Consider the following 72,089-nt stretch of genomic DNA (forward strand, 5'->3'; position numbering starts at 1 on the left):
AAAAATCCTTTTTAAAAGGCTTAGAGGAGGGGGATGTGGAGGGAATAAATGGTAAGGAGGCTTTATTTTCTAAAGCTCAAATTCCAGAAGAAGGACTGTCTACATAAGAACTGAAACTAATTTACCTGAATTCCTTTGTCACTCCCTGGCTCTGGACTATTAAATGATTCTTTTCACTAGCCAATAAAACCAAATCAAAAGCGTGTTTGGGGTAGAGGGTGGTGCCAGGCCGTCCCCCTCAAACGGAAAGCCAACTTGCTATGCTGTGTTTGTTTTGGTTTCTCCCAAGAGAATTTTCAGAGAGGAGCTGGGGTCTGGGCCACCCTGCTTGGGTTCTACTCCGATGGGGGAATAAGGGGGACTCGTTGGCTCTAGTCCGTGGACTGAACTGACTCTTCCGTATCACCCAGGAAGGAAAGAGAAAGTACCTGTGTCTCAGCCAGGTCGACAAACCGGTAGACTTTTTCTCTTTGTTTTCCTTTCAAAGGCTGTTTCAGGATCTCTGCCAATGCAAAGGGTTGAGGAAGTGTTTGTTACTCTTCAGAAAACATCTCAGGCTTTCTGCCTCCTAATAACCCTATCTTTTTTAAAACAACAGCAATGGTCCATCCTAGAAGATGTCCGAGAAGATGTTTGCAAGAGATTTGGGAATCCTTAAAAGCAACTAGCTATATAAAAATACAGAGATTTTAAAAAACACAACATTAGGACAGTCCCCTTCATTCCATTCCTCACATCCTGTTGGTTTGGATGACAAAGAAGATAGAGACCTGTATAAAAAGTGCTTAATAATGACTACTAATAAGCAAAAGTACCCAACACAGAGAAGGCCTTCAATAGCAAATATTTAATTTTAATAGAGGTAATAGCCTTTCCAACTCGTTCTTCCCATCTTTAAACTAGAAAAGCTTCTTTCCCTTCTTTTATTGTAGGAAATCAAGTAGAGGAGGAAATGAAGATAAGACTGCTCACTAATAATGTCCCTGGATTTTCCACATTCCAGCAAGGTTTGAGGCCATGTTTCCAACTCTCTTCCAGACAGTGACACGCATCCAATTGAAAAATGGATGAACTACAGCCTTTCGCTGCTCTCCCGTCCAAATTGGATTGGTTACCCAATTTGACCGAGTGCTTAGAAATGAGTCAATAAGGTAACTAATTAATAATTTGACAGGGGGGAAAAAAGTCAATTTCTCAGCTGCACACGGATGTAAGTCGGGGGTCGTCTTGAGCACCTCACTCCATAATTCCGGCAATATCCTGCTGCATTGAAAATCTGCAGGCTGAGTTCAAACGGGAATTCTGGGTTCAGTCCACTTTACATTAGGCCTTTGCTTCCCAGTGGAATAATACAATGGAGGGAAATGATGTGCAAGGAAAAAAAACCTGTGAGAAAGAGTTAATTTAATACCAGATACAGGAATAATATATTCTATAATATATTTATAAACTATATTGCATAGTGACAAATACACTTGTTACAAAAGGATGTAGCAAGTATTTACTATGTCTTAGGTACTGTGCTAAGGAAGGACCTTGAATACATTAGCTTAGTTAATCCTTAGGGTCCCACAATGAGGCAGGTACTATAATCCCCATTTTACAGGTAAGGAGACTGAGAGTCAGAGAGTTCAGCCGCTTACCAACCAGGATCATACAACAGTAGAGAAAATAGCAAGATTTTGAACCTAGACTTATGAATTCCAAACCCTGGTTTCCAATTTCTCTCCTCTACAAGCATGGGGAAAATTAACCAAGTGGCGTGTTGCCAATTTTCTTGCTGCCTACGGGAAAATCGAATGGTTTCCAAGACTGGCCCTAATTTGCTGTGCGGACATGGACAAGGCGTGTCCCTCTGGGCCTCAGTTTCCCCTGGACAAAATCAGGGATGTCCTCTAGCAGTGGCTCCATAAAATGAGTTTATCATTCAACACTCCTTGCTCGACCAAGAAACACGTTTTTAAGAAAACATCAGATGTTCTGTCTGTACCCAGAGATGGCAAAACCTGAAAACACACTAGGATTTTTTTTTATCTAGAATGGATCTTAAGAAAACATTTAGAGAAGCTTTATGATTTGGTTGTGAAGAACTAAAACAGCCTGGATTGGATTCAGGCTCTGCCACTCCCCAGGAAAGTGGGGCCTCACCTCTCTGAGCATCAATTTCCTCACGTGTAAAGCTGGAATAATAGTAATAATACATACCTCACTGGGTTGTTCTGAGGATTAGATAAGAAAGCACTTTATACAGTGAACAGCAGAGTGCCTGGAACATTGGGAATGCTCAATGAGTGGTGCCTAGAATAAGGATGATGATGGTGACATCAATGGTGATGATGATGGTGATTATGGTGAAGACGGTGATGAAGATGGTGATATTGGCGACAATGGTGCTGATGATAATGGTGATTGGGATGATGGTGGTGGTGATGGATTTAACAGCAAAGGGGATGACACTGACAGTCTTCATTTACTCAGTGTACAGCTAAGGAAATTGAGGCCCCAAAGTCATATACTAATAACCAGCCTAGCCAAAACTAGAAATCTATCTCCCAGGGCTGGCCCACTGCCTCTTCCATTGCCCCATGCTAAAAATAAGTGGAGTAGGGCTTGGCTGGAGGAAACTGGGAACTGCAGGTCGTGGCTGAGAATCAGCAGCTCTGGCCTTCTCTCCACCCCTGGCTCATTTTACAATGCCGGAGAAATCATTTTGTCCTCATCAGACCTCGTTCCCTGCTTTATATGGATGATGCCACCTCCTGATGCTTAACTGGGAGGTGAAGGAAGAAGGTGAGTTCCAGAAAGCTTCTTTGTAACCAGGAGCCCCCAGTGATTCTATTGCAGCTGCTCTCACATTGCATTTTGAGAAATTCTCCCTAGGGGAGTTGATTAACTTTCTGGTTTCAGCCCAAGAGACAAAATAACCTATTGAATTTGTCAATTTGTTTTCCAGATGGGCTAAGTGGTCCCTTAAGGGGTTTGTGACCAAGACTGTGAGAAACCAGAGTTGAAGGGAAAGAGGAGAATGAGAGAGGGAAAAAAAATGCATGTATTTCATGCCAGGGAGTAGCAGCAGAATTGATATTTTAGGCCAGCATACACCCCCAAAGAGCACTGAGTTTTCCTAATAACGAGAGAGGAGGGTTTTAGGATTCAAAGGAGCCCTCCTGTCAAGGGACAGACCCCCCCAGAGAGCCCAAAGCTAACACACAGGAAGAATAGGGAATGCTGTTTCTCTTATGGCATCCATGGCAGACATTGCTAACAGATAGTGGCATTCTCCACCCAGTCCAAAGCAGCCGCCCAAGGCTTGTCAATCACAGAGCTCTGGGCAGCCATGAGCAATCAATCAGAGTGGACACAGTGATGAAAACGATTTTCCACTTGGCATGTGGGAGCAAGACCAGTAAATGATTCATAGGGTCTTGTGCCTGCTGAAAAAGCCATTACGAGACTAGGTCAGGGGAGGGGTTACTCTGCAGAAACCAGGTGCAACAGCTGGATTTAGGCCTACCAGCCTAATCACATTCCAAACATTGCAGGTGATATTTCATTTATTCATTCATTCATTTATTCATCCATCTATCCATTCATTCATTCATCCATCCACTCATTTATTTATCCATGCATTCATTCACTCATTCATTCACTCACTTTCATTCATTTTCTCATTCATTCATTCCCTCACTCATTCACCTCTCAATCATTCGTCCACTCATTCTCTCTGTCATTTATTTTTTAATTCAACAATTATTTGCTTTTTGTGCATTTTATGTGCCAGGCATTGTCCTGGATGCTGGAGACAAAAATGAACAAAACAGATCCAGCCTTGTCCACACAGAGCTTATAGTCCCACAGAAAAAACTAAATTTAACAATTACACAATTATTTCTTGTCAGTTGTGATCATTGCCACAAGGAGAAATACTGGATGCTTTGAGATCGTAGATCAGGGACTCAGCCTAGTTTAGTAGGGAAAGATGGGATTAGGAATAAGGGAAAGTTTCCCAGAGGAAGGAACATTTGAGGTGAACACTTAAGGATGAGGAGTTAACTAGACAGAGAGAGGAAAAGTGTTTCCAGGTGGAAGGAACGGCTTCTGCAAAGGCCTGGAGATGGGTGAAGCAAAGCACACCGCTGAAAATGAAAGGAGATCAGAGGGACTGGAGCCCAGAGGATGCGGGAAAGAGCGATGCTGGCTGATGCTGCAGCGGCGGGCAGGGGGCAGTGCCCCTCCCAAACATGAGTCCCAGGGTGACCCTCAGCTGCTAGAGACCCTTCAGTGGCTGCCCCTGCCCTCACAATGAACTCCGAACCCCTCAGCCTGTTCCTGCCCTGCTCACCTCTCCGTCTTACCCCCCACCAGCCCTGCTCCCTCAACCCAGACTAAACACCCAGTTTCTAGAATGGGAAACACTAGAATGCCTGGCACTTAGGAGCAGAAACTCAGTGTGTTTTGTTTCCTGCTGCATCCCCGGTGCCCAGGGTCCTTGGCACAATGCCAGCTGCACAGATGAACTTGAGAAATATTGTAAATGTACAAATGGGTGATTCTTGACTTTTGGCTCAGTGCCCAGCACAATGCACTGAAGGTTTAGACGTTCGAAGACAGGACGGAGGAAAGGAAAGGGAGGGTGCAAAGGAGTAAAGAAGGAGAAGGAAGAAAAGAAGAAAGGAAGGGAGGGAGGGCAAATGGATGTGAGTATTGGGAAAAGGTCATGCCATACACCAAGCTTTCCAAAGCCCTAATTCTCATACAAAAAGACCGAGTCATTCTAAATCATTTCAAGAACAAATTATTAAAAAAAAAAAAATAGATTCAGACTCAGTAGCCTGGCAATGCAGGGCCCAGTATCGAGAGAAGGAGGTCTGACTCTAAGCAAGATGAGTGGCACCCTTTTGGATTCTTCAAGCCAAAAAGCATTTTTGCCGCCTCATAACTTCTGAAAGCTCCTGGCGAGGTTAACCAGCTCCAGGCTAATGCAAAGATCTACTGTAAAGATCTCATCAGTTCCATCTCATGAACCTACCACAGGCCAAGAGGTCTGTTGGGCCTCAGTTTCTCCATCTGTAAACTGAAGCAATTGGGTTAGATCATCTTTAATCTAGCCCTGGTACTGTGAGTCTCTCTTAGATTCTCTTGTTGGAACCCTTCCTATCCATCCATCTCAATCCCCAAAATATTAGTAATAATTATGATAATGATAGTAATTATTATTATACTAGCTACCACTCGTTGAAGAACTTTCTAGTTCAGCTTCACAACTGCCCTATAAGGTATATCTCTGATCTCCATTTTACACACCAGGAAACTGAAGTTCAGAGAGGTTATGTGCCTTGCCCCAAGTAACACAGCCAGGAAAGAGACAAGCTGGAATTTGATCTCAGACATCCCAAAGCCCACTCTCCCCTACCTTCAGTCATCCACAAATCCAGCAGGTCCTGGCAAGGCCAATGTTTACTGAACACAAACACTGATTTCCTAATCAGTGTGCCAGGCAGGGGAATGTTTGTGGTGGTAACATCATTATCATCTGCCCAGCCTCCCTTTTTCCTTTTTGTTCTGGTAAACGTGTCTCCCACACACACACAAAGTTATAGAGGATGCTCCTCCCCTATTCCATGTAGTTCTGAGGGAACCACCATCCCACAACCCTCTCAATGGCAGCAGTCACGTGTGACCTAGGTCACATGACCCAAGCCTGAGCTCTCATAGTATATGGTATGCCATCTCCCCCACTGTGATTGGTGATTGGGTCAAGCAGTGAACATGTGACCCAAGACAGCCAATCAGAGTCCTCCCCTGGCCTGTAGTTGGGAAAGAGGCTTTGTCTTTCTTGTAGGAGCTGCTAAATCGAGGTGATAGAGGCTTAGAGTCTCCTGTGACCTTGCCTCACCGCCACCCCACCCACGGTGCCCTGAAAGGGAAGCCCCTGCCACAGAGAGAAGAATGTGGCCAACAGAGAAGCCAAGATGAGAGATGGAGACAGGGAGCCCTGGCCCCATGGATGGGCGGCAGAAACCAGCTCCACGCTTTGTCCTGCCCAGTTAGTGAGCCAATAGGGTTTGAGCTGCGATTCTGTCGCTTGAAACCCACAGGGTCTTGTCTGAGAGAATATTTTGACCCTCATCACCTAGCTGTGGCCCTATCCCATCACACACGTGCACAAACACACTACGTCTACTACTCAGAATTTTGAAACAGATCTGGAAAAGGCCATTAGGAAGGAAAAGAGGTGAGGGAAAAGTATTTAGAGAAAAGAGATCCCAAATCGCCACTTCCTTCCTGTCCAGTCCCACCTCCGTTTCTGATCCTATCATGACTCGTTCCTTGATGTCTTCTGCGCTTGAGTTTCCCCAGAAAATCACGGCTACTCTTTACCAAACAACTACCACTTTTTCTACTTGAGCTCATTTAATCCTTATAATAACTCTGCAAAATAGAAAAGTTATATCCATTTGGCAGGGGAGAAACTGAGGCATAGCGCAAACTGCCACACAATGAACAAGTGGCAGAGCCTGGAGTTTTGAACCAAGGTCTGTGTGACTTTAAAGTCTCTCCTTTTTTTTTTTAACTGCACCAGACTGTCTCCCCCATCGATGACACATTAGTTTGGAGGCTAGCACTTTCGATGGAGTTTTCCCTTTTCTCTGTCTGTTCTGATGTGTCCAGGGGGTTGCCTGAGCCTAGAAGGTCTGGAATTAACCCCAGGCACACCCTGAGGCATGGCGATGTTTCCTTTCAGCAGAGCCAGGGCTTGTAGGTCGTTTGATCCTAGGAGGAGATACTCCCAGGGCTGTGGCTGCCGGGATCCGGCAGGCTGCCTTCACTGTCGGGAATCTGTGCGTGTGTGTGGAAGGTACTTAGGATGGCCCACTTGCTAACACAAAGTGAGGATATGAAAATGAAGGTGTTTGATGGACTTGGAATAAAGCAGAACAGAGGCCTTTGAAAGCAGAGAGGATGAGGAAAATGACAGATGATATTCTTGTCACTTACACTGCTTTGAAGTCCCAATCCAAAAGGACTTTTAACCCTATGCTCAGTGTTACTTTTCATCCCGGGGGAGAGAGAGAGGTTCTGATGACCATGGCATCCACGTTGGTTCCAGGTTGCTTGCTGAGCCAAGAAAAAGAGTAAAACAGAAATTAGGAGCCAATTGATCCTTCTATTTTTCTCATAGCAATCTGTACTTAGGCAATCTGTTCAACCAACATTTATTGAGCACCTACAATGTACCAGCCACTGTTCTAGGCACTGAGGGCACAGCTGTGAATAAGACAGCTTTCCTAAAATTATCTTTCTGAACCATAGATCTGATCATGTCATGCTCCCTGCCTAAAACCTTCAATGGCTCCCCATTGCCTGCAGGATCAAGTCCAAAGGCCTCAATATGGTGTACAAAGCATTTCATATTCCAGCCTCTTCAGTTTCATCTCTTTCACTTGCTGCCCATCCCCACTCCTTCCAATCGATGCTATGGCTGTACCAAAATTCCTTCAGTGCCCTCTAGCTCCCAGGCATTGAAGCCTGCTGCCCCTCTTCCTTGGAGCAGTCTTACAGCACCACCAGTGTCCTCTTGGCCATTCACTGGCTGCCTCAGTCTTCCTCATGCTTCAGCATAGATGTCACCTCTTCAGGAAGCTTCCTTGACCCTCCCTCCCCAACAGCGTTGAGCATCTGTAAATGATATTGTTGTTTTGTCAGTCTCTCATCTCTTTGCCTTTTCTCTGGCAGCACAAAATCCTTCCTCCTTTGGAGAACACATTTGATGGAGTTTTCCTGGGCCCCTGCCCCAGCCACAGGTGACTCAAGCCTGGACTGTCACTGAGGTGACTGTCACTGAGGCCCCACTAGTCTCTAAATGCCACAAGAGAAGGACAGGCCTGTTTGCTTCACTGTTCTGACCTCGGCACCTAACACAGGTGGGTAATCCACAGGTGGATTTTCAATACATACATTTAAATAGATGAATAAAGAGGGCTTAAAAATTGCTTTTGAATTTGATCAAGCTAAAAATAGCTGAAGTTTCTCCCACCAAAAATTCTGATTTTAGTTCACAAAGGACCAAATTTCAATTTAGAGTGACATGGGTTCAAATCCCAGCTCTGCCACCTAACAACTCAGTGGTCTTGGGCAAGTGGTTTACCTTCTCCGAGGTTCAGTTTTCTCATCTGTAAAATAGGATTAAAAATGAACCTGCATCATTGGGCTATGGTGAGGGAAAATGAGATGATGTATGTGAAATGCTAGGGCAGGGTCTGGTACGCAGTCAGAATCAGTAAATGTCAGCAGTCTCTAGGATTGTATTTAAACTAAAGACATAGCCTCCTGGATAGAAGACACTGCACGGTGTGGCAGGAAGTACACTGCACCGGAAGAGTGGAGACTTGGAGGGGACTCCTGGCTCTATCATTTACCAGCAGCTCTTGAGCAAGTCATCTCCCCAGCCTCATCTTCCTGGTGCATAAAGTGGAGATAACAACCTCTGCTGAGTCTGCCTCGTGGGGGTGTTATGAGGATCAAAATGGCGTCGTGCTCGGGGCCGGCCCGGTGGCGCAAGCGGTTGGGTGCGCGCGCTCCGCCGTGGCGGCCCGGGGTTCGCTGGTTCGGATCCCGGGCGTGCACCGACGCACTGCTTGGTAAGCCATGCTGTGGCGGCGTCCCATATAAAGTGGAGGAAGATGGGCACCGATGTTAGCCCAGGGCCGTCTTCCTCAGCGAAAAAAGAGGAGGATTGGCGGATGTTAGCTCAGGGCTGATCTCCTCACAAAAAAAAAAAAAAAAAAAAATGGCGTCGTGCTCATGATGGTGAGCGTTTGAAAAGCACAAAATACTGAATATGTGAAAATTTTGTTATTGTAATTACTGTTATTCTGACAGCAGCCCCAATTGAATTCTTGTATTTTGCTCTTCCCAGCTATGGACATGAGTCTGATTGGTTTCTGGACCATTCGTGTATGAGTCAGGACAGGTTTGCTGCTGTAACCAACAACCACTCTGTCTAAGTAACTTACAATGAAAGGGTGTCACTCACTCACATCATGGTGAATCTGGTGGCAGGTGGGGGGACTCTGCTCCCTATCATCGCTCGGAGACCCAGGCTTCTCCACTTTGGAAATGCCACCATCTCTACCTCTTGGCCTCCAAGGTCTCCATGAAAGGTGGAGAGAGAGACTAGAACAGGGGTCAGCGAACTACAGTCCATGAGCCAAATCCAGCCTGCCGCCTCTATTTGTAAATGAAGTTTTATTGGAAACAGCCATGCTCATTCATTTACGTATTGTCTATGGCTTCTTTTGCGTTACAATGGCAGAGTTGAGTAGTTGTGACAGAGATCCCTTGGTCCAGAGGCCAAAAGCATTTACAATGTCACAGAAAAAGCTTGCTGATCCTTGAACTAGAAGATCACACGGGGGTTTTATGGCCCAGTCAGGAAGGAAGCATGCATCACTTCTGTCCACATTCCCTTGGCTGGAACTCAATGATATGGCGCCAGTTGCAAAGAAGTCTGGGAAATGTAGTCTTCTTGTGTGTCAAGAGGAAAATGAAGCAAACTTTGTAGTCAGGTGATAATGTCTCTGCCACCATCCGTTCTTGTATTCAACAAATCTGTATTGAGCGCCTAGTAAGTACAAGGCATGTTTTGAGGCACTGGGGATAAAAAAGATGAATAGGGCAGGTATAAATTACAAGGAGCTCATTCTGACTGAGACAGGTATACAGGTACCTGGTATACCTGTACACAGCTGCAACAATAACAGTCAGAATCATCAAGTCCTCATCATGCAGCGGGCACTGCTAAGTTTAATGTACATTGGCTCGCTTAATTGGCACAACAATCCTAAGAGGTCAGATAGATGTATTATTCCCATTTTTCAAATGAGGAAACTGAGTCTCAGGGGTAAAATTATTTGCCCGAGGAGACTGTTGGTAATTGGTAAAATCGGGATGCAAACACAGGTCTTCTGACTCGAGAACTTGAACTCTTAAGCCTTTTGCTAAACAGCTGCTCTGGTTACAATTGTGAATGGTATTGCCAGAAAACGACGTGCACGGGATGCCGTGGGAAGGGCCCCTGTGTCAGTCAGAATCCCAGCAGGGAACAGGTGGCACCCTCAAAAGAACTTCCCTGAGGAGGGTTGAATGAAGGGACTGTTTGCAGAGGTGTGGGCAGGGTTGAGAGAACCAGCAAGGTTTGTTGGTGCGTCCATGGACTAGTTATAGGCCCAATAGGGCAAGGGTTGGGATGGTGTTACTAGAGCCTGGTAAATGCTGGATCCATAGAAGTGGGGCCACTTAGCAGGCAGCCATTGCAAGAGTCACGGTAAGGCAGAGAGTGAGAAGGGGGAATAAATGCCTTGGTTTCTCCTTTCACCCTCCCATCTCCTGGTCATGCCTCCCACTGACGAAACCCAACAGAAGGTGGGCACTTAAAGTGGGCAGAGAAGGACAGAGAATGGGCTGGGTGGGAGGAGAACAAATAAGGAATAATCAGCATAGACCCTAAACCTATGATGGGTCTTGAGATGGGTTTCAAAGAAGACCCAGAGAAATTATATGTGCCTTTAGATATTTATTTATGAGCATAAAAATCACAGTCCTGGACTAGTTAAAAGATCCTCCCCAATCTCACTAGCCTACAAGATATTTTCCTCTATAATGTGAGCGAGATAGCTGTTGAAGTGGAGGGCAGGGGCAGCTAACTGCTTGCCACGTCTTGCCTGTCTGCCATCTTTCATCCATTTCTTTTAGAGTAAGCTGGAAAGACAGGAGCAGGAAGGGTCCATCTCCCACATTAGGGCAGCGGTACTCATCCTGGGAAACTGGCAAGCATCCAACTTCTGCCTCAGATTGAGAGACTCTTAGAGTAGCCATTCTCCCTAAATTTTGGATTCAAGTCCTGCCAATCGCCTCCCACACTCACAGGGTCTGTTCGATTAGAAGGAGTTTCAGAATGTGGCTTTTTAGTCACACCTGCTTCCACATTCCTAGGGCCCCACTTCCTCTTCAGAAGAGTTGGTAACTGGGCATCTGATGACCTCAGAAGAGGATCCAGCCACGCTGGCCTCTGACCCTCTGTATTAGGAACTAAATAGTCAATGAAAGGATGTTTTCAACCTCAACTCAGCCAGCCAGGAATTTCCCATGATGCCTTAAGGAGCATCATTTTGCCACATCCTCTACCCTTCTCTGTATCCAGGCGTTGACCCAGACTGAAACTGCTACAATAAAAGACAGAGGGATGCCTGCTAATTATTTCCACTTTGTGGGCTTTGAAATGCTTATTTTTGCCATGCGCTTCTCATGGGATTTGATTTAGTGGACTGCTTTAATTACCTAGAAACTCTGAAACATCAGAGGTGGTTCCTTGGGTGAGTGTGGTTGTTGCTGAATGGGATGACTGAAAATAAGGCTATTTTTAGGAGAGGAAACTGGCTCATTTCCTCTCTGTAAAATCCAATTAGCTTCTTTCACCAATCAAAATGTAGCACTGAATGTACCAGAACGTCATCGCTTGGTCCCATCTGTGATCTGAAGTCCTGTTGGTAGACCAGTACTGCCTGGTGGGTAAGAACATGAACTCTAGAATCAGAAAGACCAGCTGTGTGACCTTGGAGAAGTTGCCTGAATTTTTAGAGTTCGTTTTCCAATTGGTAAAATGGGGACCCATAGTTGTTCTAGCTGGTGTCCTCCTGAAAGCATAGCCTAAGTCATGAACTTGTGTGCAGGTAATTTATTTGGAAAGTGATCCCAAGAAATAGGAGGGAGGAAATGAGGAAGAAAAAAAAGCCATTTTTATGAGTTTATTATAAAGGCGTCTGCCATAGGCAACAGAGTCTTGATTTTGCAGGGCCCTCTTGAGAAATGTACAGAATGCCTCCCAGAACTATCCCCCTGGGGAACAGGAGGCTGGAGTATTCACTCAATGGCTCCTGTTGTCCGTTGGTTAAGTCTCTGCACTTCTAGACAGTTTGGGTGTCATCTAGCAGGCTCTCAGGGCATCAGAGAAGGGCCTGGGACAAACGCAGAAATACAGGGAACAAGTCCTCCAGACTGTCAACGTAAGGTGTGTCCGAGCTCACAGGGAACTGTCCACTGCTGCCGAGGCTGAAATCAGAATTGACTGGAGGAGACGTGAAATGGTGCCCCAGCACCTGTGACATCTACCTAGAATTCTTCTAAAAAAATAAATGAGATGAGCATGGATCCTGGCAGATAATAAGGACTCAATAAATAATAGCCACAAGTGGGAGTGTGGAGTAACCTGGTAATTCCACAAGCACTACATAGTCAACTCAAAATAACAAATGAGTTTCCTCTCGTGTGCCAACTCTGATCAATTGGGAGTGGCTGCCTAGAGCCCTGTTGTGGCCAGGATTCTGAGACATCATCTGAGCTCAGTGGGAAGGAGTGCGGTGATGGATTATTGATGTCTGCCATGACAATGGGGTGGGGAGTAGTGGAACGTAGGCGGCTAATCTTGTATGGTCAATATTTTAAATACATGTTTCTTTCTTCAAATCTTCCATTTCACATCTGGAGATTAAGTGTCTTCATCTGTAAAATGAGGATAATACTATGCTTGACCTTCTTGCCTCACAAGAAGACTTTGAAATCATAAATTTGACAGTGCTTTGGAAAGACATAAGATATACGTAAATGTGAGAGCTCCCCAGCCAACTCCGTCCCCCCCGTGAAGTGAGGCACAGCCCTTGGGAGTAAGGTGGTTCTCTAAGAAGACAAACCTGGCTCCCTCTGCTACTTAAATGCACTGAATGACATTGATTGATGGCTTGGGGACCCTTACTTGACAATGATCCTTCTAGTCAATAAGTTGCTTTTTTTTGCCCGTTTTTTGATTTAAATTAAATTTTTGATTTTCATTTAAATCTTCTCATGGTAGAATAGTACGCTGAATTTCCTTGTGGACCCTCCACATACTCAGCCCATGTGGTTTGGATCCATCTTTCTCCAAGGATGAGACTTTACTGGGTCTAAGCCAGGAGTCAGCAAACTACAGCCCATGAGTCAGTTACCTGCTTTTGTAAATAAAGTTCATTCAAATACAGCCATGCCCACTCATTTGCCTATGGTCTATGACTTTTTTCATGCTATAACAGCAGGGTTGATAGTTGCAATAGAGATCATAGGGTTTACGGCCTAAAATACTCATAATCTGGCCCTTTTTAAGAAAAAGTTTGCCAATCACTAGTCTAAGCTGATGTCCCTACGCATCCCTTGGGTACTATGATTGGTTCATAGATAAAATTAACCCAAATCAGGCCAGTGAAGCTCAAATCTCTCTTTTCCTCTGGACATGAAGCTGAGAGGTCTGGAGCCCCTACAGCCATTTTGCAGCTATGAGGAAGGACTCATCTTTCTGACCTCAAAGGTCAGGTAGAGGAGCAAGACACACAGTTGAAAGCATAGAATAAGAGGAATATAAGGCTCCTAAGAGGGCATAGATGAATGGAACATTTAGAGGCTTCAGGGAGGGGTGTGACTGAAGCTGGTCCTACACCTACGTGGAATTTGGCCTGGAGGAGAAGAAGGGAGGGGTATTTCAGCTGGAGACAGCACAGCACAGAGGCATGAGTGGAGTGAGTAGAGAACATTAGCGGGGCCACAAGGAGAACTTTGCTGGGGAGGAAGCACTATCGCACACCCGTGGAATTTGAAGCCACCTTCAGCCACTGTGGAGACTTTTCTTTCATGTCTCAGGCTAAGAAGATATTCTCCAAAGCGTAAATGATAGAAATGGAGAAGATGCTTAGAGATAAAATAACAACAACAGTTTGTGACAGAGCAGCCAACACAGCCTGGTCGTCACGGGTTTTCTCGGAGGGAGAATCGCATCCCCTAGCTGGGGGAGTAAGAATTATCATGGTGCTGAACACTTACTTCATCTCAGTTAATTTCCTAACGGTCCTCAGAGGTGTTCCCTGTTCTTACACCCATTCTACAGAGGCAGCCACTGAGGCTTAGGCAAGCTCAATAACTCATCTGCTGCATGACAAGGAAGTGAATCAAGCTCGCTGCCACGATCCCTCAGCAAAGTCCCTGCCTGTCCCACGCTGGCACCCTTGTCACCGGTTAGGCGTTTCCTTGGCATGTGAAGGAAGTTGTGGAAATCCCCACTGCTCCATGGCTTCTCGTGTCTCTACTCCCTGCTGCCGTGCTTCTGTGGCTCATGTTATCATAAGGGGCCAGGTGATGACATTCTGTTTACCTGGCCACATCCTGGGCCTTATGTGGGGATTCCCGTGCTGGAGATGTTTCTCGGATAAGTCCCAGGTGGGAGAGGGGCCAGGGGCATTCCAGCATTCCCAGGGGCTGGCTCCAGTGCCCTTTATGGACCATCATCCCTAGAAAAAAATTCAGGTTCTTCACCATGGCCCACCATGGTCTTGCTCCTCTCTGGTCCCATCCCACCCCTGGCTGCCCCTTGCCCTTGGACTCTAGCCACATAGACCTTCCTTCCTTTTCTCTAACATGCCACGCTCCTGCCTACCCCAGGATCTTTGCACAAGCCACTCCCTCTGCCTTGAAAGTCCCCCCACCCCATGTAACTCCTGTGCATCTTCCAGACTCATCTAACTTCCCTTCCTCAGGGAAGCCTTTGCTGATCCTCCACCAGAGTAGACCAAGGGCCCCTTTTATACACGCTGACAGTTCCTGTGCTTGTCTTTTCTGGAACTTACCACAGTTGTATTTAAATAATTGCTTGAGTCCTGCTTGCTTTAACAATCTCCATGTGGCCAGGGCTGTATACTCCCATGTCCCTGGAGCCTCACAGTCAATACATAGTTCACTGAATGAAGAATTAAAGAGTCCATAACAGGACCCCCGGCAGGCTGCTGAAGGATTCTCTCTGGGTAGAGAAGGCAGTTTCTGGATTTACTTCATAAATGTTTACCAGACACTCACTATGATGCAGAAGTGAATGAAGGACGGGACCTGTCCTCTGAGGCCCGCAGTGAGGGAGAGAGATGCCCGAACCCCTCAATGATGGCAGTTCCTAATTCTTTGGTGGTGGCTGTGTGCCAAGCACTGCGCCCAGTGCTTTCCACGTGGCATCTCTACAAAACTCGTTCCATTTAGTAGATGAGGACAGTGAGGCTCAGAGGAGGCAGGTTAACTTGTCCAAGGTCACACAGCAAATAAGAGATAGGGGTAGCATTGGACCCCACATACACCTGACTCTGGGCCCAAGGTCCTAAGCACTACACTCTGCCCCCTCTATTTTCATACACAGCAGAATGCCTTAAGTGCTAGTGTTCAGAGGGGCGGGAGTATAGAGGAATAGTGAGTTAGTTCTATCTTGGAAATCAGAGAAGGCTTCACAGAGGAGGTGACATTTGAGCTGGACATTAAAGGTTGGGACAAATTTGGATACAAAGCAGCACATGCCATTCCAGGCAGGGTGCGTAGCCTGAGAGAAGGGGTGAAGCCTTTTACTGTCTCACTTCTTCGTTGGCTCACGTGGAGAATTAGTGTCAGGCTGGGGCTCGACACTCAAGAAGCTACACAAATGAAGAGGAAAGATTCCCCATCACTATTTTCGGCCGGAGCGGGTTGTCCAACTCTCACTCTGAGATCCGGGGTGGAGGAGGTGGGAAAGGTGTCAGGGCAGAGGGAAGGGAGAGGAGAGAAGAGACGCGGGAAGAAGGCATCAGTGTGGAAGCAGGCAGAGCCCAGGAGGGACCACGGACTGCACTCCCAGGCCCGCTGGGGAGCCCGGAGCAAGTCCTGCATTTCCCCATCTGCCTGGGACACCCCTCCTGCCAGCCCCACCCTCAACCTCTCCAGCTATCTTGTCATCCTCATATCTCATCTTAGAGATCACTCACCCCAGGAAGCCCCCTCCCCCCCATTAGGTTAGAGGCCCCTCCTCCCCACTCCCCTGGCCTCTGTGCATGGATCGCCCTGCACTGTAACTGCCTCTTGGGGTGCGTGTCTCCCCGCTAGGCCACCAGCTCCATGAGGCCAGAGGCCTTGATGCCTCCTTCTCTGCTGTGTGCTCAGCGCCCAGGCTGGGACCAGGCAGAGAGACTTTCCACAGGGCTTTTGAAGGGGACAAACGACCCCAGAAAAACAAGAAAGGCAGAGAGGAGCTGAGGCCACACTCTTCGGCAGTTTTTACCCACTCGTGGGTGGATGGACATACACGCAGACTCATATGCGGAGGCTACTTCTCTTTGTGTCGCTTTAATTCCTGGACGTGCCCTGGACAGCTCTGTTGTATATGGACACACACGCATACACACACATGCACACACACGCACGTGTACACATGTGCTCCTTGCAAGGCCTAGCAATTTTGCATTCATAATTTTGTGTTCAAATTATTAACAAGAGCCTCTCACATTATATACACTGTTAGCCCCCAGAAAACCTGGGTCCTTCCCTGCTTCTTAAGAGATTATTCTAGAAAGAAATTTAAGAAACTTTCAAATTTTAAGAAGGCACTCTACTCCAGCTTGAAAGTCCAACCTGGGACACCCCACCTACAAAGGCCCAGAAACTGACAAACTCCAACCAGTTTATCGAATGATTCCTGGCCAGGCTATGACTCTACGCTCACCACCAATTTCGTATCAGAAGTGCAATACTGGGTCTCCACTCGGATAGAACTCACAATGACATGGATAAGATGAAACCACGCCAAACAATTAAACAACTACCTAAGATAATGTGTAATTAAGGGCCAAAGTATTTGGTAGAAACCATAAACAAGGAAAGGGCGGGGAGTCCAAGTTGACTGGAGCCATAAGAGAAGCCCAATGGGAAGATTCTCAGTAATGGAGTTGCTAACAACGGGTGCCATTTTGGGAGCACTTTCTACATGCCAGGCATGGTGCCAAATACTGTAGCCACATTACTACATTTTACATCATTACAGCCACACTCTGTATAGTATCGTATCCATTTTGCAGATGGAGAAACTGAGGCTTAGAAAGATTACGTGACTTGCCCACACATCAGATGAGAGCCAAGCTCCACAGCTGTTTCTCCGTCGCTCCATTGCTCTGTCTATAGGTACTTGTTAGCTTTGCTACTGAATTTCCCATCTGTCAGTTCGTCTTGCTCCCCAAGTTCCTGTTCATCGTCTCCCAGTGGACAACGAAAGCGAGGATGCTCCATCCTTGGAATTCTGACTCAGGAGAGACTCTCTCCTCTTTCCTCCCCCACCCTCTGAAATTCCCTCCTCCTCCCCCATTCTGGTTCTTGAGTCCCTGCAAAGGGCTCTGTCGGGGCTCCCCGGGGAGCAGTGGTCTCATACTTTAAGGAGCCCAACCCAAGCAGGCCAGACCGCTCTGTGCCTGGAGATTACCCAGACAGACCCACGACTTGACCTTTGCTCTGAGTTCACAGTCAGCAGGCGGTGCCTGCAATTCTGCAGCTGTTCTTAACGGGCATATTACCTCCCGTGGGCTGGGCTCAGGGCTGCGGCTGACAGAGGCAGATGATGGGCCTGATAAATGAGGAATCACACATGGAAAGCCCCACTGGCATTGGGAGCACAGGGAGGAGCTGACTTCGCCTATTCCCACCAGTCCTCTGTGCCTCTCTTTGTCAAAGATGCATATCTTTCATTTTTCGCCATAATACATATGATGATTGTTAAAACTCAAATACAGAGAAAATGAAAATGTCCCCTTAATCTCACCTCCCACAGATATCTGTAGTTACCAGTTTGATGTATTCTTCCAGGCTTGTCAAGGCTTTTTTTTTTTTTAGATAAATAAGATTATACTACACGTGTTATTTTATCTACATTTTTCACCGAAATAGACAGGCGTCTCCACCCAGCAATATAAATATACTTGCCCCATTTTTCTGAATAGTCATGTGTTATTTCATTGTTTGGATGTACCATAATTTATTTACCCCATTCCCAGAAACAGACATTAAGGTTATTTCCGATTTTTCAGTATTATAAACAACACAGCAATGAACATCTTCGTCCATATGTCTTTGCTGTTATTATTTTTTATTTAGTCACTTCCTAGAAGTGTGATGGCTGGGTCAAGAAGCTCACGTGTTTAAGGCTTTTGATACATATTGCTAAGTTCTCTGAATCTATTTCTCAATCTGTCACCCCACCACCAGTGTGAGAAAACACCAGTTTTTCCACAACCTTGGCTTACAAATAAACAAAGATGCAGCATCGGGGTTTTTTTTTAACTTTTTATTTTTATATAACTTCAGACTTAAAGAAAAATTGCAAAAATAGTACAGACAGTTCCCATATACCCTTCACCCAGCTTCAAATGTTAACCTCTTTCATGACCACAGTATCAAAACCAGGAAACTCATATTGGTACAATACACTCAACTAATCTACAGACTTGATTTGGATTTCACCAGTTTTTCACTAATGTCTTTTTTCTGTTCCAGAATCCCACATTATATTTACCACATTGAGTTATCATGTCTCTCTAATTCTCTCCACAATGTGCCAAGTCTACTCTCTTTGCCTTTCATGACACTTTTAAAGAGGACTGGCCAACTTTGGTAGAATGTCTTTCCATTCAGATTTGTTGATTTTTCTCATGATTGGATAGGGGTTTTGCATTTCAGGCAAGAATGCCACAGAAATAATGTTCCTTCTCAGTGCATCTTGTCAAGCGGCTTAAGATGTTGTAATGTGTAATCACTAGTGATGTTAACCTTGATCGCTTGGTTAATCTGGTGTCTGCCTGGTTTCTCCACTGTAAAGTTACTATTCACCCTTTGTAATTCATAAATATCTTGGGGGAGATAAGTGTAGTTGAGATTATGCAAATATCCTACTTGTCAAACTTTGGCCCGCTTATCTCTGTATCCATCTGTGGATCTTGTCAGATGCAGCATTTTTTAAAAACTGGACCAATAAAATAAAAAATGGACAAAACACAGCTGATTAAAATAAGCAGTAGCTAGTAAGATCAATAGATTGACTTGGAGTCTACACTAGCCAAGTAGGTACAAGCGTGTGCACCCAAACTAGAAGATTCATTTCGTTTATGGTGAGCACTGCAATGTGACCTACCCCAGGTGGCAGGTCACCCATTCCAGGGCCAGTAGTCTGCCAGTCTTATGCATGTGGAAAAGGGCTGACACCACCATCTCTCTCTCTCTCTCTCTCTCTCTCTCTCTCTCCTGCTCACTCTCTCTCCTTCCCTTTCTTCCTTTTTGCCATTTGTCAGCAATGTCACCCTGGGTGAATTACTTTACCCTCTGTGCCTCAGTTTCACCGAGGTTAACGGGAGTACCTACCTCGTAGGGTTGTTGGCAGGACTCAGTGAGATAATGGCTGTAACACCTGGTGCAGAGGAAGTACTCAATGCACAATAGCGACTATTATTATTGTCAGGCAGTTTGTCCAGTTGTTGTTCCTGGTTGCTCTTGCGGAATTTCCCCCCTGCTTTTAGAGTGTCTCCTCCATAAGCCACACCAACAACCACCCAGCAAAACCCTCTTGTATTACAGAATCAGAAACTGCTACTCCAGGAAGGTGAGTAATTATGGGGAGATGGGGGAAGGTGGAGGTTTCCTGAGTCACATGCCATTATCTTTTCCCATGATGAATTCTGGCTAGCAACACAATTCAAACCGGACACTTCATAGACCCCACTTTCCATCTGCCTTAGTTATAACTCTTTTTGTGGAGGTGACAGAGGCCTGACTCAAACTGGCTTAAGCAAAAAAGGGAACTTATTGGCTCAATTAACTGGAAAAAATCTAGGGGCATATAAGCTTCAGGCATAGCTGGATCCAGGAGCTAAAATGAAATCATTAGGGCTTGAGTTCTCTCTCTCTCTCCCCTTATCTTGGAGCTCTGTTTTTGTTCAACCTCAGGAAGATATTCTCTGTACCTTCCATAGTAGCCCTAAGCGTACTTCTTCTCAGATCCAACTCCAGTAGGCAGCGAGCACTTCTTTGCCAGCAGTCTAACAAGTCCTGGAGTGGAATCTGGATGGCCTGGGATGATAAGCTATAACCAGGCCTACCTGTTGAAAAGCCCCAAGTCTTGCAGGCCCTACAGCAAAGATGTAGATAAGGGGACATTGCCCTGGTGCTGAGCTCAAGGGCTAGAACCTCAGAGCCTGGCGATGTGGTCTCTGAGTCAGAGAATTGTTGCCATATATATAATAAATATTGTGCCTGGAAGCTGACACGGTGGAACATAAAAGGCAGCGAGTCCCTATTCTGCCCGCCTTTGCCAGGGAGGCATCTCACTCTGCTGAGACGATCAAAGGTCACAGATGCCTCAATGAGATTATGAGAGGGGAGACAGTGACCCACAGTCACCACTATAGCTTGTGTCCACTGTACCCTTTATATTGCTTATTAACTGCTGCAGTAGTAAAACAAAAAGTAAAAGCCACCAAGTCCAAAGGACTTTCCCCTCTCCATCTTCAAACCTGGACTAAACCTTGTGATCTAGTCTAATATACCTGGTTGGGTCACATGCCCTCCTCTGAACCAATCACTGAGGCCAGAGGGATGGAGTGCTCTGATTGGTCACATGCTAGCCCCTGAAGTAGGGAGGTGGTGTTCATCGTACCTGAACCATTAGATCTAAGAGTAGCGTTTTCCCAAAGAAAATTAGGTTGATGGATGCTGGAAGAACAAAAACGACAGATTCCAGTGTTCCATCTTTGCTAAAGGAACCAATTATTTGAGACATTCCTGTCTCCAATTCCACACTCAAAGTGTGTTTGCTCTCTCCAAAGGAATAAGAATGATTTTATCATCCTCATTAAACCCATCACCATTACCAATGCTTAGCTTTTGGGGGCATTCAGCTGGTTGCTCAGAAGTAGACCTGCCAGACAGCATCTCTGGTACTCAGGAGATGTAGACTGAGGCCATCTGTGTGATGCAGGCCAAATCATTCTGGTCAGTTGGTGATGGCCTATAGTGCTGTATCCAGATCAGAGCTCAGTGTGGAAGAGTGCAATGATTGATTAGTGATGTCTGCCCTGGGCACTGGCAAGGAGGATACGAGCATGTTAGCAATATATTTGTTATCATTGAATATCTCAATGATACATTCCTGCTATAGCATGCTAACATCTAGGTCAAGGCAATAAATGTGGAAACACACATTGTGCATCTCTCAGGGCTGAGGCTTAGGGGACATAGAAAATGAAGCTTTGAATACAGGCTTTGTTCTATCAAGGAACTTACTTTTAAATGGGAAGACCAGACATTTAAGAAAGCATCTGGATGTTGGACTCAGCCTCAAACACTCCCAATGACTCCTGCCCACTTCTCCCAGGTTTAATTGTCTTCCACTCCCAAGAACATCTTTCGCCTTGCTTGGGCAGCTGTCTCTGCTCTTGCTTGTGGATTCAGGAACCCTTTATAAGGTGTCAAGAACAGAGAAGCCCCAAATAGAGCCTCCCTTCTTGATGTAATCAGAAAAGTTGAAAGAGCACCAACAAGGAGAGAACATTGTGTATCCAGGACAAGGTCCCCTCCATGCCTGAACCTTTAGGACTGACACATTCAGTGCTTGCTTTCGTTCATGGGAACGCCCAGAACAGACGCTACTCATCGAGGAGTCTCCTGAATGTGACAAACACATGCACACAAGTGGAGAAGAATCTATTGGCAGCACTGACAACCTTACCAGCACGGGAGTCACCTGGCCATCCTGTTAAAATGCAGAGCCTAAGGCTGTGGACCCGGGGCAGGGATGGAGATTCTGCGTTTCTAACAAGCTTCCAGGTGATGCCAATGGTGCTCGTCCATGGACCACACTTTGGGGAGCAAGAGGCTGGGTAATGGAGGACTAGAATGCCTGGCACGGACTAGGTGCTGTGGGAAGACAGGGAAGAGGATGCTGCCCTGCACAGGGCAAGGATAAGAAGGGACATGAGTAATGTTCTGAGCGTCTGCATGAAAGCCCCAGTCTAAAGCCTGACACACAAAATAAACAATAAAATAAATTGGGGGCTGGCCCAGTGGCCTAGTGGTTAAGTTCACATGCTCCACTTCGGCGGCCCAGGGTTCACAGGTTCAGATCCTGGGTGCGGACCTACGCTCTGCTTATCAAGCCATGCTGTGGCAGGTGTCCCACATATAAAATAAAGGAAGATGGGCACAGATGTTAGCTCAGGGATAATCTTTCTCACCAAAAAAATAAAATAAAATAAATATAAAATATTTATTAAAATAAATGTAAAATAAAAATAAAAAGTTCCTGTCTTCCTTCTCTACTTAATCCTTATGATCCTAGAAGTAGGTGGAATTGCTGTTTCCACCTCCCACCCACCCCAACACACACACACCTTTCACATGGGGAAACTGAGGCTCGGAAAGATGAGTAACCAGTCATGGGTTGCACTTTGGGTAAACAGTCAAGTCAGTTTGCCAGCAGCCAGCTCATGCCTGCCTAGTCCCACTCCTGTGTGTTGCAACATGGAACCTAAAAAGGGCTTTGGGGGGGTATAGGGGGTGTTCAGAACCAGCTTCAGGGCCCTCGACCAGAGGCCTCCAGTTTCTCAAATAATGAGGCCAGTTGGAAGCTGTTAACCCAGATGGGAACCAGCCAGCAGCAGGTGAAAGGCCATTCAACCTATCAGCACTGCGCTCAGCCACAGCCCCTCATGGCTCCCTCTCCCCAATTTCCAGGGGCCCAGGCCCCCGATGCACCTGCCAACAATGAGCGGCGGCCGGAGGGGAGACTCCAGTCTCCCCCGCTCTGAACTGGCTTCCCTGTCCTCCCATTTCCTGGAGCCCCTTGGGAGAACAGTCTCCCCAGGTTAATATATAATGCTAATGAGGGGTAGCCAGCGGGAAAAGGCAAGGTCTACTTGATCCAGGGCTTGGAATGAAGCCAGGGTCTCTCTGGCCGTAGATTCTCCCTCTCCTTCCAGTGCTGTGTGGGGAGATTAAGATGTATAGTCTGCAAATGGACTAACCTTTTCCAGGCCTCCTTAATGAGGCTTCCTATAATAGGGCCATTTCTCTTTCTTACGTACGTGTACACGTTCACACACACGCACACATATTCCTTAACATAATCCATATGGAAATAAAAATCTCCCCCTCGCTCTATTTTTTAAGTGGACTCTATAATGGGCAACACTTTTTTTTTCTGTAAATGAAAATCCACGGTTCAACAACATGCATTTCCAGTGAATCAAGAAGGTAGTTTCAGCTGACTGGCTAGGCCCCCTCTTAAAACCCAGCTTAATGGGTTACAAGTGATCAAGTGGACCAACAGTTCTTCCAGGGTATAGTGGGAAGGGATGTACAAGGTGCAGTGAAGTCTCCAAGAAACATACTCTGTTCTGGAACTCTCTCTGGATGAAGCCACAGGAGCAGCTTCTAACCCTAGATCACTGCAGCGAGAGAACATTATCTGCTATATCATTCAGACGTTTATCTATTAAAAGGAAGAAAATTCTAGCCTCTGATATGGCCAGGTACCTTCCAGCTTTAAAATGTACAAAGGGGAAAATTAAAAAGCAGTTTCTGCAGGTGCCCGCCTAACGCTTGACTTCTCAACAACCATCGCTATAATCCCCGTCAGACTACAGACAGGGGGCCCTCTGGGATTTCAGCTGCTTCAGCTCCATCCCGGGTCAGAGTTCCTTCTGACTTTAAGCTTCTCAAACAATAGGGGCATCCTCAGGCCTGTCTCAGATACATGAGCGTCTGAATTCAAGATGCATGCGATGAGCAGTTGCTCAAAATTGAATTGTCTGACCACAAAGTAATAAAACTAGAAACGTCAGTATCTTTAGAAACCTTGACCACTCAGACATTTAAAAGCATGCTCCCAAACAACTTGAGACAAAGAGGGAATCAAAACCAACAATTACAACAAGAAAAATAACAATAAAGAGAATACTGCATATTTTAAAAATTGCACAGGAAGTGCCCAAAGCTGTAATCAGAGGCACAAGTCATAGTATTAAATGCTACCATTATGGTATTTAAAAGGATACAAATAAGAGCTGAGCAGCAACTCAGGAAGTTAGAAAAGAGCAACAAAACAACCCAAGAAAAATGCAAAGAACTATTAACAAAAAGAAAAGGAGAAATATGTGAATTTAGGTTTTAAAAATCCAGAGCAGGGGCCGGCATGGTGGCATAGTGGTTAAGTCCATGTGCTCCGCTTTGGCGGGCCGGCGTTCGCAGGTTCGGATCCCGGGTGTGGACTTACGCACCATTTACCAAAGCCGTGCTGTAGCAGCATCCCACATATAAAGTACAGGAAGATGGGCATGGATGGTATAGCCCAGGGCCAATCTTCCTCAGCAAAAAAGAGAAGGATTGTCAATACTAGGTAGCTCAGGTCTAATCTTCCTCAAAATAAAAAAAAAAAAATCCAGAGCAAAGATACAAAACTCCAAGGGGTCTAATCCAGAAAAAATAAGCAAGATACACATAATTAGGAGGAAGAGAGTTGGTGGAATAACCACAGAGATGGAAAAGACTAAACACAGCAAAGTCTCTTGATCGTGGTCAAAAATCTGTGCTGAAATATTTGCAGCATCCAGAAGCTTAACATTTTAGTTATAAAAATAGTTATTCATATTCCTAGATAAAGCATACTTGAAAGCGAATAAGGAAAAAAAAAACTCGTGATAGAAAAACGAGCAAAGAACAAAAATAGGCCGCTCAGAACAAAATAAATACATATAGGAAATTAACATATCAGAAAATGCCAACCACACTGCAAATCGAAGAAGTGAAAACAGAAACCAGTGTGACGTCATTTGTTCCCCATCAGATCAGCACAGTTTTGTCCCTGTGGTTGTTCTCAGCTTGAATGGCTGCCTCCAATAAGAATGGTGACCAGGTGAATCAGGCATTCTCCTACATAGGTGAGAGGAATGTAAATTAGTAGGTTAGTCCATGGGTTAAATTAGTAAGTTAGTCCTTCTGAAAAACTCCTTGGAAACATTTCAGGCGAGTGTCCAGTGATTTCCTTAGATGGAGAGTTTCCGAGTGTAACTCTTCTTTACAAACACTTATAAAGCAGGGCCCGATTTCTACACATTTGGGGGTTCTGAGATACCCAAAGAGTCAAATTTGGGGTGCACGAGAATGAGATCAAGCCAAGAATGAGGACGCGTGGCTCCCCGGCCTGTGCTCTGCCGCCAACAACTTGTATGACCTTGACAAATTATTTAATTTCCTGCAACCTCTGTTTCATCACCTGAGTAATGAGGGAGCTAAGTTTGATCTCTAAGACCTTCCCCTGACTCTGACATGTTGTTTTATTCTCTTCCCAGTGCCGAGGTCTTTCTGGTGTCTTTAAGATGGCAGCATTTCTGCACAAGAGGGAGGAGAAAGATTAATGGGATGGGAGCCAAGAAAAATGGACTAACCAACAAAAAACAAGAGAGAGTTCCTAACCTCCCCTCTGCTTCATGTCCTTCATTTCTTTTTTTTTTTTTGGTGAGGAAGATTCACTCTGAGCTAACATCTGTTGCCAATCTTACTCTTTTTTTTGCTTGAAGAAGATTAGTCCTGAGCTAATATCTGTGCCAACCTTCCTCTATTTTATATGTGGGTCGCTGCCACAGCATGGCTTGACAAGTGATGTAGGTCCACGCCCAGGATCCAAACCCAGGAACCCGGGCCGCTGAAGCAGAGTATGCCAGACTTACCCACTATGCCATGGGGCCAGCCCCTATCTGGTGCATTTCTTGAATGGGCGATAATGCTTTGTACACTCAAGCTCTCAATAAGTATGTGTTGAATTAATTAAGATATGAAATGAATGAATGAATGAATAATATAGAATGCCTATTTCCACAAGTTTTTTCCTGCTCATCTCAAATCACAAAAAGGATGTAACAAAAAATATTGATAAATTGATTAGGGTCCCTCAATAAGAAGTTGTGGGCCAAGGAAAGGTATACATGGATTCTATTTCCTTGTCCCAAATGAGGCTGTACTTACCAGGGCCACAAGTAGAATAAACACCAGCCACTGTGGCCAAAAAATCCCAAAGCAACTAGTCATTTCAGAGGGAAAAACCAGTCAAGCCAGTTAAAGGTGGTTCCTCAGAGCTGGGAGTTCCATGGCATGGGACCATGTCCATCCTCTGCTCAACCATCATTATCACCCTGATGGTCAGAATGAGAGGAATCACTGTGGGCAGAGCTACATCCCAGGTGTGGCTGCCACACAGTGTGGCGCTCTGTGATGTGACAAACCAAAACCAAGTCACAAAGCAGGTTAGCCCAAGTTGGGTTCAGCCAAGAGGACAACCCACTGATTCATGTCACCCCACCCCAGCCTTTCCCCTCCAGCCGACATCATCTTAGTCTTTCCCACCGTGCCCAAATAGGACCTCAGAACCCTCCAGACTGCCAATACCAGCTGATCAGAGTCATTGCACAAGACAAAATGTGTCTGTGATCCCTGGTTCAGAGAATATCTCATGTCCCGATAATGGGTATTGTGGGCTGGGTTGTGCCCTCCAAAAATCATATGTTGAAGTCCTAAGCCCTCAAGACCTCAGATTGTGATGGTATTCGGAAACAGGGTCTTTGCAGAAGTGATTAAGTTAAAATGAGGTCATTAGAGTGGGCCCTAATTTAATATGACTGCTGTAGTTGTTAGAGGAAGAAATCAGGACACCGACATACACAGAGCGAAGATGGTATGAACACACAGGGAGAAGACGCTGTCTGCACGCAAGGAGAGAGGCCTCAGAAGAAACCAACTCTGTCCACATCTTGATCTCAGATGTCTGACCTCCAGAAATGAGAGAAAATAAATTTCTGTTGTTTAAGCCCCCCAGTCTGGAGTACTCTGTTACGGCAGCCCTAGCAAACTAATACAATGAGTATGTTGATAATTTGTTAGGTGAAAGAATTGTTATAAAAGAGTACCTAAGATATAAGTTTTGTGTCATGAAATCAAATATCCAGTGTGAATGTGTGTGTGTGTGTGTGTGTGTGTGCACAAAAGAGAGTGTACAACCACAAAGGAAAATGTTCAGAATGTTACACACCAAAATGTCCACAGTGGCTCTTCTAGATGGTGGGATTACAGGTGACTTGGGGAAGCAAGGGTGTGGTTTCTTGTGCTTGCTAATCAATACTGCTTTTTCAGTGACCATGTATTAATTGCGTCATTCTAAAAGATTTAAAACAGCGTGCACACATCTAATAATAATAACAGCCAACCCATAGGTAATACTAACTGTGCGCTAGGCACTTACTGTTTTATCTGTTTGAACTCATTTAATCCTCAACATCACCCCAAGAGGTAGGGACTGTTATTATCTCCATTTTCTGGAAGAGGAAAATGAGGCACAGGGAGGTTAAGTGACTTGCCCAAGATTACGAAGCTGAGACGTGGCAGACCCAGGCCCTAAATCAGGTGGTCTGGCTTCATTTCTGTGGCCTTGACCACAGAGCTACCCTTCCACTCCTTAGACGTCAGGTCATTTCGCCGCTTTACTAAGAGTTTATCTGATCACATTTTGGTTTAGTGCGTGATTTGATACAAGTGTGCATAAACACACACACACACATCCCCAAACACACTCAGGCACATCTAGCTGTGCTTCATGGTTCAGCAAATTACTTGAGTCCTTTCCATTGGAGATTCGCAATTTAATTGGATTTGAGACCCCATACCTGAGAGGGTGGTGCCCCTCTTGCAAGTATATGGAGGGAGACCTCAGAAGCTCCGTTTTCCTAAGTTCCAGGGGGCGACCCTTATGTTCTTGGACAGGGGGCAGGGTAAGCAACACATTCATATTTTATAACTCTGTTTAATGGAGGCTTATTTTGGGGGTTATGTATTTTTAAAGACCACATAGCTTAGATTGATGGAGACACTACGCTGATTCTCCTCTGCAAGCCAGAGAGCTGGAGGAAGCCCAGCCCTTCTGGGGCTGAGGAGGGACAGAGAAGAGTCGAAAATGGACAAATGCCCATCAGCGGGGAACTGGTTAAATAAATTATGTTCATCCCTGTAATGGCCTCTACGCAGCCGTTAAAGAGAATGAGCTAGACCTGTAGGTGTTCGTGATGTGCTGTTGAGGAAAAGTTGAGCTACAGACCACGAGGGGTAATATGATCCTATACGGGATAGAAAATTGGGGAGAGAGAGTGTGTGTGCGCGTGTGTGTGTGTGTGTGTGTGTGTAATAATGACAAAAGATATGGATCCTGGTCTAATGAACTGGAGTTCACACCCCAGCTCCACTAATTACTAGCTGTGTGACCTCGGGTTTTCTTAACCTCTCTGAGCCCCAATTGCGTCACCTGTGAAATAAGTACCCGTCCCATCCACAATGTGGTGGAGGTGACTTGAGAGGCTGCATGGAAAACATTTTCACTTGCTTAGCACATATTAAGCACTCAAAAAATGCTTGTTATTATTTATTATTATTATTTAGAAAACGTCCATAAGGAAACCTGGCAAATTTTCCAGTGTTCGCCTTTGGAGAATAATATTGAGGAAAGGGAGGCTCTCACTGTTTATGTCATACGTTTATCGTATTTGAATTTTACAATGTGTATATTTGACTCTCGTTAAAATACAAGGAAGTGGGGTTTTTTTAATGAGCAAAGCTGACTGCTCTCCTGAAAGGAATCATAGGAGTTCTGAAGTTTCCAGCAGGCTCATTTCTCGTGAGCTGGGAATGTTGCCACCCTCCTGAGGCAGGTCCCCCGTGGGGTGGAGAATAAGAGAGTGAATCTCCCCGAATCTCTTAGGTGGACATCAGCAAGGTTCTTTGCACACCCCCGGAGATACGCACCACGGCAATCAAGTCTTCCCCAACTTAACCATCTCTCCATTCCCCTTTTCAGTTCAAGTCAAGCACAGATGAGGCTGGACCAAGTGAGCAAACCTACAACAGCTCAGAGACTGTGAGAAGAAATATTACAGCAAACAGCAGTGGTAATTTCCTGAGTACTTACAGTGTCAGGCATGATGCTAGATACCTCTGCACCGTCTCACTTCATCGTTCGTAGAAATCCTTTAAGGCAAGTCCTGATTGGCCCCCCTTTTTACAGAGGAGGCAACTGAGGCTTAGAGAGGTGAAGACACTTGCTCAAGGGCACACAGCTCACAGATGCAAAGCCAGAATTTGATTCTAAGTCGACCTGGCCACAAAATCTAAGCCTTCCATGGGGTGCACGGTAACAAACTGTGTGCTCTGTCAGAGGGAAAGGGGATAGACCCTTCCCATGGTCAATTAAATACCTAGATGCCCTCTACTATCTAAGTCATACCAAAGGTGAGTGCAAATTATTTCATGTTTGTGACTTCCCTTGCAATTTTTGTGATGGCCCAAGTTCAGTATTTCCAGGACATCATTCTATTCTGTTTTGTGTAATGGTAATAAGTGTTTTGTAAGAAAAGAGTTTCAAGATCTAGTACTTTTAGGCAGTTCTAGGTTAAATTAGTTTTGTTCAGTAGGTTCTGTGATTGCAGGACTTGTCAGAGCCTTTGATATGACAAGAGGGTGATATTGAATGCAGCATTGTCCACACTTATTCGATCATGGAGCCCTTTTCTTATGAAGCATATCCCAGAACAGAATTCACTTTGACATATGCTATCCTCAAACAAACAGGCCTTCAGTTTTCTTGATTGCCTTTCCAAGCACATTAAAAACAGTAGAAAAGTTTAAAAACATTTGAATCTTAGACCACAAGAAAAATTATCTAGGTGTCTCCCAAAATCATCCTTGTGCCTACAAAAATACTCAAGGTCCTTAGGTATATATCTGAATACAAGACAACTCCAAATATAAGACGACCCCACACATAAGGTGAGCCCATGCTTTTCCCAGTGGGAAGACCTAAAAATATCTTCTAAAAATTATATGTATATGCGTATATATAAACAACTTGAGTTTACAAACTTTCAGAGACTAGAGCAAATGTTTCCTTGTCTCATGTAATCTATTAATTGAGTTTGACATATATTTTTAAACACGTAATGTAAAATAATGTCGATGTAGAAAATCTACTTTCTCTCACCCACATATTTCATGAAACAATTTAATTCAAACTCTTTGCCTGCACCTTTGTCTTAAGAAAGCCACCCGGGGGTTGTTTTTGCTGAGGAAGATACGCCCTGAGCTAACACCTGTGCCAGTCTTCCTCTGTTTTGTATGTGGGTCGCCGCCACGGCATGACTGATGAGTGGTGTAGGTCCGCTTGCGGGATCCGAACCTGTGAACCTGGGCTGCTGAAGCAGAGCGCACTGAACTTAACCACTAGGCCACGGGGCCGGTCCCAAGAGCCACTTTTTGTACCATCCCACACAGTGGTCCAGCTCACGTCACGTTCACTTCTGCCTGAGTTGTTGAGAAACGCAGCCGTATTTAACCCATGCACTGTGCCACCCTGGAAATGTTACCCCAGGCTGCAAGTACTGATCCTCATCGCAGGGGGACAGTTGGGACAATCGTGTTTTCCCCTCATTCACCCTGTCGCGTCTACGTGTGATCTCTGCAGCCTCACCGCTTCCAGAGCTGTTTGTAAAGTGAGCTCGAGAAGGCTTGTTTACAGGACATCAAACACTGGCCGGTCTGAGTCATAGCTCCTGGAATTACTGTCAAGTCTCTTCGGTTCTGACAGGTGAATGCTGGAATCTTCCAGAGCACCAGCTTTGATGTTCATCTCATCCCCAAACAGAACTTTGCTGCTCTAAATAAAATAATTGCAGGAGCGCCCCATAATATGAGAGGCCTTGCAGAGACACAAGTATTCGCGACTCCTCTCCCGCGGGATAATTATGGGGAGGGGCTCTCGTGTTATAGTTGGGCACATGCAGTATTTATGAAGGAGAGACCTCCCTTCTAAGGGGATGCTCGTGCTCAGGCAGCAGTGAGCGGGTTAAGCGCAAGCTTCGCACTCCAGCTCAGGAAGGAGTCGGACCTGACGTGGCGTGGGCCTCTTTCTGCCCAGGCCCAGGAAGAGCGAGGGCAAGAAAGGAAAAATTATTGACCTAGGGAGAATGCTCAATTGCAACCTCATGAGTAAATGGGCCATTTATCCCCCAGTCCGGAGCTCCTTGAAAAGGTGACCGTCCATCAATCCCTCCTCAGAGCTGCCCCTTGATGAGCTGTTCTATCAATGGGCTAATTTAGCTGATTACAGAGGAATTTGAGAGGAACGGGCCGCCAGAGCCTGGGTCTGGGCCAGCAATGCATTAAGTCCACCGGTGTCTCCATCACCCCCCACTTGGGGCCGATAGGGGCGTCTTATTCCTGAAAACCTGTCCCATCTGATGGGCTTTTGTTAAACTCAGCTCCGGCTTATCAGGTGCTAGGTGGAAAACCTACTGCCACAGGGCATGGATTGTTCTGTCCTCTGAGTCCTTGATGGGGGAGGACGGCCTCTGGGACCAGTGCCAGGCTATTCTGCTCAACTGCTTGTCAACACCCAGCCCCACAGGACGGGAGTGCAGGAAGAGACGGAGGGGCCCAGGCTGCACTGTCATTGCTCCGTTACCCCTCTGACTCTACAGCACACAAGGTTTGGAAAATGCCCCACCATCCTCCAACACGGGAGGCCTAAACTCCCATACACGTACAATGGATGAACAACCATACTGGGAATCTCCCCACTCCTTCCGAAAGGAATCACCTTTAAAATCTCACCCAATAGCCTCCAACATTCCCTACAATTCCTATCTTTTGGATTAGAGTATTGTCCTATCCACATGCCCTACTTAAAACATTGACTTGTTAGCCATTTACACTTTAGTGTGAGTTAGGCTGCCCACTCTATTTAAGGCACTGGGAACGGGACACCTGAGGATAAGTTCAGAAGACAGAGGTCTATCCAGAGGAAAGGAGGACTGAGAGATGCTGTGTCGGAGGGCCCAAAGGCATTCAATTCTCTGCACAATTAGGGCACAGCAGGTTCAGCAGGAAGGGAAAAGGAAGATACTAAAAGGGGAGGAAAGAGAACCCAGGTAACAAACTTTGTTGCACTCCCAGTTAGACTGAGAGGGCTCCCAAATGCAGAAAAACATGGACCTTCCAGCTCAAATCCCTATTTAAAGGAATAAATAACCTCCCTCCGGGTCTCAGCTGTTCTGCTTCCTCTCTGTGGACTTCATTCCTAGCCAGCCTCTCTGCCTGTAGTTTCAAAAAAGGCTATCGGGAGTTCCAGACTCACATTCTACCAGCTTAGAAACCTGCTAGAAAGAGAATAACTCTTTCCTGAGCGCTCCAGCGAAAGACCAGAGCTGGTTCTTGTTGGACCCATTTGTCTCTCATACCCATCCCTCCACCGACCGCCGGGGCCCAGGGCTGGACCTCTCGATTAGCCAGGCTGAGTCTCGTGCCCAGCTCTGGATGTGATGATGGTCAGCCACACACAAGCCATGTGACTCGTGAGCAGAGAGGGGTGGCCCTCCAAAGAGAAATCAGGGGGAACAGCGGGGTCCCCATAAGGCTCATAAATAGATTAGTGCAATAAAGGGTTCTGGGTTCCCACATGGAAAATTCCAGATCCCAGGAGCGGTGCATACAAGGCCAGGACTAATTTCAATGATTTCCATATGACTTCATCCAGATCGGTTATCTCCCTCTGGAGTTTTACCTCATTTCCTCATATTCTGAAATCTGCTGATCCTTTTAGATTTCCAACTCAGCCAGCTTAACTGTAGCTTAAATCGTACATCAAAGATCAACTGCTAATGAGAAGAGGCTTGATCTCACAGGAAACATGTTGGGTTGGGTTCCAGAAAGATGGATCTCTTTCTGCATCTCAAGGAGTAACTTTAAGCAAGCCGAATGACCTCTCTGAGCTCCTCCCTCACTCGATTCAATGCAGTGACGGGTGGTGGGTGAGAGCTTCTTTGGAATCAGAACTGTGTTGACACCAGCTCTCCTGTGTGACCTGGGGCTAGTAAATTAACCTCTCTGTACCTCAGTTTCCTCATCCATAAAATGAGGTTAAATAACCTCTACCAGATCGAATTGTTCCAATGATTAGATTAATCACACACTCAACATTAATTGAGCATCTGCACGCACCAGGCACAGTGCTAGGTACTGGACAATATAAAGAAATCAACAAAATTTTCCACCATTATAGAGCTTATATTCTAGCAGTGGAAACAGACAACAGACGTGAAGGAATAAGTAAATTATTTTGAGTGTTAAAAGATAAGTTCCATAGGGGGAGAAATAGAGCAAAGTAGTAGACATTAGCAGTGAATATGGAGGAGAGAAAAGTTTCAGTATTAAATTGGATGGTCAGGGTGAGTCTCCCTGAGAAGGTGATATTTGAGCTTGAAGAAGGTGAGTGAGGGGGTGAGGAGGTGGAGGAAGAGTGTTCCAGTTTGAGAGAACAGCCAGTGCAAAGGTCCTGAGGTTGGAACATGTCTGGTATAGTCAAGTTCAGCAAGGAAGCCATTGCAGCTAGAGAGTGAGCAAGGAGATGGACAGAGAAGAAACAAGGGGTCAGATCCTGTAGGGCCTTGTGGCCACTAGAAGGGCATGAGCATATGGAGTGATTAGCACAGGTTGGCCCACAGAAGGTTCCAAGAAGTGGTCGGGTGGTGATGAAGATGATGGCAAAGATGCTGCTCCTGATACCAATGGTGAGGACGCTGATGGTGAGGATGCTGATGCTGATGGCGACGATGACAAAGATGTGATATGATGTGGTATCCCGCACTCCAGCAATAGCGTCCAGGCTAACACAGACATACTCTCACCTTTCTGAGCTACTCTGAGGATTTCCAAATTAACACAAGCAATTTGCACTTTGAACCCCTGCTGAGAGAGCTGCTCTGTAAACATAGGGTGTTTCCTGCCATCACAGGTCTTTATCATGTGCCTGACACCATTAGCACCAAAAGGTCACCAGGTGGCACCCATTAGCAGGGCTAACACTTGTTCTGCGTACACCTCCCTGTTCTTCACTTCCTCCTGATATCAACAGAAATGCCCTGAATCCAACGAGCCGCCCCATGGATATTGTGTTTTCCCCACTCATGGGCTTTTGCCCAAACTGGGCGGGTCATCGCCTGGGTAATATGTGGTATATGGGTCCAAATTATCTGGATATTATTAACACCAAGTGACAAGGCTCCAGGCTGTCAGTGTTGACATCATCCGACCAGCGCCTGCCTCATCCTGGCTCTGGGCTCCTGGAAGCTATTACGAAGTGTAACTAATTCTCCTCAGATGGCCATCGCCCCCGCTGAGTGGTACCATAGCACCATTTCTCCGAAGAGGAGTTTCCCAAACATTTCCAGCACGTGGGTAGACACATGTGTGAGGTTGTTGAGATGTCCTTTGAGGCTGTCCCCTCCCATTACCTCTGACCTGGCTAAGTGGGCTCCTTCTTCACCTAAATTCATGTTCCAAAGTGAACATGTTGCAGTGAAGGCTCTTTCTGAAATTTAAGTCTGAAACTATCAAACTATTCATTGTCTTCCGAATGCCCTCAGGAAGGTCCAGACTCCTTAGAACACTGACAAGGCTCCCCACGACCTGGCCTCTGCGCTCCTCTCCAGCCTGATCTCCCGCCAGCCCCTCCAGCCAGGCTGAGAACTCGAGAGCTGCTGTCCCTGCAGTTCCCCGTTGCCCATGCTGTTCCCTCGGCCTGGCCAGCTCCCACGTGTCCACCTCATCCAGGAATCCTTTGTAGACCCCCAACCCCGGCCAGGAGCCCCTGCCATGTGCGCCCTGGGCAACCCGTCCATAACCCCACTGCAGCTCCTCCCGCCTGTGCTGTGCTGTGCCTTGATGTGGCTCTCATCTGCCAGACATGATAGCCATCCACGCTTAGCTGCTCGAACAGAAGAACAAGTCAAGTGTTTAGTCACAGACAATCCTCACTCTATGCCCTGAAGCAGATGTAGACAGACAGTCCATAGCGCACTGCAGCTGGTCGGCAGACCAGGGTTCTGATCTCTGTTCCATCTCTTATCAGCAGTGACCTTGGGTAACTCGACCTTTCTAGTCCCAGTTTTTCCGTCTCTAAAAGGGGGGTAGCCTTCCCGCTTCTTAGAGCTGTGCTGAGGGTTAAAAAGATATTCTAGTGAGTGCTCCATGAGTGTTAATAATCGTCATTATTATATTCTCCACAATCAGTGAAGTGGTCCCCACATCCACAAAGCTAGGGATTCTTGCCTGTTTGCTCACTGATGTATTGCAGATGTTTTGCATAAAGCCTAGCACATAGTAGGTACTCAACAAACATTTATGGAATAACACACAAGCTGGTCTTGCTAGACTGAGCAAGAAGCTCCCTGTGTCTTTAGAATCACTGGCTTTGCGTGTAGGATTCCCAAGATATCATTTTCCCATCCCCAGAGGTCCTTTCTCGGCAGGGCGCGGGTGGGGCGCTTGAACGGGCTCCCTGTGATCACGCTATTCTCCATCACCTCAGGAACCTCAGCCCCAGATGACTGAAGTCTCCTTCACCTCCCCTCTTTTTGTAGCTCATCCCCTATCCCTTTCCAACTGCAGTCATCTGAAAGCCCAATCTTAGCATCAGTAATGATCGTCGCTCCAGGGCTGATATTGTTTTCGTGAGGCCCAGGGACCCAGCAGAGGCTTTTAAGTGAATACTTGGTAATAGAACAATCAAGTTAAAAGATCAGTGTGACACAGACCATGAAATAGAAAGTATCGTGGCCAATTGATTTGGAGCACACTTATGGGTTTGTGAAATGAATTTCATTTTCTGGACCAAATGGAAGCCCGTCTTATAAATCACCACCGCTCTTGGAGGTTAATAAGGGAAACAGGCTTGATTAAGAATTCAGAGCATTGGTCCCTTTGCAGATTTATAGACCCAGAGGTCTTGCCACAGGGATGTCAAGATGTCCCACCTGTTAACTGTCATTTAGGAAGATTAACCCCGGGGCTTCTGGCTAAAACTTGAGGGCAGGGCCTGAGCCCTGCTTGGGAAGTAAGGTAGATTCTAGGAAATGCACTTCATGCGTTTCCAACCTTCCCCAGAATTGAACCATTCATGTGGCCTTTGACCTAACATTCTGTGGAATGTTTCTTAGATTCTGGACAGGTGGGGAATTTGATTTGAAAATCCTTCTGCATCTCTACTCAAACTTGGCCGAGCTGGGTTGAGTCAAGATTTGAAAATAAAAACAAAACAAAAGCAACGGGAGAGAAAAGTATTTAATGAAAAGGACCAAATGCAAAATAGCCCCCATCGCTCTTTGAGGCTCCCGCACCCTGCACGTGGGAAGGTTTGCAATGAGCGATAAGGCATTTGGCGTTCGAGAGTGTCTTTGGAATTCCTTATCTGTCCGAGGCTGCCTGCTCAAGACCAAGAAGAGAGGAGAGTTTGTGAAGCCGGTGTCAGGAGAGGGGCCAGGACCACGCTAACAGGTTTGCTGGCACAGACCCAGCTCCCGTTGTTCCATGAAACGTCCTAGTTCGGGATCCAGTATTTGCAAACGTATGCTCTGCAAATACAGAGTCATGCTATTTTAGCATTCTACTCTATAATAGTTTTGGCCCTGATGGTTTAAAATCCAGCAAAAGTTAATCAGGATGGTATTAATAATGGTAAGGGAGCACGAGGGAGGTGTTTGAAGGGCTGATAATGTCCTGCTTCTGAAGCTGGATGTGTTCAGTTTGTGAAATTTTATCAAGCTTTGTGCTTAAGATGTTCACTTTTCTGATATTTATATTTCAATAAAAAGTTAAATATTTAAAAAGCAGTGCAAGGCTATTGGAACTAATGAGTGTGTCTAATTATTCTGCAAAATACTGATAGATTGCTCGAGTGAAAACACCAATTAGGAAGCCTTGTGTATGGTTTGTATTCCTTCAAGCATGCATTCATTCATTCATTCAACAAACCCAGTATGACTACTGTGTTCATTCTACATGATTCTGTTTTACCTTCTTCGGGAACTCGTTATTATCTAAAATTATCTTTCAGTTTATTTATGGTCTATCATCTGTCTTCCCCCCCGTAGAATGCAACCTCGTGAGGGCAGGGACCTTGTCTTTCTTGTCACTGCGGGATCCCCAGAGCCCAGCAAGTGCCTGGCACATACTAAGCACCCAATGAACATTTGTTAGTTTCCCAAATAAAAGAAATCAAGGTCGTGCCCTCAGCTCTGGACTTTCCAGATGCAAATCTCAAGCGTAGCGATGGGGCTCATGGTCATTTTCAGCCAGCGAATATTACTGAGCATCCGGAGGCTCTGAAATTGCAGCAATGAGCAAAACTGGAACATTCCTTTGCAGACTCCCTGCCCCCTGGAGCTTAGGGTTAAAAAAAAATAGCAATTAAGGTAACAGGTGATAAGACTTGTGAAAGGGGTAAAAGAAAGCGTTGCTGGATATCAGGAAGAATGCAATTAGAATTGAGACAAAGCACAGGCGACAAAAGAAAAATAGACAAATGGGACTACATTAAACTACAAAGCTTCTGCACAGCAAAGGAAATAATCAACAAAGTGAAAAGGCAACCCGTGGAATGGGAGAAGATATTTGCAAATAATATATCTGATTAAGGGTTAATATCCAAAATATATAAGGAAGTCTTACAACTCAATAGCAAAAAAAATAATAATAATAATAACCCAATTAGAAAATGGGCAAAGGACCTGAATAGACATTTCTCCAAAAAAGACATACAAATGGCCAACAGGTACGTGAAAATGTGCTCACCATCACTAGTCATGAGGGAAATGCAAATCAAAATCACAATGAGGTATCATCTCACACCTGTTAGGATGGCTATTATCAAATAGATGAGAGAGAAGTGTTGGCGAGGATGTGGAGAAAAGGGAACACTTGTGCACTGTTGGTGAGGATGTAAATTGGTACAGCCACTATGGAAAACAGTATGGAAGTTCCTCAAAAAAATACAAATAGAACTACCATATGACCCAGCTGTTTCACTTCGGGATATACGTCCAAGGGAATTGAAATCGGGATCTCAAATAGGTATCTGCACCCCCCCTCCCCGCCCCGTGTTCACTGCAGCATTATTCACAATAGCCAAGACATAGAAGAACGTAAATGTCCATCAACAGATGAATGGATAAAGAATATGTGGTATATACATACAATGGAATAGCATTCAGCCTTAAAAAAAAAAAGGAAATCTGGCCATTTTCGACAACATGGATGAACCTGGAGGACATTATGCTAAATGAAATAAGCCAGACACAGAAGGACAAATACTACACGATCTCACTTACATGAGGAATCTAAAATAATCAAACTTATGGAAGCAGAGAGTGGAATGGTAGTTACCAGGGGCTAGGGGAGGGGGAAATGGGGAGGTGATGGTCAGAGGGCACGAAGTTTCAGTTATACAAGATGATTACGTCCTGGAGATCTACTGCACAGCATAATGATCATCATTTAACAACACTGTATTGTATACTTAAAATTTGCCAAGAAGGTAGATCTTAAATATTCCCATCACAAAATAAAATAAAATAAGGTAAATGAAATACAAATAAAGAGGATAGAAGGAAACTTTCGGAGTTGATGGATATGTTTATGGCATAGATTGTGAGGATGGTTTCACGGGTGCATACTTACCTCCATCTCATCAAGTTGTGCAATAAATACGTAAAGGTTTGTGTATGGAATCAGACCTCAATAAAGGGTTTTCTAAAAAAAAAAAAAGAAGTGGGAGAGAAAGAAATGGATGCTCCCTGCAGATGCTCAGTAAAGAGCCGAGTCACTCTGATGGTGGAACTAGAATATAAACCACAGACTAGCTTCTGAAGACCACAAGGCCCCTCCACCAAGAAGCTCTCCTGAATTGCCCTTCTATCTCTATCATAAGCCCATCCTCCTTGAGTTAGCCTAAGTTAGAATCTCTTAAAACCAAGTGTTATGGACTGAATTGTGCCCCCAACACCAAATTCCCATGTTGAAGCCCTAACCCCCAATGTGAGTATATTTGGAGATGGGGCCTTTAAGGAAGTGGTCAAGGTTAAATGAGGTCACAAGGGTGGTGGCCCAATAGAATTTGTGTCCTTATAAGAAAAGGAAGAGACCCCAGAGCTCTCTCTCCGTGCACGCACACGAGGAAAGGCCACGTGAGGACACAGCGAGAACGTGGCCGTCTGCACACCAAGGAGAGAGGTCTCACCAGAGACCTACTCTGCTGGCACCTTGATCTTGGACTTCCAGCTTCCAGAACTGTGAGAAAATAAATTCCTATTGTTTAGTCCACCCAGTCTGTGGTATTCTGTTACAGCAGCCCAAGCCGACTAATACACCAAGTGTATCTGGGTTTGTGGCTTTCAACTACACGTATTAGCTGGGACTCTGCTGATACTGATGTTCCACGAAGGTCTCAGTGGGAGCAGCTTTTATTAGCCCAGTAAGAGTAATTCACCATCAGTATACTAGGAGACGTCCCATTAATCCTGCTACACACGGGTGATCGGAAGGGGTCACTGGAAATAGTTTAAACATTGTCCCTGTAAACTTTCCTCTGGCTCATTCATTCATTCAACAAACATTTATTGAGCGCCAACCATGGACCCGGGTTGTGCCAGGTCCCAGGGAAGCGACAGTTAACAAGGCGTGGCAAATCCTGCTCTTATGGGGCTGATGTTCTAGTGTGGAGAGACAGAACATAAACAAGACGATATCAGAGTGAAAAGGGCTCTGAAGGAAACAAAATAGGGTGACGTGATGGGGAGCAAAGGAGGGGGGACTTTTGACTGGATGGTCAGGGAAGGTCTCTACGAGGAGGTGGCACCTGAGCCGAGACCTAAAAGGCCAGCAGGAGGCCAGCCAAGAAGAAGACCTGGAGACAGAGCATTTCAGGCAGGGGTCCAGGTGCGACCACCCTGAGACAGAAGTGAGGTCATGTCAAAGCCCCTTCAGCCAAGACTTGGAATGAACACTAGCTTTGAGGGCAGGCACAGATCCTCTGTAACCATGTGCTGCTTGAACAGAAGAACCACTCACCTGTTAGTCATATGCCGTCCTCACCTTACCCCTCAAGCTGGTGTGGGTATACCAGAAGTCCCTGGAGCACCATAGCAGGCTGACCCAGCAGATGTGGGATTGGGTCCCTCCCCCACCTCTGGTCAGTATCAGGGGCTACTGAGAGTCTAGTGTACTTGTAAGTGGGGGGAGGGCAATATTTATCTAGCTGGATGCCATTTATTCAAATCTTGTTATGTTACTCAACTTTGTTATTCAAAGTGTAATCCTCAGACCAGCAGCATCGACATCTCCAGGGAGCTTATTAGAAATACAGAATCCCTGGCCCGCTCACACCTACAGAATCAGTACATGCATTTCATCAGATTCACGTGAACAGAATAGATTGAGACTCATTGCTCTACAAAACACTTCGAGCCCTCATTTTATTTCATCTTTGGAAGAAGGACGTTAAAAAATGTAGACCGATACGCAAAATATGACTACGTCGCCCTCCCCTTCATCTTCCACTCATACCAACTTCTTTTAACAGCCCTAGAGAAATACAGTGACCACGTTGGCGGCAGAGGCACAATTCAGGAGAAAGAAGGATCTGGAAATGGCTCATCAATCGGAAGGGCTCGGAAGGGAGGAAACTCAGAAATGTTTGGTCTTCGTTGTCCATTCAGCTCGTCCCAGAAATCAGAGTCAAATGGGGACAGATTCCTCCCCCCGGGGGAAAACCAAGACGAACAGTCACCCTGAGTCGTGACTAGTGTGCTCCAATGGGAGGTGGGAGAGTCCTTTGTAATAAGCTCTTGTATGTCCCAGAAAGGGGGCAATTACCAGCATTGGTTACACTGCTTCAGGGTCTCCAAGCCCTCAGGACCAGAGGTCTGTCTCCCCCGAGGAATCGGATTGTTACCACTTCTGCCTCAGTGTCATCTTTGGTGGGGAGGAGGCTCTGGAATCTGATCAGACACAGCTGGTGTGGCAAGGGGTCATTTGCCCAGAAAATTAGGGCTGTCTTGCCTACAAAGCCAGAAGTGGGAAAGCGCAGAGTCAGTTGAAATGGTTTCAGCATCCACGGGTCAAATTAAAAGGCAAAGAGAAGAATATAATCCATAATTCAGGAGCCCAACCAGAGCAGCATAACAACATCAGAGGGGAAAGCACAGGTCCATGCAGGAGGGGCTCTGTTGCCCGAACATCTTCAGAAAGATGATTACGATTATTTTGCACAGGCAGGAAAAAGGTTTCCAAGAATCGATGGAGGACACTTCAGAAACGCCCATAAGCTGGTGTAAGAGGCAGTACGGGAAGGACCTGAGTGTTTTACAGATGGTTTAAAGGTGCTGATGGTGCAATCAATTACTCAGGCAATTCTCTGACTTGAGGAGCATCATCTGAAAGACAGATTTTTCCATCCCCGCCCCTCAAATTCCTCCTCCCAGATCATCGATTCTGCCCACCCTCCAGCAGCAGATGGGGAGAGTAAGGAGATGGGCTGTGCATAGGGTGGCTCAGAGAGTTCAAAGGCCGCCCTTCACCACCCACCCTCCCCGTGACTGGGCTGAAATGGCGATCAATCAGGGAGGAAAATACAAACCCCACCCCAAAGGTCGCAGGAGTGGAAAACCAAACCCTAGGCAACACAGATTCAATTGAGTGTCCACTAGATCAGGGGTTGGCAAACTTTTTCTGTCAGGCGCCAGACAGTAACTATTTTAGACTTTGCAAATCATAAGGTCTCTGTAGCAACTACTCAACTATGCCAGTTTAGCATGAAATCAGCCAGAGACAATATATAAAGAAGGGAATGTGAATTGTTCCAATAAAACTTTATTGACAAAAACAAGTAGTGGGCCAGATTTGGCCCACAGGCCAGAGTTTGCCAACCCCTGATCTAGGACAATTTAGTCCTATCTTTTCATTTTACAGATAGAGGCCACACATCTTGGTCAACAGAGCTCAGGTTGAATTCAAGCCTAAAACGTTGACTCCATCTTTTAGAACTCTCTCCACTGAACCGCATGGTCCCTTCCATCCTTCCTGTCTGCCTTCCTTCCTTTATTACGTGCTAAATACTGAGGACACCATCACAAACACACAGTCCTTACATTCTGGAACCTCCAGCCTAGCACTATACTCAGAAATCATTCTTTAAATAAGCTTACTTACAGAATCAGCATTACGTTTGTGTTGGTTTGTAAATATTAATATTCTAAAACCACTGCAATTAAATTATTAGAATAGTACTGACCTAGGCATGCAATACCTTTGAAAATGTATTTTCCCTTTTCATAGGTGTATGATTATTTCTTGATTCATTGTACAACTAATCACGCTCATTGAAGGGAAAATTTTTTAGTGTGGGTGGAAAGAGAAACTGCTCATTATCTCATTATTTGAAGATATCTACATTAGCAATCTGGTGTTTATTCTTTAACTTTTTATATATCTTTACATAGACACGGAGATATATGAGCGTACGTGTATGTAAGGGTGAATTTTGGGCGGGATGGTGACAAAAATGGGATCCTTCCATGTATACCACTCAGCACAGGTGTAACATCGCTTCTGCGGTAAAATGCATGTTCATTCCCATCAACTGACTTACCCAACATTTTTGGAAACAGACTGCTCGTGAGTTGGTATTTGCCTGAGTTTCTCAAAAGTCTGTGGGGTCTAAGATGGAGTGGTATTGGGATGAGGCAGGAAGACTGGCAGAAACGCTCCTGATCTTATCCCACATTAGGAAAGGGGAAGGTAGCAGCCTCATCCTGGAGTGTTTAATTTTTTAACAGTTTTGCCTAATGGTCTCACTTTTTAGGATGGCTTTGATGGTCCAGAGATACGCATGCCACCATTAGCAGAGAGCAACTTTTACAAAGATCCAGACTGATGAGCATCCATAGATAAATAATCCATGGCAGGGAAATATTTGGCATGGGCCTCCAGGGAGTGGATGGAGGTTTTTTTGCCTTCTCCATCTCAGATTTATGAACCTGACAAGCAAGTAAAACATGAGACCCTCTTGGGCTGGGGGACTCAGGGCTGTGACATCTAAAACCCCATGAGCTCAGCGGTTCCCTCGTCTTTGAATGGCGCCTCATGTCCCATAAATCACCCGTATCCTGACCCAATTCAAGCACAACCATTTTCTGAGGCTGGCAAGGCGAGGGCTTTATGATTCACACCGATTAATCCCATCCATCCATTTCTGAGCCCTGACTATACAAAAGTCTTCATTTAGGATTTTCTCAGTTGTAAGCAACAGATGCCAACTCTGGATTAAGTAAGCAAAGCAGGACATTCTTGAAAGATGACTGGGTAGCTCACAAACCCTGAAGAATGGACTCAGAAAAGATGAGAAGCAGGGCCCTGGAGCCAGAAGCAGGAACTCATGGGGACATTCTTCAAGGCATTAAGGGCTGGATGATTCGGCTGCAACCATTTTGAGACCTCAGCCCATTCCACTCAGGACTTCAGTTTTCTGGAAAGCCCAACTAATCTTCCGGGTTCTCACGATCACCCCACAACTAGAGATGAACAGCACTTTGATTGACATCCCTGCCATTGCCAGAAGGGAGGTTTCCCCAAAGCAAAACTGGACTGTTGTTTCTGGGGAGAATGCGGAATGGAGGCTAAGCAGGTGGAAATTACAGATGCCTGCCACTGCAGGTGACGTGCTAGGGCTCAAAGCTGAAGTGGACACAGTCAGAGGAGATCACAAGGCACAGAATACATGGTTAGTTGTCCCTCCATAGCCTAGTCGCAACTTCTTCCTTAGACACATGCTGCCTAGGGGGTTGGGGGAGCGGGCTACATTTCTCAGCTTTCCTCATAGCTGGGTGTGATCATGTAATGAAGTGCTGAGTTCTGTTCAAAGGAAGGTAAGCAAAAGCAGCTTTGCTTTTTTGCTAGCTGGAATGAGGATATGATGGCTTGAGCCAGAGCAGCCATATTGGGCCATGAGGTAACTTTGAAAATGGAGGCACACATGGCAGAACAGCAAACTCAATCTTGACTGCTCATCTCTGGACTTTTAAAAGACAGAGAAATAAATATCCAGCTTGTTTATGCAATCAAAATTTGGGGCTTTCTGTTACAATCAATCTAGTTCTATGTAATACAGTGCATATGCAGGAACCATCATTAAAGAGATTCAAAGCAAAAGCAATGGGAGATTCAGGAAGCCAGAATACTGAGCTGCATGGAGATGGAGAATCAGGGAAGTCTTCATGGAATAGGGTGTGTTTGAGCCAGGACTTTTGGAATGGGAAAGGGACAGGAGCAAAGTGGGTCCCTCAGTCCAGACAAAGAGAATAGCTTAAGGAAAGTCGAAGAGCAGAAGAGTTTCCTGGGCTGTCAGTGACTGAAGCTGATTTTTCATACACAGGAGACTAATAGAGATAACACTGAAAAACAGGTGAGTCAGGTCAGATTCTGGAAGAGTTTGAACTCTAAGATAAAGAGTTAAAACTTTGTCCTCTAAGCCAGGGGTCAGCAAACTTTTCCTGTAAAGGTCCAGATGGTAAATATTTTAGGCTTTGTGGGCAAAGTACAGTCTCTGTTGTAACTACATTGTCACAGACAAAAGCAGCCATAGACCATATGTAAATGACTAGACATGACTGTGTTCCAATAAAACTTTATTTATAAAAATAGGAGTCTTGGGGCCGGCCCGATGGTGTAGCAGTTAAGTGCGTGCATTCCGCTTCAGCGGCCCGGGGTTCGCGGGTTTGGATCCCCGGCACGCACCGACGCACCGCTTGTCAGGCCATGCTGTGGTGGCGTCCCATATAAAGTAGAGGAAGATGGGCACAGATGTTAGCCCAGGGCCAATCTTCCTCAGCAAAAAGAGGAGGATTGGGATCAGATGTTAGCTCAGGGCTGATCTTTCTCACAAAAAAAATAGGTGTCCTGCCCACAGACCTCAGATTGCTGATGCCTGCTATAGGCTTAAAATCCCCAAAGTGTATTATCTTGAGCATCTGTCCCTAAATATGCTTCGAGAGAAACATAGTTCTGTCAGCAAACAAGACTGGGAAGTATAACATTCTCTCTCCACCTCCTAGAGAGTCACAATGCACATCAGGACAGTAAAGGCTCTGATAAGTCCTGCAGTTGGACCTTCTTTAACCCCAGCACTTCCCTAACTTATTTCTTAAGATATTTTTAGTTCCAAAGAAGAGACATTGGAAACCCTGGGTAAGTGATGCAGAGCCAGTGAACAGGCCCCACTAACCCAGGGGTTTCCAAATGCTGGATTATGGTGAAGTTTTCACCAGCCCTCTGTGCAACGATCAAAGTCACATCGATCTAGTAAGTTTTCCAAAATGCAAACTTTATTTGATTTGCAGAGCTGTTCTTAATTTGGAAATTATGTTTCTTCTACTTTGATGTTTCATTTTTTTTCTTTTATAATGTGCTAGTTTTAAAAGAAAGTAACCATCATTCTTTTAAATGTACTTAGTAGACAAAATAAAGACCTGACAACTGTCTGACAAGCCCCAGACAATATTTTTGCTTTAATTTTTAATTGTGCAATTAGCACACATACAAAAAGGAGCACAAAATCTAGCTACACAACTGAATTATCGTAAGATGAACACCCGTGTAGCCACAATTCGGGTAAAAAAGTAAAATATTGCCAGCATCCCAAAAGTCCCTCTGTTGCCCCTTGCCTTTCATCACCACCTCCCTCCTCTCCAAAAGAAACAACCCCCCTGATTTCTAATATGATACTTTTGTTTTTAGTTTTCCAAATGGAATTATAAGTTGCATATTCTCTTGTATCTTTTTTGCCCGATATGTTTCCGACATTCGTCCATGGTGTTGCATTTAGCACAAGTTCATTTATTTTTGGTGATACACAGTATTCCACCGCATGATGGGTAATTCTAGTTGTTGCCAGTTTGCAGCCAGCTACTACGAACACTTTTGTGCATGCATTTTGTCACTCGGGCACACATCTCTGTTGGATCTATACGTACACACACACACGTAGGTGTGGAATTGCTGGATCATAGATGTGAATACATTCAACTTTGGTTGGTTAGGCATACGTCCCTGGATAGTCCCAATCAATACCTACTGAACCAGTTCACAGTCCTCGCTTTCATTCTCAAAAGTGAACTGGTTTGGACAATAAATTATATGGCCACCTTATCTTTAGTGGATGACACCAAACTGCTTTCCATTACACTCTCACCAACACTATGAGAGTTCTAGTTGTTTCACATCCTCACCAATACTTAGTATTAATAGTCTTTTTAATTTGAGCCACTCTGGTGGGTGAGTAGTATCTTATTGTGGCTTTCATTGGCATTTCTCTGGCTTCGAATAACATTGAGCACCTTTTCATAACAGTCTTGACTATCTCGATATTGCCCTTTGAAAGTGCTCATTCAAGTCTCTTGCCCATTTTTCTATTTGGTTGTGCTATCATTTTCTTATTGATTTGGAGAGAGTTCTTTACATATTCTGCATAGAGCCCTTTGTCAGTCAGATGCGTTGCAAATATCTGCTCTAGCTTTGTGAATTGCCTTTTCCTTCTCTTAACGTACTTTCAGAAATTCTCGTTGGTCTGTGAAATCCAAATGCCTAGGACCCTTACTAACTCAAAAGCAAAGTAGGGATGGTGCCCTCTCCCTCTGCTTCCCTAGGCCAGGTCCAACAGAACTTGCTGCACTGATGTGGCCACAGAGCATTTAATCTCAGGGAGACCGAGCAAGTGAAACTTTAACTTTGTTTAATTTTAATTTAAGAAGCCACGTGAGGCTAGCGGCTACTCTATTGGACAGTGCAGTTTCAGAGCCGGGCGCACAACGAAGAATGGACAACTTAATGAATGAATCGACGTTTCCGAGTGCAGAAATGACTGGATGAAAGTGACCTTTTAGGGAGAGTGATGACGCTGGAGAATCCGGCTGAGACTCCCGGAACTGACCACAGTAGGATCCAAACTCTTCTCCACCCATTCTCGCTCACCATCACCCGAGTTCCATCCGCACACAGCAGCCAGGGCACTGTCTCTAAAATTCACACACAGTCACGTCCATCCAGCAGTCAAAGCCCTTTCCCAGCTCCACACTCCTTTCTATAGATGACACGTTACGTATTAGAGACGCCACGGTCTGGCTTCAACCTGCCTCCTGGCCACCGTTATCTCCCGGGCTCCCTGGCTCCACGTCCCCAAAGGCGTCAAGCTCCTTCCTCCCTCCTGGATTTCTCTTCCTCTCCCCACCCCCTCTTCCCCTGGCTAACACCTTCCCACCCACGTGAGTTTGCGAGGGCTGCTAGGACAAAGCACCACAAACTGAGCAGCTAAAACACAGTTCTGGAGTTGTCTCACAATTCTACATACTGGACGCCCAAGGTCAAGGTGTGGGCGGGGCGCTGCTCCTTCTGAAGGTGCTGGTTAGGATCCGTTCCACTCCTCTCCCCTAGCTTCTGGCGGCTGGCTGCCAATCTCCGGCGTTCCTTGGCTTGTAGGTACACCACCCCGATTTCTGCCTTCCTGCTCACAAGGCGTTCTCCCTAGGTGCGTGTCCGTCTCCAAACTTCCTGTTTTCTTACAGACAAGAGTCATATTGGATTAGGGGTCCACTCTACTCCAGTATGACCTCATCTTAGCTAATTACATCTACCACAACCCTATTTCCAATAAGGTACATTCCCATGTCCTGGGGGTTAGGACTTCAACATATAAGTTGAATTCAACCCGTAACACCGTCCTTCAAGTCTGAAATTAAAATATCGCTTACTCAAGACAATCTTCCCCAACCTCCAGACCAAGAACTGCCCCCTTGTTCGTTACACTGTGCCTTTCCTTTGTAGCCCTTCTCAGAACCCAAATCAATGATTTGTTTGATGGTTGTTTTCCACCTCCAGATGAAGTTCCACTGGGCAGGGACTGCATTGCCCTCTTTATATAGTATCTCCAATGACCGGCACATAGTAGGACCTCTATCCACATTTGTTCATTGAGTGAGCCAGTCACAAACTAGCCACACACAGTATAATGTAAGGTTTACAGGCTCAGACGACTGGGTTCGAATCTCACCTCCACTCCCTCCTAGACGCGTGAGCTTGGTCCCGCTACTCAACTTCTCCATGACTCAGTTTCCCCCTCTGTAACACAGTAATAGTAACGGCACCTCCTTCATCAGGGTGTCCAGTGAGTCAATACACGTGGAAAGTACGGACATCGGCGTCTGGAGCAGGGCAAGAACACAACCATGTCACCTCTGCAGGCAGGGAACGCAGAAAGAAGCACCGTTAGTGACTTTGCTAGGACATGAAACATGTGGCTTTTACCACCTTTCCAGACAATTCTCTCATTTCACAAGGTCACCGTCCTCGGTCTCCTTCCATCCCTGCGTCTTGTATTTCTGGCTGGTTTGGCCGTGCTTCTCACTGGAACGCTATTTCATGCGGTTTGGGAAGAGATGATGATCCTTGAAACTTCCGCCCCTTGGCTCTCTCGAGATTTCCCAGAGATAAAAAAGTCGATTTGGCTCCGTCCTGAACCCGTTTGAACATTCGTTGCACATACTTCAAAAACCCGAGCCCTCTGGACTTCTCACTCATTTACTCTTGGCAAAAAGCAGCTTCCTGCTTCTGCAAAGTTAAGCTTTCAAGCTTAGGGGAAAAGGCTTTTTGGACAACAAACAGCCCTTTAAAAACAATATTTTGATGAGTTAAGTGTAAATGAATCAGAAACACATGGATTAAGCGTCTCTTGATGTGCACATGGGTTTAATAATTATTGGAGGTGGGGGAGAAGGGAAATGGGGCTGGAAAAGCCGTGTCTTGGGTTTTATCAAATCTAAAATGTTTGAGAAGTAATTCAAGACATTCCACACACCCCCAAATGCAGCCAGATTTTCCGATTCCATTTCCAAGGAGCCACACAGGATCTTTCTAGTAACGACTGAGTGCTCCAAAGTGCCAGGTTTTCATGGCTTCTGATTGGCCGGGCATGAAGCTATAATTTATGAGACCATTCAAAGATTTATATATTGCCATTATAACAAATTCCTTCCAAACTGAACGGTACCCAAATTCAGCTTTATAAATATCTTTCCTGTTAGAAGCCTCTTTCTATTCACAAAACTCTCCTTCTTTGCTTTTCCCCAGCCCCCCTTAACCCACAGATTCTCCCCATGAGGTCTCAGACCAATGAAGAGTGAGGGAATTAATTTTACCACGGCTGAAACGCGTTTCACTTTGGATTGAGTTTTAAATGACTTGGGTCTATATAAGCTTCGGGTCATAAGAAGGTTATAGCTAAAGGGCTCATAAGTTAGGTGAAGGGTGGAAGGAGTGGAATTTTATAAATGCTTATTGCTTTCATAAAAAGAAAAGCTAAGTTGTGTTCGTGCCGAACACAGCCAAACACTCAATACGTCAGGGCCCACTGTTTCCTAGAGGAAATGTCCCATACTGGTTCGGTGGGCTTCTGTCTTCCTCCATTGAAATGACATCATCAGTGTTGGGTAAGTAACTTCTTCCACATGTCACCATCCATGAGTCCTTCCCCTAAATAAATTTTGAGCCACTCAAAGCTCTGCTGTTGCTAGTGCCGTTGAGTGGATTCCGACTCCTAGCGACCCTGTGCACAGCAGAGCAGAACCCTGCCCGGTCTTTTTGCGCCGTCCTCTCACCTTCCAGCTCTATATCAGACAATGCTCTGCTGCTATTCGTAGAGTTTCATGGCCAGTTATTTTGGAAGTGGGCGGCCAGGTCCTTCTTCCTAGTCTGTCTAGTCTGGAAGCTCTACCAAAACGTGTCCACCCTGGGTGACCCTGCTGGTATTTGAGATACCGGCGGCAGAGCTTTCAGCATCACAGCAACACGCAGCCACCACAGTATGACAATCAACAGACGGGTGGTATGGTTCCCTGACCAGGAAAGGAACCCGGGTCGCAGCGGTGAGAGCGCCGAATCTTAACCACCAGACCACCATCAAAGCTCTGGGGTATCCTAAATTACACAGCTTGATGGGCAGCAGAAAAGTGGGGTAAAAGAGGGGGAAGACTTCCTGCTTTTTAAATTCATTATCCCATAGGTCTTGTTTCCAACGACATGCTCACAAGCCCCATCCACCATGGAGTAGAGAGGTTACCAGGAAAAGAAATTACACAGTAAGGTCTGCATGAGGTTCAGGGGCAGGCACATGACTACAAAATTGGAATGGGAGAGTTGACTGCTTTAGCAAACACACAAGGAGCGATGATCCAACACTGCCTCATAGGAGCACCACTGCCCAAGTGACCAAAGCCATGTGTATTAGTCAGCTGTGCCACAACAATGCTGCATAACAAACTACCCCAAAACTCAGTGGATTTTAAGGACAATGAGGTATTCTCACGTTCACAGATGGGTGAGTTGACTACAAGCAGCTGAGCTAGGATAGACTTCAGGCTCCAGATTCTGACTCTGGGCTCCAGGCTGTAAACTGGTATCAGATCTGTTTCAAGTGTCTTTCATCTTTCTTGCACCAGTGGTCACCCAGGTCATGTGGTCTGCTCCATGTGTCACATTCCAGAGCCCAGATCTGCACTTCCTTCTCAGATACAAATGCTGTTACTATAATACACTGCTTCTTGTTCTATACAATTCGTGACTTAAGTACTAAAATGCCTAATTGATATATGCATTCCCAGGGCTGAGAGCAAGAGACATAAGGTGGTTACCAGACTCAGGGAAAGAGAGTTGTGTAGCAACCGCTTCCTGGATAGAATTGGCGACCTTGAGTCCAAGAACACAGCCAGACCATGGAAATCCAGAAGAGAAGGAACCAACTGAATAACTGCAGCAATCTCCCTCTCCTCCCTCCCTCCCATCTCCTTCCAGGAACACCACTGGTCAAACCCAGCTAGAAGACAGAGGGCAGAGGAACCCATCGATGCCATCCACATGGGTCAGCTACCTGGGCAGAGGGCAGAGAAAGATGGAGAGTGGAGCCAAAGGGGCAAGCAGAACAAGACCCGGCACAAACAATGTGCTCAGGAGAGAAAGGACAGGAGGATTCTGGATGTGTTTGTAGGTTCAAGATAGCAGCTGCCAGTTATAATAGAATGGATACCACAAAGGAAGTCAGGAGACCTGCATTCTCAACCCTGCTGTGCCGCGTACGAGCTGGAGACTTCAAATAAGTCACTCTACTTCTCTGAGTCTTACTTTCCTCTTCTGTGAAAGAGGGTAATTTGATTTCCCCTGCTCACCTCAAATGATTGCCTAAAGTTTAAATGAGCAAACAGGTAGGAAAGCATGTACACATCAGGAAGGCAGATTTTTCTTCTCTGCTATGGCTCCAACTCCTAGAACAGAGTCTAATATGTAGTAGCTGCTAATACGTATTTGTATAAATAATAATGAAATTGAAATCCAAGCAATGTATTCTAGAATCCCACTGGGTAGATTCACAGCCCTGTCTGCCCGGTAATGGGGTGGACTGTATGGACTGAAACCTCCTGGAGGTTGTAGCCATTTGGTCTGCCTTAGAAGCAGGCTGTGCATTCAGAGTTGGCCATTTCATAAATTAAGTCATGATGGTGGTAGTGAGTGCCATGGAGAATCTTACCATCGGGTAGAAAGAATAGAAACCCAACTCAAATTGGCTTAACCAAAAAGGGGGATCTATTGGTCCACATAACCAAAAATTCCATGTCAGGTCAGGCAGGTTAAAACAAGGACTCAGGAGTTAAAACAGCCCAGCTGCTTTCCATCTCTCCATTCTGCCTTGGAAGGTGTTAGCTTTGGACAGTGTTAGTTCACCTTTGGACTTCCATATAAGGCCCTCTGATGTCCAGAAGCTTCCTTTCTGTTAGCAACATGGTTGCCACGTGGCTCCTCCCCATTCTGAGGAAGAAAGAGAGTCTCCTCTGGTGGCCCCGTAGGAAGGGAAAGGAAGCCCATCTTTGTGAGAAACCCAAACAAATGTCTCCTTGCATTTTACAGGCTCTGACTGGTTAAACACTCATCCCTGAGCCAATGACCGCAGTCTGGGTAGGAGAATTGCTCATAGCTTGAACCAGTTGGACCTTGGAGTTGGGTGTTGGGGCAATCCCACCCAAACCTCATGGCTAAGAGGGATGAATCCTTGCAGAGAAATGCTAGGTAGTGCTAGTGGGAACAGAGTGAATTGAATGCTGGAGCGGCCACTACACACTACCACCTCACATTTGGCTTACCTTTTCATAATTTCTAATGCTTTTTCCCACACATTATCCCTAAGGAAACATTATCCTTACAAAAGCTCTGTAAGGGACATAATGAAGTGTTTTGGCTCCATATTTTCCACCATGTTCACCAAGAGGGTACACATCTCCTCCTAACACCACATTCGGCAACACCATGTTGGTAGCTTAAAATCAGCCATGGTGGAGTATTTATATCATGGAAATTGGCAAAAGCTACAAATCAGGGTTTTTTTTTTTTTTTTTTCAGAGATCCAGTTTACCAGAACACCATTGGATGTACTGAAGGTCTTCTGGCTCAGATTTTCCACCATGTCCACCAAGAGAGTCAGAGAAGGATCTGTTTACCACGGGCCAATCTATCCTCCATTTTACCTCCATGATAGTCTTCAGAAAACACAAATCTGACTAAGACATTCCATGTAAATCCTTCCATAGCTTCCCGTTGCCTTCACATCATCTTCCAGATTCATTCCGCGACTCATCCTTTGAGCTCTGGCCGTTAACAGCCATTTACTTGGCCCTAAAACACCAGTGGCTTTCTCATCTCTATGACTTTGCACATGTTGTCCCCTCTGCCAGAATAACCTTATCACCATTCTCATCTGATGGACCCCACTCCTCCATCAAGACCCCACACAATACTTGTGTTCTGTAACTCCTCCAGGTGGAGCTGGCCAATCGTTCTCTGTGGTCCCATCACACTTCTACTCCAGGATTTGCCATTGTGAATGTAATTATTCATCTACACATCTTTTAACCCCAAAAAGACTGCCTGTTTTGTTCACTGTTGATTCCCAAAGTCTAGCACAGAGCCTCGCATACAGTAGTTAGCTCAAAATTAATTCTCAAATTAACAACAGAAAACACAAGTATGTATTTATCACCCATTATGTGCCATACACTGTGCTAAGCTAAGCACTGGATGTTGTAACAGGGATCACAACATGGTCCCTGACCTCAAAAAGGCAGATAAATAAACAAGATAGAGACCCATCCTAATCATCTTTACATCCCTCCCATCCAGCATTTATTATGTGCTAAACATCTGTTTGTGATAAGAATGATGATTCAAACCCTCCCTCGGCTGATTCGGGCCCGTGGAGAGCATTCTTGACCCTGCTGTCATTTATAATCCACCATCATCACCAAGAGCTATTAAGCATCCTTGTAGCACAAATACAGTGCAAGTTACAGAGACGCAGACCCTGGCGTCTGGGAGCCTGCATTAAACTAATGACATCAACTCGCAGCAAACAGGAAAGAGCGAACAAGAAGAGCCAGGGCTGCATGCTCCACGGGGAGAATGGGGACGGGTGGCACAGGCTCACGACGGGATCAGGGCACGGGGACACAGAGTACCAGGAACTCGGGCCAGCTGTCCTATTTGGCTGGGAGAAAGAGCATGCATCACCACTTCACTCCCACTCTAAGGAGAAATGAAATGACGAAGACTTGAGTAAGAGCATGGATGGATGTGCAAGGCAGGGAGATAATAGTAATAGTCATAGCTAACATTTTTTGAGCACTGCCTGTGCACCAGGCGTGGTGCTGAGTGCTCTATCTCCACCAGGTCGTTGGTTACCCATAATAAGCCTGATGTTAATATTCATTTTATACAGGTTACGAAACTGAGGCTCAGAAGCGTTAAGTCACTTGCCTGAGATTGCACAGCCAGTAAGAGAGAAGGCTGGGTTTCCAACTCAGAGTTGTCTGATTCTCGAGGCTGATTTTTTCACCATAGTACCTTACCACCTCTGAGAAGTTAGAATAGGGTGCAAGCCAAGTTTGACCCACTTTTTCCAAGAGGGAACATGTTTGGGTCAAGTGTGCATAAGAGTTTGAGAATCAGCCAATCTTTCATTTGGCTGATTCGGGCCAGTGGAGAGCATTCTTGAGTCAGCTGTCATTTGTAATCCACCATCGTCACCAAGCGCGATTAAGCATCCTCGTGGTATAAATACAAAGTGAGTTCCGGAGCCACAGACCCCAATGATTCTTGACTCCGAAGACCCTGTTTGACCCCTTGCATGTTCCTGACATTTTGCTGATTTTTTTTCTGTCTTCTTTCTGATATTAGGAGGGTAGATACAAGAAAAGATTCTAAGATCCTAAAGGAGAAATATCTGCAATATAAATCCATCGCTTAAATAGAATGCTGGGGTGAAATATCTCATCTACTTCTTTTTCAAGGATCCTTCAGGGAGTGACCCTGCAGAATATATTGAGATCGATATGATAGTTCTCACACAGCGGTTTTTGTAGGGGACCTACATAGCGGACCTATGACGTGCGTTTTGGCCATCCATCCATCCATGGGTTAAGCTGCAGTGCCTCGTTGAGCGCCTTTCTTATGTTTGGGGAATTTCTCATTATATCAGTCAGAGTCCTGGAAGGAAAGAAAGAGCATACGCCACCCGGGCTTCTGAGGAGAGTTTAATAAGGGGATTATTTACAAAAGTAGAGCAGGGTCAAGGAGAATCAGCAAGAGGCAGTGCAGGGCCCAGGGGCTGGTGACAGCTGGGAGCCATTACTAGCCTGGTTCTAAAGAGGAAAGAGGGAAAGTAGTTATCAGAACCTGCAAAGAGAAAGTCCAGTAGATGAGGAAGCTTTGAGAAGAACACTGAGCTTTGGTGGAAAGCCATGATCGACCTGGGGTGACCAGACAAGAGGAGCCTGCATTACAAACACTCCGAGCTCCACCTCTCCAAACCCAACCCCACATCTCAAGCTAGTGCCTCCCAATAGCTGATTCCAACCAAAGCCAGAAGACAGCCAACCCCATTGATGAGGTCCAGCTGGGTCAGCTTGGATCTGGAAGGACAAAAGGGAAAAAAATGGCACATCCACTTTACGAATTCAGCCTTGTGGAGGTCGAGTCTGAAATTCACTATCCCAGCTTCCCTTGCAGCTAGAACCCGAGCATGTGACCCAGGATCGGCCAATCAGGTGCATCCATGTGTGACTTCCATTGGGCTGAACGGGGATTGCCCAGAATGCACTCTGACGCTGTGGTGGGGAGCCATCCAGCCTTCAGAGGGACCAGTGGCAGAGGTTCTAGTGGTGGTGTTTTGAGTAGTGTTGGGGGGTTAAGCTGCAGTGCCTCATCCTGGTAGAGCAACCCAGGGGTAAAATTCACACTGTGCAGATTTGAAGCCTGATTTTCTGTCCTGGAAATTCTGTGAGCTTTCTGGTACCCCCAACACAATCTTTCTCTGCCTAAACTAGCTAAAGTGGATACTGTTGCCGGCAGCTCTGAACTGTGACTGATGTACTCCTCTACTAAAGAATCTTCTATGGCTCTCTATTGCTATCAAAGCACACAACTCCTCCACAAGATTCTTCAGGACCTAGATCAAACCCAGCTTATGTTCCAAGCCTGACTGAAATCCTCTCCTCACTCCCACCTTTCCCTCAAGTGCCTTGCTCTCTAGCATCAAAGAAGTCACCAGGTTCTTTATCACCTCCACGCCTATACACAGGGTCACTCCCTGCCTCACCATGTGCCCTCTTCTTTATCTGACAGATTTAGCCTTTGACAATATAGCACAAAGTCACCTCCTCCATGAAGCCTTCCTGTCCTGCCTCTAGCAAGATTTTGTGATCCTTTCTCTGTGCTCCCTTAGTGCTGGGCTGATATGTCTGCTGAAGTTCTTATTATGCTTTTGTGTGTTTATGTATCAATCTTCCCCCCAACCCCACCCCAAGATGGGAACAGGGTCTGTGTCTTAGACTCTGGAATAGTTTCCTAGGGCTTCCATAAGAAACTACCACAAACTGGGTGGCTTAAAACAACAGAAATTTATTCCCTCACAGCTCTGGAGCCAAAAGTCAGAAATCAAGATGGCGGCAGGGTCGGTTCCTTCTGGAGGCGCTGAGAGAATCTGTCTTATGCCTCTCCTACCTTCAGGTGGTGGCTGGCAATCCTTGGCATTCCTTGGCTAGTAGGTGCACCTCCCCATCTCTGCCTCCGTCTTCACGTCGCCCTCTTCCTGTGTCTCTGTCTCAAATCATCACCCTCTCCTTTCTCTTATAAGGACACCAGTCATTGGATCTAGGGCCCACCCAAAATCCAGGATGATCTCATCTCGAGATCCTTAACTAATTACATCTGCGAAGACCCTATTTCCAAATAAGGTCACATTCACAGGTACAAGGGTGAGGACTTGGACATATTTTGGGGGGAGGGGACATGATTCGATCCACCAGAGACACTTAGGAAAGTGTGAGGCCCGGGGCAAGCATTCGGAAATTTTTGGCCAAGTGATTAATGCCAATATTTGGTTCACCGTGAAATCGCAGCACTGAGAACTCTGCCTGACATACAGTAGGCACTCAATAAATGCTTGTGGCCTGAGTGAATGAAGTATATGGAAATCTCTATGATGGGTCAAAACTCAGTGTTTCCGAACAACATTCCCCTTCCTTCAGCCATGACCTTTGCCCCCTTTCCACCTGGGACCAGGGTCAAGAGTGTGGAGCATCTACCTCAAGACAACGCTCCCCCACTTCCCTTGTCCCCACAACCCCCACCAGCGCTTCAGTCAAATTTCTTTATAGCTGACCAACTCTGCCAGGCAAGCAGGTTTGGCGCAAATCTCCCTTTCAATTTCTTGGCTATCTAATTTCCTTTTTTTTTTTTTTTCAGTTCTATTGAGGTATAATTGACAAATAGAAATTGTATATATTTAAGGTTTACAACTTGATGTTTTGGTGTATATACAGATGGTAAAACAATCAACACAACCCAGCTAATGAACATATCCATCACCTCACATAGTTACCATTTTCTTGTGTGTGGTGAAAACACTGAAGATCTACTCTCTTAGCAAGTTTCAAGCACACAATACAGTACCGTTAACTATAATCACCATGCTGTGCATTAGATCTCCAGAACTTACCTTGCATAACTGAAAATTTTGAATGGGAGAAAGTATTTGCAAACCATATATCTGATAAGGGGTTAGTATCCAAAATATATAAGGAATTTTTACAACTCAATGCAAAAAAAAAACAAATTACCTGATTAAAACAGGGGTAAAGGACCAGGATAGACATTTCTCCGAAGAAGACATACAAATGGCCAACAGGTACATGAAAAAGTGTTCACCATCACTAACCGTGGGGGAAATGCAAATAAAACCACAGTGAGCTATCACCTCACACCTGTTGGGATGGCTGTTATCAAACAGACAAGAGATAACAATTGTTGATGAGGATGTACAGAAAAGGGGACACTCGTGCTCTGTTGGTGGGAATGTAATTGGTGCAGACACTGTGGCAAACGGTGTGGATGTTCCTCTGGTTTCCTTTTGTACTTCCTGCAAGTGGCTGTCTTGTAAATTGAACATTCTCATGAGAGAGAATCTCGGCGTCTCCCTTCCCATCCCCTCTGCTCCAGCGTAAAATGCCACCATAATGGCTTGCATCTGGGATGAGAGGTAGGAAGTGAGGAGGCAGCTCAGGTGTGAAAGTCAGGGTGTGGAGGCAGGGACAGCTCAGACAGCCGCCTCGTGGCTGGACCAGGGGCTTATGGTGGTGAGAGGGAAAGAGGGACTCTAAATGCAAAACCAAGTTTCTTCTCTTTTGTTTGAAAATTGCAGATCTATGTTTGACGCAGACTCAACTTCATGCAAAAAGAGAAGCCAGAGTCAAGGCACAGGTCCCAGCTCCCTAATAAGTTAGAGAGAGCTCACTAGGGTTGTGAATTTCCTAAGGAACAATCCCAGTATCGTGTGTCAGTTAAATGTGTGGGCTTTGAAATTAGTTCTATCTAGCGTTAATTCTCTGCTCTAGCACTTGGCAGACACGTTGTAGTAGGGTGAATAGTGGCTCCCCAAAAGATATGTCTACCTGGGACCTCATAACGTGACCTTGTTTGGAATACGGGTCTTTGCATAGGTAATTAAGGTAAGGTTCTCAAGATGAGATCATCCTGGATCTGGGTAGGCCCTACATTCAGTGATGGGTGTCCTTATAAGAGAGAGAAGAGAGAAGACATACAGGGAAACCCAGAGGAGAAGGCCTGTGAAGACAGAGGCAGAGCCTGGAGTGACGAGTCTACAATCCCAGGAATGCCAGGAGCCACCAGAAGCCGAAGGGACAAAGAAGGATCCTCCTCTAGAGCCTCCGGAGGGAGTGTGGCCCTGCTGACACCTTGATTATGGACTTTTTGCCTCCAGAACTAATGAATTTCAGTTGTTATAAGCCACCAAGTTTGGCAGTCCTAGAAACTAATACAGCTGTGATGCCAGGCAGGCCATTTCATCTCTCCTCTCTAAGCCTCTGTTTTCTCATCTTTAAAATGGGTATAGTACTAATAATATCGACCTCTCAGGGAGGACAGGAAGATTGGATGGGAGGAGTGCTCAGGGCAGGGCTCAGTAGACAGTAGCTGCTGCTGTTGTAATTCTTACAAGCCCATCAGCTAGGAGGGGAGATCCATGAGCAGACTATTCCTGTGCCTTGAGACAAATGTCTAGGCTACAGAGAGAGAACACGAGGATGTCACGTGTCATTCTTGTGGACTCCAGCCCTGGACATCAGAGGTGGGAGCCAAAAAGGGCAGGATAAATGCGGAGAAGATCTCACATAACATGCAGAGGGGCAGGAACCCCGGAGGCTGAAAGGGGAAATACAGAGAGAACAAAAAAAGAGATTATGCTCCTTCTGATGCCTCTGAGAGGGCCTGAGACACAGCTGTGCATCATTTTTCTGAGTCTGTTTATTTTTCTATAAAATGGGGATAATAATAGAACCTCCTTTGCAAGATTGTTCTGAGGATGAAATGAAATTCTGTGTGGAAAGTGCTTAATATAATGCCTGGTATTCATTCACTCATTCCATTATTTGTTGGACCCTTCTGTGTGCCAGGCACCGTGCTAGGCAGATAAGAAGCACACAGTAAATGCTCTCCATCGGTTTTATTTTTGTTATTTTTATTGAGTGAGCTGGGAACATCTCCACGGACCGTGGGCTTCCCTGATGGTGGAAGGAAGATGCAAAGGGACCATCCTTTCTCCTCTCCCTCAGTCCCAATAAGCTTCCAGATGTTCGCTTTGGCATCCCTCTTAGAAGCATCCAGCCATCATCCAATGATTTTTCAGGACCACAGAGGAGGAGAACCCTGTGGCCACCTCCTCCCACCCCTGCACTATTGGATTTTGCCCTGAGGACATGGCCCTGGCTTCCCAGAACGGTGGGACAGCCACTAATCTCACCAGTGACTTCAAGCTTCAATGCTGTTCAGCTGAGAAACGGGATGCAGGGAACTCACAAGCTCCACTGTGCCCTCAGACCCAAAAAGAAAGGTTACTTCATTTGTTCATTAATTTAGTCATTCTTGCAATAAACAGCTATTGAGCATCTCTGTGTATCAGGAACTGTTCTGGGCTCTGCAAAGATAAAGGGGAGAAGAAACAGACAATGTCCCTCCCATCATGGAGCCAACAACTCTGTTTATTGTACAGATAAATATACTATTTCAAACCATAAACAAGTACATTGAGGGGAAGTTACCCAAGGTGATGAGCATGTGTACAGAGGGATCTGACCATGGAATTCAGGAGAGGGGACGGATTGAGGAAGGCTGAGGGCTGAAGAATAATGAGTAGGAATTAACCAGGCCAGGAGGGGCGTGGAGAAGGATTCCAGGCAGTGTGGACAGCTTGTGCAAAGGCCCTGTGGTTACAGGGAGTATTGCTAGAGGGAAGAAAGGGAGATGGGCTCATGGAGAGCAAGGAATGAGATGGAACTGGAAGGGGGCAGGGGCAAGAGTTGCAGGGTCTTCTAAGGAATCTTTAATAACAGAGTTAACATTTATCCAACACGTCCTAGGTCCCAGCTCTGCCAAGTGCTCTGCATGGATTGGCCCTGTCACTACCCACAACAGGCTCATGGGACCGGTGGCTTTAGCTCAGCTCCATTTCACAGGTGGGAGCCCAGCTCAAGGAGGGGTAGCGACTTGCTCAAGCAGCAAAGGAAGTCCTGAAAATGTTTTAACTTGGGTCTTTTTGTTCTTTTTGTTTGTTTCCATAAGCAAAGGAAGACAAGGAGGGTTTTTGGAAGGGGGTTGGGAATAAGGTGGGAAGGGGATCAGCACGCCCGACGTGAGCACAGGCCCGGGAAGAGCAGATGAGCCAGAATGATATTGTCGCCTTACTTTTAAACACGCTTCTGCTTCTCCATGTACAGCCCCCTTCGACTTTCAAGGATGTATTATTATCCCCATTTTCCTGGAGAGGAAACTGAGGCCGTGAAAAGTCGAATGTCTTGCTCTGAAACAGAGCACTCACAAGTGCTAAAGCCAGGATCTGAACTCGACTTCTCTGACTCCTAAACCAGTGCTCCTTTCTGCTACCTCCAACCTCCACTCTGGGGCATCAGCTCTCTCTGCCCCAACTGTCTCATCCCGGACGCCACCCCACGCTAAGACTGTTCCCACAAACTCATGGGGCACAATCGGAAGAGGACATTTTCATTAGGAGCTTTAATGAACTCTGCTCTGGTTTCTGTACTCTCCTCTATAAAGGACAAAACAGAAATGGTTGTCAGGAATTTCACTTTTTTAAAGGAACTCTTCATAGGTCAGGACCCATATTTTCATCCTCATTCTCATATTTTTCACATCCGTAGTCTTGGCCAAGTTTATTTTAACCTCTCTGAGCCTCAATTCGCTTGCAAAGATGTTAAGACTGTTGTTTTGTAAAAAGATGGCTAAGACTGTTGCGAGAATTACATGAAACACACGAATGACGTCCTTGACGTAGCGCCAGGTGCATAGAAAGAGCTCTGTACAGTTAGCCTTTACTGTTGCTACAACGGTGATTTTTCCCGTTGTCAACATTACTCTTCATACCTTGCTGGGCAATGACCCCCCGATTCAGAATGATGAATGAGCTGTCCTGCAATACTTCCTTCACACAAAGGAGAGCCAGATGTAGTCATGAGACAAGGCATCGGGCCATTTTGGAAAGACCTTTAACAAACAAGCTTTGGAACAACAACGGAAAATAAATTATCTGATGAACTGTTGGTTAATCAGGGAAAAAGTATCTATGCACTTAAACCTACAGAGCAGACTGCTCACACAAGTTATAAGCTAGCAGACAGACAGACTTCTGCTGGGCTAGTTTGTGCGCATCCCTTCTCCCTGCGATAAAATCTCAAGGACATCATATCCCCCTTGGACACCTCAGCGCCACCCCCTCAGCTGTCAAAAGAAAACTTGGGTTAACAGCTACATTTTTCTTGAGCACTTATTCTTTCCAGATGCCATGCTAGGGTTGACATACATCACATCCCACTTAAGCATCGTGTCAACCCTCTGAGTAAATATTCTTGTTACCCCCATTCTACAGATGAGAACATTGAGGTTCATTAAGTGGTTTGCCCAAGTGACAGAGCCTGGTTTTGAACCTGGGCTGTTCGATCCTACACTCCTAGTCCATTTTGCTCAATAGCCCCACTGGTTGATGCCCAAGCCCTTTCCAGCTCTAAAAATTGTACAGTTCTCAAGTACAGACCCACTCTTGGCCCTGCTTCCTGGAAATCCTCTTATAAACATTATTCTTCCATAGGTCAGTCTTGGCAACCCCAGGCAGGGTCAGGGGACAGCCAGGCCAGGGAAGTTGAGTTTCTAGGCCATAAATCCCCTGACTCTGACACGCCCTTAACTGCTTACCTTTGGAAAACATGACCCGGGATAAACCAGAGGAACAGCAGGCCAAGTCGTAAAGCCACCCAGGGGACATGGGGTGTCCCGGGTTATGTTCCTGACATTCCAACTGGGTGATGACAGCAGCCCAGCCCTCTCTCCCCTCCCGCTGCAAAATGGCCTGACCCATTGAGATGCTACGGGAAAGTCACCGTAGGTCTTCTCTTCTCTGTCCCCAAGACATCCATTCTTGACAGATCTCCTCTGAGACATTACCCTGTGACTGTCCTTCAGCTCTGATTTGTTTCAGATGTGTGAATATGATAGGAAAGCTCAGATTTCAAAGCCCCTGTGGACTGAGGCTCCAGCCTTTTGGGCCCCAGGTTCTGCATTAAGGTCCTTTCCCGTGGGTGGATGGATAGATGGATGGATGGCGCCAACACACGTCACTGCAGTGGCGCCATCTTCCCAAAGGTCTTTGTCTTTCTGACAGAAAAGGCCAGAGAAAAGCAAGTGGACGAAAGCTGGGGAAAAGATTAAACTCCTGCTAATGCAGGGGTGAACAATCAGAAAGCTCAAATGACCAGACACTGGGGTGAAGGTACAGCGGAACCTATAATCGTTGGAGACTGTTTTCCAACAGCAGCGTCTAGGGCAGGGCTCCTCAGCCTCAGCTGTGCATCAACTTCACGTGGGGGGAGATTCTTAAATACCATTGATTGGACCCATCCCTGCAGATTCCAATTTAATTGGCCAGAAGTTGGACTTGGATGTTGGTAGCTGTTATTGTGTTTGTTCTCTAAGTTCCTTAGGTGATTGTGTTAGCTCTCTATTGCTGCAAAACAAATTACCACAAACATAGGGGCTCAAAACAACACACATTTGTTATCTCCTGGATGCTGTGGGTGAGGAGTCTGGGCATGACCCAGCTGGACCTCTGCTTCAGCATCTCTCACGAGACAACAACCAAGGTGCTGGCCAGGGCAGGAGTCTCATCTGAAGGCTCGACTGGGGAAGGATCTGCTCCCACTGTTGTTGGCAGGATCCAGTTTCTTGCAGGTGGTAGGACTGATGGCCTCACTTCCTTGCCGGCTGTTGGCAGGAGGGTGCCCTTGGTTCTTTGCCACATGGGCCTCCCCAACACGGCCTCTTGCGTCATCAAAGCCAACAAGAAAGAGAATCTGCAGGCAAGATGGAAGTTATAATTTTACGCAACATATCATAGATGTGACATCCCATTCCTTTGCTGTGTGCTATGGGTTAGGAGCAAGTCACAGGTCCTGCCCATACTCATAGGGAGGGAATTACGCTCCTGGTGCAGATATCAGGAGGCAGGGCTCATGGGGGGCCACCTTAGCATCTGTCTACCACAGGGATACTAACGTGCAGTCAGGGTTGAGAACTAATCCAGGGCAATCCCTCAAACCAAACCTGTACTTCTCATGCATATGAATCCCTGTAGCTCTTGTCAAAATGCAGATTCTGGCTGGTGTCTGAGACTCGGTATTTCTTGCAAAGTCCCAAGTGATGCCAATGCTGTTGCTCCTCAGACATTCGGAGGGAGCAGGGAGGATCCTAGGGAATGTCATAGGGCCAAACAGATTTTCTAAGGTCCAATTCCCACTCTGTCTTTAGCATCATTAAACTTAAGCTGTCATCCCCAAATGTTGTAAAGCATAAAGCTGAGCCCCAGGACGTTGGATTAACGGGAATCTCGTCTTTAGTAATGCACCACTGAGCACGTCTCCTATTTACGATTGACTGGGGTGGTCACAAAACCCTAATAATTTGGTTTTTGAGATTTCTACTTCTTGGTCAAATGAGTTAATACATGTAAATACATACATTTAATACATGCATTACATAATGCAATCTTGTGACACTACAGAAACATAATGTTTGCTATCGACCTTCTATAAGCCACGAAGGAGACCAAACTTGGAGAAAAAGAGAACGAACATTGAGTTCAGATTCTTTCAATTAAAAACTTAAAGTGCCATATTTCCTTGATTCTCAAAAAAAATTCTGAAATCCAAATATATGTTAAAACTGATGTGTTCAGTTGATAGAGTGTTTTTTTTTTTGTTTCCCTAAAACATCGCTGACAACTTGATGTATATTATTATTGCAATAAGCTCTTAAGTCTCCCTGCCTCCACCTTTGTCCCCTACAGTCCACTCTCAGCATAGCCATGAAAGTTGACCTCATAAAATGTAAGTCAGGTCAGGTCCCCGCACTATGCAAAATCCTCCCGTAGCTCCCGTCTCACTCAGAGTAGAATCCAAAGTCCTTACCATGGTTGACCACGTGGTCAGGCCCCCTCGACCTCTCTGACTTCATCTTCTACCCCCACTTCCTGTCACTCACTCTGCTCCAGCCACATGGGCTTCCTGACTGCTCTCTGCATATGCCAAGTGCAGCCCACCCCAGGGCCTTTGCACGTGCGAGTTCCTCTGCCTGGAACACCCCAGCTCCAATATTTGCTTGTCGCACTCCCTCCCTTCCTACATGTCTCCACCCAAATGTCACCATAGCAAAGATGTCTTCCACGACTTCGCTATTTATAAAAGCCCCATGCCTGCTTTAATTGACTTCAGAGTACTTATCACCATTTCTTCTCTGGCTGCCCAAACCAGAATTTTCTTTTCTGGCTCTCCCCTGAGATGAGAGGCTTGTCTGCCTTATTCATTGCTGTGTCCTCTGCACTTAAACAGTGCCTGGGCCATTGTTGGCACACAAATATTTTTCGAAGGAATGATACATTGCTGGTGTCTTAGAATTAAAAAAATACGATAAATATGACCCTTTTTTTTTTAATCCTCTCCATAACATAGTTAAGTAAAAATTACTATTAACCCAACTTGCAGATGAGGGATCTGAGGATCAGAGGGATTTGCTAATTCAGCGGGTACCAAGCTGGCAAGTGGCAGAGCTGGGATTTTAGCCCATTCCTTGTGACACGATAGCCTGGGCCATCCCAACACTCCATTCGGGGCCCCAGATGAGGTCAGAGGGACAGTTGAGTCCAAGCCAGTAGTCAGAGCTGTCCCCAGGGAACCAGAGGGTTTGGAGCGCCCTGAGGTCTGGGTGCTTTCTTCAGGAGCCTCGCCCCCCGGAGATAGGATATCAAATACCCAAACTAGCTCCCTAGGTGGAGACCAGCCCTGTCTTCAGGGCCACAGGCCAGAGAAAGACTGAGGAAGTTGCTCAGCCAGCTTTCCTGACCTTAGAGAATCTCCCCTGGGTGTGTCACCACCCACCATCACTGACCCAGAATGGGGATGAAAAGTTCCTAAATTATTTTTGTAAAGGTTTATCTAAACTGATCTGGATCATAACACCTGCCACTTTAAAACCATACAAAGATTGAATCAAGGAAACTATACATTGCCTTCCAATACCTCTTGGCTCAGTTTCTCCCAGGACACACATCAGCACCAGCAATGACTTATAGGGAGGCTGTACAGACCTGGGTTCAAATCCTATCTCCAACACTTACCAGCTGTGTGACCTTAGGCTACTTACTTAACTTCTCTGTTCCTCATCCATAAAATGTATATAGTTCTAATCTCATAGGAACACTGGGAGAATTAAATGAGATAGTCTGTGTAAAGTGCTTGGCACATACTAAGTACTCCATAAATATCAAGGTTTAATTTTTTTAAATCCGTGGGGTGGGTTGTCCTTTATTTTGAATCAGCAACCAGTTTTTGAGCACTTCCAGTATGCAGGTCTCCTACCAATATTATTTCATTCCATTCTCGCAGCCACCCACGTAGCCTGGCTTCACAAACAGCATCTTTCACATAGAGGAAGAATTGTATCATTTCAACATGCAATCAACCTGAAAAACATTAGGTATGTTACATGTTGTGTCATTAGTAAGTCTTTGAAATCTGGTGCGCGTGTTACACTTACAGTTCATCTCAGTTTGGACCATGCACACTTCAAGCCCTCGACAGCCACATGTGGCCCATGCTGCTGCATTGGACAGTGCAGGTTGTCCTGGATGCGAGCTCCCCTGAGTGGCTGTCATCTGAGATCAAGATGCTTCTCTCCCCAGCAAGTCGTTTCCTCCACCGGGAAAGCTCCCATCCAGCTATAACCAACCGTCCGCTCCCCGTAACTTGGTAGAACCACAGCGGGGCAGAGTCCCTCTCCTGGAGCTGTACCTGCCGCGGGTCCAGCCGAGTCCAGCCCAAGCATCTCTCTCCACCGGGCAACAAGAGCATGGAGGTCGTGAGGTTCTGCCTGTCCCCAGCCAGCCTGCCCTGTCCTGCGTTCTGTGCCCTTTCTAGTGTCTGTCTTCTCCCTCTGGCTCAGCACCAAGTGAGGAACACAAACCAATGAAGCAGGCACCTGAGTGTAAACGCAGAAGCACACACAGTGGAGGAGTGGGGACTGCGGCAAACAGGGAGCCACGTGCCCCATCTGAGCGGGCTGCTGCTTCTCACCTCCCAAAAATTGCTGCCCATCAGGACGCGAGCCAAGTGTGGCTAGACCTCCCACCTTTTTAAGCTTACTGAGAAATTGGGATTACTATGTGAAATCTCCTGACATTTAGTGCTGGCCCAATAGATTTTTTTTAACAGACTTTATTGTTTAGAGCAGTTTTAAGTTCGCAGCAAAACTGAGCAGAAGGGTCCGAGACTCCCTATATGCTCCCCTCTCCCACATGTGCACAGCCTCCCCCATTACCAACATCCCCCACCAGAGCGATACATTTGTTACAATGCATGAACCTGCATTGACACATCATCACCCAGACTTGGTAGGCTATATTAGGGTTCACTGCAAGTGTCCTACATTCTATGGGTTTGGACAAATGTTCAATGATGTGTAGCCACTATTATAGTGTCATACAGAGTAGTTTCACTGTCCTAAAAATCCTCTGTGCTCCACCTATTCAGCCCTCCCTCCCCTCGCCCACTGGCAACCACTGATCTTTTTTACTGTCTCCATAGTTTTCCCTTTTCCAGAATGTCATGTAGTTGGAATCATACAGTATGGAGCCTTTCTGATTGACTTCTTTCATTAGTAACATGCATTTAAGTTTCTTCCATGCCTTTTCATGAGTTGATAGCTCATTTCTTTTTAGCACTGAGTAATATGCCATTGTCTGGATGGACCACAGTATATTTAACCATTTACCTACTGAAGGACATCTCGGTTGCTTCCGAGTTTGGGAAATTATGAATAAAGCTGCTATAAGCATCCGTGTGCAGGTTTTTGGTGGGCATAAGTTTTCAACTCCTTTGGGTAAATACCAAGGCGTGTGACTGCTGGATTCTACGGTAAAAGTAGGTTCAGTTTCGTAAGGAAAAGCCAAACTGTCTTCCAAAGTGGCTGCACCATTTTGCATTCCCACCAGCAATGAACGAGAGCTCCTGTTCCTTGGCGTCCGTCCAGATTTGGTGGTGTCAGTGTTCTGGATTTGGGCCATTCCAATAGGTGTGTAGTGATAGCTCATTGTTACTTTTCAATAGATTTTGTAAATACCTTGAGGGCCCCCAAAAAAGAAAAAACAATTTCTGCTTCACCAGCACACCTGTTCTGGAATAACAAAAGTGGACGGTGCTCCACAGAGCAGACCTCCAAAGTGGAGTGACAAGTTCTGGAGGTGCGTGAGCTGATCCACTGGGGAGCTGGGAAAATAGTAACGCTTGGATTTACATTTGCCTTTTAATGCCATGCTTTTTGAAGTTCTGCTTTTGTGCGCGTGTTGTGGGTTCCTCCTGTGTGTTTGGAATGTGGCAGATCTGGTGCCCTAGGTTACAAACCCGTGGCTCACCCCGATTTCAGCTGCAACCACGGTAAATGGTTGTGTGTGAGCTGAGGTTCCATTCGGAGCTGAGTGCCCCACTTCAGCCTCTCCCCACGGCTTCCTGCATTTTCCCCAGGGCCGTGGCTAACTTCTGGAGAGCTCGCTCCACCAGGCAGTGCAGTGTAGCTGGAAGCACAGAGGCGTTGATGGTCCGGGAGGCGATGCCAACTGATGGGTGGCAGACGCAGATGGGTAAACGTCCCAGCCTCCCAGCCTCTGGACAGACAATTCCAGGGGACAAAATCAAGCCTCGTTGTCCAGAGTGGCAAATCCACTCACAAACACATCCTTATACGGACTTTGCCTCTGTCCCTGCTCCTTCATCCTGCTACCTGGGATCACCTCCAAGTAAACTACCTGTCCCCAAACCCAAGCCTCTGTTAGGCTCTGCTATCAGAGGAACAAGAACTAAGCCAGTTCATAACAAATGAATACTGTCGTTCCTGTATGCAGTTAAACATAAATAGATATACACTCATTGGCAGTGCATGTGCAAACCAATTTTACTGATAGCCGTGTAGAATCAAAAACATTTGTAGACCGCAACTCTAGCGCATTCAATACTCAGAGACGAGGTTGAGCCCCATGCAGGCGGATGTGGTTACAACCTAACGGTTGTTATTGTGCTGTTGTCACAGAAGCACCCAAACAGTCCTATCTGACTGACAACAGTTTTAGAGAACATAGATCCTGCCATTTTTTTTGGTAATAGACTCTATTTTTCAGAGCAGTTTTAGGTTTACAGAAAAATTGAGCAGAAAGTTCAGAGTTCCCACAGACCCCTCCCCTCCCCACACCCCTCTTGGCACACGGTTTCCCCTATTAACATCTTGCTTTAATGTGGTACATTCGTTACATCTGATGAACCAATATTGATACATTATTATTAACTAAAGCCCATCGCTCACATCAGGGCTCACTCGGTGTCGCGCAGTTCTGTGGGCTTTGACAGATGGATGAGGACAGGTGTCCGCCGTCACAGCATCATACAGAGTAGTTTCACTGCCCTGAAAGTCCTCTGTGCTCTGCCTGTTCCTCGTGCCACCCAACCCCGGGCAACCGCTGATCTTCTGACTGTGTCCATAATTTTGCCTTTTCCAAAATGTCTTATAGTCAGAATCATACGCTATGCAGCCTTTCCACGTTGACTTTTTTCCCTTAGCAATATCCATTTAAGTTTTCTCCATGTCTTTTCCCAGCTTGACAGCTCATTTCTCTTCATTGTTGAATACTATTCCACTGCATGGATGTACCACAGTTGGCTTATCCATTCGTCTATTGAAGGACATCTTGGTTGCTTTATTATTTTTCATTATAGACGTGTTGTCTTAGTCAGTTTGGGCTTCTATAACAAAAATACCATAGACTGGGCAGCTTAAACAACATGCATTTCTTACATTTCTGGAGGATGGAAGTCCGAGATCAAGGTGCCGGCTGATTTGGTTCCTGGTGAGACCCGCTTCCTGGCTTGCAGATGGCTGTCTTCTAGGTGTGTCCTCACACATCAGGGAGAGAGCAAACTCAGCTGTCTCTTCTTCTTCTTATAAGGGCACTAATCCCACCATGAGGCCCCACCCTCATGACCTCATCTAAACCTAATTACCTCCCAAAGGCCCCACCTCTAATACCATCACATTGGGGGTTAGGGCTTCAACATGTGAATTTGGGGGGACACAAACATTCAGTCCATCACACTTGACCTCCCCAAAGTCTCATGGGAGGCGGGCTGGGCTTGGGCCATGAGCCAAGGGGCAGACACAGTGTCCTGGCCCAAATCAGCCCTGCCATTCTGGGAGGCACTGTGCCCTCTCCATCCTTTCCCAGAAGGCCCCTCTGTCACTCATTCCAGCAGACTTCCTGGAAGCCCCTCCTAGTAGTTCCTGGGAGAAGCCCAAATGTGTCCAAGCAACTGCGGCAGAAGCAGCTCAAGCTCCAGTTAAAAGGCGCCCCCACCGCCCAGAAAGGGGATAGAATGGAGAGAGTCATCATGTCCCTGAACTCCTTCTCCAAGACTCACACCTTTCCAAAGGCCGTTGGGCTCGGATAAAATGGTGTTATAGAAAGTAGTATGAATACGAGATTAAAACATCAGCAGTCAATCGAGGAACATGTAGAGAAGGTCATCAAAGAGCTATGGCTCCGTTAGAAACATACTTCTCACCAAACAGTGAGGCGGGTCCCAGCCTGGCCCTCTCCACCATAGACCCTGGTCAGCCCTGCCTCCTCCACCACCACCATCCCAGCTTCCCGAGATAGAAGGAGACAGCTCCTTATCTCCAAACCAAGGGTCCATTCAAACTCCAAACCACCGTGGCAGAGTTACAGCTTCTTCCAGGCCCCGTGTTGGGTTCCACTTGGACCTGAGGAGTTTCTTCTATTTGTGTGTCAGCATGTTCCATGATGCTCTTGGAGATATAGAAAGTCATAAAGTATTCACTCCGTAAGGATCCTACTAGAACTTCTCTCACCCAAGCCTCCTATTTAGTCACATAGAAGAAATGACATGTGATCACAGGGTGAGTTAATGGCACATGTGGGACAAGAATTGAAGCCCCAGAATTCGGGGCAGAATGGTTTTCCTTGAACTCCTTCAGCAATTAAGAAATAGAAGGAAATGGCTACCACTCTATTTTCTGAAACTCAGTTGTCAAGCTGTGTCACTGAGGAATGTTTTGGTTTAAAATAACAGGAAGAAAAATTAAACAATAAAGAGAATGTATTGGCTTCCATTAAAAAAAGACACACACAACAAAAGGTAAGGATTCAGGTGCAGCTTGATCCAGGTGCTGTTTTCAGGCTTCAGCACTGTTTTCAGGATTCAGTTTCTTTCCTTCTATGACTCTACCTTACCTAATGGCACTTTCATCCTAAGGCTGGCTACTTCTGCAATCACAAGAAGAGTCCTAACTCAGATCTGGAGCTTTTGGTTACACACTCAACCTGATCTAATCACTGGCAAGGGGAATGGGATTAGACAGTGTGACTTGGGCCAGTCAGGGTCCAACTCTAGAACTGAAGATGGACTCTGTCCTTCCACCTGGAGGCTGCTACACAGCGAGGAAAAGATGTAGTCAACACTAGGAGGCTACCAAAGAGATCACCCCACAGCCCTCCCCAAAGATTAAACATTAGCCTGAAGGTCTACAAAGCGTTGAGCTCTGCATGGTAATAAAACGTTAGCATACTCTTTTATCGACTGATTCCCTAGGATGAGTTTGCCTAAATCTCTAGGCAGAACATTCTTGGAAGTAAACACTGCTGGCTCTCAGAGGACCAGCCCCTCTAGGCTTCTGAGGGACCTTGACTTAATCACCAAATTCCTGCCACTTCTTTGCTTCTTATGGGCAAAAGATGTGAAATGCCATAAACTGTTGTTTGTACCTACAACTAAGGACTCTTTCCACGACCTGCCACCTGACTTATTAAAAGTTACTACAAGTTAGTATTCATAAACCCAAATAGCAAAACATCGGAGCTTACCAAGCACATCAGCGCTTTTGAAGAGTTCCAAGGGCCCCGATTCATTGTTCCTTGGCTCTGCCAACCCCCTCATGGAATGCACACTCTCGGAATTCCAGGATGGAGAGGTGGGTCCCAGGGGCTTTTGACACACCCGAGAAGGTCAGGTTAAAAAGAAAGTGTGACCCTCTCTCCCGCTTCTGCCTTATCACTCCCATAAAGGATTACTGAAACTTTTAAAAATTAATTTAGCACTCAAGCAACATCCGAGTACGTGGTTGTTGTGAAAACCTTAAGCAACGTGTAGAAGCGTAAAGAGTGAAATAGTTAGGTTCCCCTTGGCCTCCCCCAATCCCGCCTCCTCTTAACAGATGTGGACACCATTAATATTTTAATATGTGTTCCTCCAGATCATCTCTTAGCGTTTCTATAGCGTGTAGAGACACACACTCTAATTTAATTTGTCAAATACCATAAAATATCGTATTTCTAATATAAAATTGTATTTGTAAATTGTGTTTTTCCATTTAAAGACATACTTTGACAATCTAGCTATTGGAGACCTACCTCTACCAGCCCATGCAAATCCACCTCATTGCTTTGAACAGTTGCATAGAACTCCCAAGGATGAATGGACCATGGTATAGTTCATTCATCACTGCTCTAAGAACTCACATGGATTAACTCATTTTAGCCTGTTACCCATCTGTCTTCATTCCCTCCTTCTTTCCCCCTTATTCCCTCCTTTACATCCCACTGGCCTCCTTGCTGGTCCTCAAACATACCAGGCAGGATCCTGCCTCAGGGCCTTTGCACTGCTTGTCCCTCTGCCTGGAGTGCGCTCCCTGAGATAGCCACGTCTCTCTCCCTCACTCCCTAGTCTTTACTCAAAAGCCACTTGTCAGTGAGGCCTGCCCTGGCCCCCCTATCTAAAGTTCCAAACCCACCCTTATCCTAACACTTCATACCTCGCTTCTGTTATTTTTCCTCCTTAGCACCCAACACCAGCTCCCGTATTATCTGTCTTCCCCCCCCCAGAACATCACTGACGCACCAAGGCAGGGGTTTTTGTATGTTTTGTTCAGTGCTGTGT

This window comes from Diceros bicornis, chromosome 35 (genome assembly GCF_020826845.1).
Source record: "Diceros bicornis minor isolate mBicDic1 chromosome 35, mDicBic1.mat.cur, whole genome shotgun sequence".
Taxonomy (NCBI): Eukaryota; Metazoa; Chordata; class Mammalia; order Perissodactyla; family Rhinocerotidae; genus Diceros; species Diceros bicornis.